At 47.5% G+C, this 52,592-nt stretch overlaps 4 protein-coding genes and 1 pseudogene across 4 annotated transcripts; 4 read left to right on the forward strand and 1 right to left on the reverse strand.

The window, feature by feature from the left end:
• Positions 1–525: 525 nt before the first annotated feature.
• Positions 526–677, reverse strand: LOC135981010 (U4 spliceosomal RNA; annotated as a pseudogene).
• A 1,387-nt stretch (positions 678–2,064) lies between these two features.
• On the forward strand, positions 2,065–3,000 carry LOC101940167 (olfactory receptor 51G2-like). The gene has a single exon (XM_005311424.2). It carries the CDS (start codon positions 2,065–2,067, stop codon positions 2,998–3,000), a length of 936 nt encoding a protein of 311 aa, XP_005311481.2.
• A 9,071-nt stretch (positions 3,001–12,071) lies between these two features.
• On the forward strand, positions 12,072–13,007 carry LOC135984234 (olfactory receptor 51G2-like). Its single transcript, XM_065598907.1, has one exon. It carries the CDS (start codon positions 12,072–12,074, stop codon positions 13,005–13,007), a length of 936 nt encoding a protein of 311 aa, XP_065454979.1.
• A 16,928-nt stretch (positions 13,008–29,935) lies between these two features.
• LOC101940712 (olfactory receptor 51G2-like) lies at positions 29,936–30,871 on the forward strand. Its single transcript, XM_005311426.4, has one exon. The coding sequence runs from the start codon at positions 29,936–29,938 to the stop codon at positions 30,869–30,871; it is 936 nt and encodes a 311-aa protein (XP_005311483.4).
• Positions 30,872–44,895: 14,024 nt separating this feature from the next.
• Positions 44,896–45,957, forward strand: LOC101940985 (olfactory receptor 51G2-like). The gene has a single exon (XM_005311427.2). It carries the CDS (start codon positions 44,896–44,898, stop codon positions 45,829–45,831), a length of 936 nt encoding a protein of 311 aa, XP_005311484.2. The 3' UTR covers positions 45,832–45,957.
• The last annotated feature ends 6,635 nt before the right edge of the window (positions 45,958–52,592 follow it).

The raw sequence follows: 52,592 nt of genomic DNA on the forward strand, positions 1-52,592 counted from the left end.
AAAAGTCCTGGAGAACAGAACCGCTGGTCTGTGTTTCAGCAAAGAGTAGAGCCGAGGTGCAGGAAAGGGGAGCATAATAGTGGTTTCAGTGTAATTTACACGCATTACCTGTTACATGAGCATGGCTGAAGTAACTTGCACATTCAACTGGATATTAGTGCAAATGTAGTGTTTGTGACGCCAACCCCTCCCCGCCCAGCTGAAATAACCCTCTGAGTTATCTGTCACACTTCTAATTTGCCTAATACAGGATGCAGATTCTGTGAGGATGAAGAGAAGTCTGTAGGATGATCAAAGTCTCTGGATTCAGTCAACATTGGCTAGGAAAAGCACTTCAGCTTCTCTTGGAGGGATTCTTGGGGATCAGAGTGTATCACTGGGAGCATTTGGCAAGGGAAAGGTAATAGAGTCCTGTTCTAATGGAATTTACACATGTAAATCTGGAGTGATGCCATTACAGTCAATTCAGAACATGGCACTAAAAAATTATCTCATGTGCTTCAAAGAGATAGTGGCATAATTTGGACTCTCCAGATTGGATAAAGTAAATAAAATATATATAATGAGGCAATGAAACACATAAATAGCTTCAATGCAGGATAGATAAAGTTTTCAACTAGCAATAATCACACCTCGGATTAACCTCATTGGCTATGATACTGCCACTGCACAAAGACCGTTTTCACCATGCACTTGCCAAGTGTTTACACACATGTTATGATACAATGGGCCACACTCAGGGCTGGTCTACACTTAGTCCGGACTTCGGACTAAGGTACGCAAATTCAGCTACGTTAATAACGTAGCTGAATTCGAAGTACCTTAGTCCGGACTTACCGCGGTCCAGACGCGGCCGGAAGTCTCCCCGCGTCGACGCCGCGTACTCCTCTCGGCGAGCTGGAGTACCGGCGTCGATTGTGAGCACTTCCGGGATCGATCCGGGATCGATTTATCGCGTCTTAACCAGACGCGATAAATCGATCCCAGAACATCGATGGCGTGCCTCCGGACCAGCCGGTAAGTGTAGACTAGGCCTCAGAAATGGAGGGTCAAAAAAGGTGTCTGAGGGAAGGTCACAATTGCAAAAGCACACAGTGCTCAAATAGACTGAGGAAATCTGAGCCACAAGATATCAATGGGGCCAGTTGCTTAGAAGAATTCAAAGAGGCACAGGGTGTTTATATGGCTTTCCAGAAAATCCAATTGAAGTAGTGAGGATTTATTGAAAAACTCTTGGAAGGACTCTAAACTTTCCTGATTTACACCACAAAATATGTCTAACTGGTGGGTGTCAGGGGAAAAATTTCCTGGGAACAGGTTATCTCATAGCTGCCTATTGGAAGACTAGATGGTGCTGGTCCTGCCATGAGTGCAGGGGATTAGACTTGATGACCTCTCGAGGTTCCTTCCAGTTCTTAGCTATCTTAGCGGGTGGCTATCTTACAACAGAAAAACTTCAAAAACAGACTCCAAGGAGAGACTACTGAGCTGATTGATATGCAAACTAGACACAATCAACTCAGGATTGAATAAGGACTGGGAATGGCTGAGCCATTACAAACATTGAATCTATCTCCCCTTGTAAGTATTCTCACACTTCTTATCAAACTGTCTGTACTGGGCTAGCTTAATTATCACTTCAAAAAAATTGTTTTCTTACTTAATTGGCCTCTCAGAGTTGGTAAGACAACTCCCACCTGTTCATGCTCTCTGTATGTGTGTATATATATCTCCTCAATATATGTTCCACTCTATATGCATCCGAAGAAGTGGGCAGTAGCCCATGAAAGCTTATGCTCTCATAAATTTGTTAGTCTCTAAGGTGCCACAAGTACTCCTGTTCTTTTTGTGGATACAGACTAACACGGCTGCTACTCTGAAACCTATCTTCCTATTGATCCTGTAAATCCCAAACTATGTTTTTGCTGATCTTCCTTGAGCTCCGGGGAGTCTCTAGAATTGCACTCAGAGCAGAATGATGTCTCGATAAATATCAACTAGTCTCCTGTTCTTTTTCCTTTCAGGAAGGAAAGTTCAAAACTCATCGGACCTTCTCAGTCCATTATGTCAGCTGTCAATGAAACCAAATTGAACCCTGACGTTTTCCTTCTCACCGGGATACCTGGGAAGGAAGACATCCATCTCTGGATCTCTATCCCCTTCTGCTTAGTATATGTTATTTCAATAGTAGGAAATTCAGTCATTCTGTTCATTATAAAAACAGATCCAAGCCTCCATGAGCCCATGTACATTTTCCTTTCCATGTTGGCCATCACAGACCTTGGCATATCAATATCCACCATACCGACAATACTGGGCATATACTTGTTTAATTCTAGGGAGATCAGCCTCAATGCTTGTTTTACCCAACTGTTCTTTATCCACTTTCTCGCAAAAATTGAATCCTCCATGCTCTTGATGATGGCCTTTGACCGCTTCATTGCGATCTGTAACCCACTGAGATATGCTTCCATCTTAACCCTGCCGAGAATAGCCAAGATGGGGTTGGTGTTTGTGCTAAGAGGGGTGGCTGTAGCATTACCATTCCCCTTCCTCCTGAAACGGTTCCAATACTGTCGAGCCAATGTCCTCTCCCATTCCTACTGCCTGCACCAGGACATCATGAAGTTGGCATGTGCGGACATCACAGTCAATAACATCTATGGCTTGTTTATTACACTCATAACGGTATGGTTGGACTCACTGCTCATCTTCCTCTCTTATGTGATGATCCTCAAAGCAGTGCTGAGCATCACATCCCACACAGAGTGCCTCAGGGCTCTGAACACCTGCGTCTCCCACCTCTGCGCCGTCCTGGTCTTCTACATGCCAGAGTTCAGCCTGACTGTCATACACAGATTCTGGAAGGGCTCTTCTCCCTTGCTTCAAATTCTCCTGGGCTACATCTACTTGCTGGGCCCGCCCTTGATGAACCCAATTGTGTACAGCGTGAAAAGCAAACATCTTCGTGCGAGGATAATCCAGGTGTTTGTTAAATGAATAGTCAGTTCATCATCCAGCTACAAGGTTGGTGATACAGGAGTTAAGAAAAACAGGCCGTGGCCACCTATTCCATCCTGGACCCTTATGTCTACGACGACAAGAGCTACTGATTTCCACTCGTTAGAGAGAAGTTCAGATGGGGTGTAAGACCTGGAGCAATGGAAGTGGGGCTGTTCCCATGCGCTGTTAAGGGAGGACAGGGCACTGGGGGAAGGAGACCAGGGGAGGCAGCAGCATATACAAAGTGACTGTGTTCGTGGAGAGCCCAGGGACCGGTGGGACGTTGGCCCATAAAGAGCAGTATCGGTGGCTACTTCGACCTCAGAATTCCTGTTGATACAGTCAATAAAGAGACGGGATGTGAATGTTGTTTCTCATTACACCTGGCCTGTCACACAGTCCTGCCTCTATTTAAACATCCACGGTCATGAAAAAAGCTGCAGAGCTGTTCTGTGGTCAAAGTTCTGGCCCTTAATGATCACTCTGGGAGCTGCATAATCCATTGGGCTGCACGAGCTGGGGACAGGGGCTATTCAAGGGACACAGTCACCCACCCTTCCCCTACGCCCTCAGCCAGGTGCTTGTGACTGAGTCGTGTCAGAGACCTGATTAACACAGGATCCCCAGGAGAAGCCATTCAGGTAATATCCCCCACCCCTTATTGATGGCTCAGCCCACACAAGCATATTCCCTCCTACTCCTCCCCTCTGTTTGTGCTCTCCCAGTAATACAAAGGGGTAGAAACAGGCCTCACCTCCCCAACAGAGTCATGGTCATCTCCTGTCCCAGCCCAGCCCATTCAGAGTAGGGTGACCACCTTTTCAAAAGCCAAAAGCAGGACACATGCAGGAGCCCTGCCCCCTACATGGCCTCACCCCGGCCCTCTTCTTCCTCCCGAACTCCCACCCCCTGCTCCTCCTCTTTCTCCAAGCCTCACCCACTGACTAGGCCGGATGTCACAGACAGGCCATGATAAGAGGCGCCCAGGGAGCAAGTGCTGCTCTGGGGAACCCCAGATCCTCCACCTGCCCCAGTCAGGGGGTGTGGCCTCATAGCAAGGGCGGGCTAAGGATCTCCTCAGCCCCCTAACTGTGAAAAGGATGGCGCTGCCCATGAGCCTTGGGCAGGCATGGATCGGCATGGCAGGTAATTTAGGACAAATGCTGTTCTGAAGTCATTCAGCCCAGAGCAGGACTCGAACTCTGCATTTCGGGATTCTCCACCCTAATTCAGTGGCCATTAGAGGTGGTGTGTTGGGAACTGTCCCCTTTAGGGTTAGGAGAGATAAGGGGGGGTCAGTCAACCCCTGATCCAGAGTGGGGCCCTTTACAGTTCCTCTGACTTTTGAAGTTGACGGAGGCCTAGAAGAGGCAGCTAGTGGGAGAGATGAAGATGGTCGCAGGGAATAGTTACTGCTTTGGGAAATCCTTCACTCCATGCCAAACAGGAGGCGTCTTAGGTGGGACACAGGCTGAATCCTCTCTCGCAACATGGGCAACACCAGCAGGGGACGGGCAGCTGCCCTCGCTCAGCCCACGGGAAAGGGACTGAGATATCCTGGGTACCAGCTGGGGAGAAGCCAGTAAGGCTGCAGCAATGCAGACTCCAGCAAGCAGGGTGGGGGGACTTCTGAGTAAAGGAGGAGGATGGGGCTGGAGTGTAGGAGGGCCTGTGTTTTGTAAAAGACTGAATTAATGCAACCCCTCAAAGGAGGCTCCTTTTTAAAGTATCCCAGACTGAGAGTAAGTCATTGCAAGTACCTTAGAGGGAAGGACAGGACACCTGCAGGGCTACCTCAGACCCGAAGTGGGCAGTCTGGAGTGGCTCCCGTTCACAAGGCCTTGGCCAGGGTGTGCTGTGCTCTTGCAAGGCATTATCACCAGACGTAGATCAGCCCAGCCCCCAGGCTGCTCTAAACTCTGCTGAGGCAGGGAGAGAACAGGCCAGTGAATCAAACCACTGTAACTGGCTCCTTGCCATCCCCACTCTCTGTAGCACAGGGGGGAGCTCTGCTGGCAGAGCAGAGAATCCAGCCGGGCCTGTCAGCGTTCAGATGGCTGGAAGACTGGTCCAGTGGTCTGGGCAGGACTGCTGGGTTTGAGTCCCTTGCTGTGTGTGACCATGGGTAAGCCACTGGCTGTCTCTGAGCCTCTGCCTCACAGTGATGGTGGGAGGATAAAGATAGTCAAGGTGCTCAGATGCACTGAGACCCTAAGATCAGGGCTATGTCAGGGTTCCACAGAGCAACACCTCTGACATTTGTCTATCCAACGCCTCTTACCACAGCCCCTGTGACAGCTGGCTTGTGGGAAACCCTGTGACTCCAGCACCGAGGTGTGTGTGGCAGATGTGGGGGTGCTCAGGAGTGACAGTGAGGGGTAGGGAGTGGATTTCTGAGGGGAGTGTTGCAGCGTCACAGGGATGCTGAGCATTTCAGCACAGTCACCATAGCCAGAGTGCCGAGCCCCCTGCTCCCAGAGCAACCCAGAGCTTCCACAGACCCATGGCTGAACCAATGATCCCTCCACCCCCAATGCTGGAGGAGCCCCAGGCTGGCTGGAGCGCCCCCAGTCATGCCGAGCCCACTCTCCTGAGACCCCAAGCCACCCCTTGGGAAAAGCCTGTCTCTTCCCAAAGAACCTGAGCTTTTTATATGCCCAATGCATGTTCCAGGGCAGCTGAGGAGGTGGTTGTGAAATTGCCCCCGATATTGATCTTAGTGCTATTCTTGTGATACGATTATGATGTAGTTATTTGTGTCTTGTATAAAAAATGTCTCGGGAGTTTAGCATGGAAAAATTATGATTTGCAGAATATGATGATCCTATTTGTGTGCTTGTATCATTTTTGCATCTGAGGTTATGAATATTGACTATGTCTCTGTATTTCAAATGTAGTTACACGTGGGTGACACCCACTAGGCAAAATGCTTCCAGTCAGAACAGCTGGTTGTGAAGGGCCTATTCCGGGTACTGGGACATTAGGGGAAACAACAGGAGAAGGTTATACTCCATCTGGTCAGCCTTCCCAGAACGCTCTGGACAGCCTATGGATAATGGTTGCTATGATGCAGAAGGGCATGCAAAGGCCTGGGACCAGACCACAAGACAGTTAATTCCATTTTGGTACCTGTATTTTTCTACTATATAACATGGGGAGTGACACCATCCCTTGGCCTCACTCCCCACACAAGAGAATTCCTGGAAACACCTGAGGAACAATGTCTGAACGGGGGAAGTGTTGATCCCAGGCTCAAAGGATTACTAGCCTGCATTTGAAAACTTGGTGGACTGCTTGTGTCATCACCCAGGGTGAAAAATTGTTATTTCATATCCAATCTATCTAGCATGTTAGGCTTAGTTTGCATTTTTTGTTTATTTGCTAGGCAATCTGCTTTGATCGGATTTCTATCAACTTTAATCACTTAAAATCCATCTTTTTGTAGTTAATAAAACTATCTTATGCTTTATTTTTACCAGTATGCTTTGAGTAAAGTGTCTGGGGGAAACCTCAGCTCTGTGTACAAAGGCTGTTGTATATCCTTCCCACATCAAGGGCAAAGCAACCTATATTAATGAGCTTGGGTTTATATTCCAGTAAGGGAGCAAAGGTTGGGGAGCTGGGAATTGTCTATTGTCTCCAGCCTGCCCTTGAGTGGCTGAACTAAAGCACCCAGGTAGCTTAGTTGGGTGTGTGGCGCCACCTACTGTTGTGTTGGGTGAAAACAGGGATTGAAGAGGCTGTCTTTGTCACCAACTAAGCAGTGTAAGATTGGCCAGCCCAACTGGAGGGTTAAGGGCACAGCGGTTCCCAGAGCTCCCAGACTGTAACAACCTGTCACTTGTGTTACTCAGGTTCCTGGTTCCATCAGTAATCTCCATGGAGTGCAGCGAGATTACTGAAGAAGCTGAATAGCACATAATGCCTCCTCACCTACCCTGGAACCTGCATGGCACATAATAATAAAAAGTTCCCTGTGCGAACCCTGCAACTGGCAGCGGGTGGCCACAGCAGCACCGGGGGGGTGGGGGGGGGAGGCTTCTCCTGTCCAGGCCTATATCCACCACCTCTGGTTCCCAACACTCTGTTTGCTTTTCTGACTGACGCTGCACACTGAGCAGATCTTTTCAGAGAACTATCCACGGGTCCAAGATCTCTTTCTTGAGTGGTAACAGATAATTTGACACCACCATTTTGTCTCTACAGTTTGGATTATGTTTTTCCAATGTGTGTTACTTTGCATTTGTCAACGCTGAATTTCATCTGCCATTTTGTTGTCCAGTCTCCGAGTGCTGTGAGATCCCTTTGTAACTCTTCACAGTCTGATTTGGACTTACATATATTGAATAATTTTATCCCATCTGAAAATGTTGCCACCTCACTGCATGCCCTTTTTTCCAGATCATTTCTGAATATTTGTGTGATGGTGCATCCCACAAGGCTTATGGAAATATGCTTATGAATGGATATCTGACATAACTAGAGCATCTGGGGGTCTCCTGTTTTCTCTTTGGGAATTATAGTCTCCCTAAAGGGCTACTCAGTGTGGGAGGCTGATGGAGGGCTACTTCCACTTAGTGGCCTGGTCCTGTAGCATGAGGGACAGAGGCTCATGGTTTGAGGTGGAACTGGGCTGGAAAATACACAACATTTTCACCCAACTAAAATGTTTCCTTTGCATCCTTTTTGGGGTGAGTTTTCATAGAAAATGGATCATTTTTCTCTGAAAGTTCAGCTGCCATGATGCTGCCCAGCTGCATCTGCCTGGATCCCCAAGAGAAAGTTGAGGCTTTTCATCTGTCTCGTCCTCATAACATAAATGAAGGTGGCACTGACGGAGTCTATGGCTGAACTCTGGGTATGGAAAGGTCGAAACCACCTGACCAGTCTATGGCTGGGGTATTGTGCCCATCTGCTACTCTAACCAGCCCTCCCATCTCTGTGCAGCCCTCTCCACCCTGAACAATGCCCCTTCAGCAGATCCTACGGGCAGTGGCTGCTGTGACAGGCCCTGGTAATACATCTCTGACGAACCTGTGCTAGCAAGGAGCTGGAGAGGGTCCTAGAGCAGTTGTGGAGGCTCAGAGATTGGGGATGGGGGGCCTAGCTACCAGTGGATCACAGAGATCTGTATCCAACTTTGGGGATCCAGGGATCCTGGTCCCCCTTTTCATTCCTCAGGGAGAAGGGACGATACCTTCCCTACTGCAATGATCTGAGGAAAATTTTTGTGTAGGGAGCCTTGTGGAATCTCCTTTCCCTGGCCTGCACCCTGGGTTTGTAATGCAAGACAGGGGGCTGCCAGGGAGAAATCTGGTCCTATATTATTATCAATTTTTCCATTTTATTTTATTTTATTTCAGCAAGATCACAGCTGTGACAGCATCATCGTTACCACTGGGCTGCCCAGGAGGTAGCCATGTGACTAATCGGAACCATACAAACAGTGATGACAAGCCCAGATTCCAGGAATGGAACCTGCAGCTGGGCTGGCGCTGCAATCCGGTTGGGTAGGTTCACCACACATCCCCTGTGATTTGGCCTTTGGCCATTGGCCATGGTGGGGGTTAAAGCTGGTGCACACTAACCCAAGCAGCTGAGGTTCCCTGATGGCCCAGTGGCCCCCAAGGAAATGTGTAAACATGCTTCATATAGACAGTTACCTCCCTATCTCAACAAATGCTGCCTGCTGCCCGTGCAACCTCTCTGATGAAACCTTGTCTTTTAGGGTGAAGATCTCTGGTGTCAGCGGCTCCCCTTCTAGCAGGACTTGGGTACGTTGGCAGGTTTCACTATCTTTAAAATGCAAAGTGATGTTTAAAGGCTGCAAGCTGTTTCCATTTGCAGATGTTCTGTGCAGCAGCAGAGGACTCAGAGGGGCTGTCGGGGTGACTCACTGATGGGGAAGGAGGTCAGGCAGCAGTAGGCAGCTTAGGAACCTATCCCCGACACCTTCCCATGCTCTACGGTGAGCTGTGCAAGCAACACAGAAATCTGACATTCAAAGCGAGCTCGGAGTGTTAAATCTCAATGCTCTGAGTCAGGATTTTGGGGAGGAGGGGAGCATTTCTAGAGGTGCCGTGTGCTCTGGGCCCGATCCTGTGAGGAGTTGAGTGAGAGAAGTCCCCCTAGAATATCAGTGATAGTTCCCAAATCACCTCCTGTTTATTCGCTCCCGGAAATTGAATCAGCAAATGCATTTTCAAAGCTTTTATTCTCTGGCTTGATTGTGAAGGCATGAATTCAGAGCTGCGTTGCTCTGTGGTAACAGGTCCGATAGGGTATATTTCCTGACTGGCTGAGGGCTCCAGCACTTCTAGCCTGTAGATACCCCTGAGAGTTATGGGGCTCCTGGCATCTCTGCCCCTTCTCTAGTCTCCGAGTGCCAGATGTCAGGCCTTGGAGTCTTCCCATTCATGGGGTGGGATCCCACGGTCCTCCCACCCTCAGGCTGGGCCCTGGGCTACAGCACACTGCGGGTAAACTGGGCTTGCCCAGCAGGTCCGAGTGGGTTCAGCACCTGTGGTTCTTCCCTTTGTGAGCATGTGCCTAGCAGTGAGACGAGTGACCAGCCAGCCGTCTTGAACCAAAATACTGTTTAGTCTGAACACAGGGAATAAAGTGTAACGTGGGAGAATTAAAGGGTTTTCAAACAGTCTGTCCATGTCTCTTACCCCAAGCCCTCCCACTCTGACGGGGACACACGCAGACGTCCCTACTCCTGTCGGTCCCTGTCAGTCTGAAGAGCTTCTCAGCAACAGTTGCCCACCTCTGAAGAGATTCCTAGCGCTGATAATACAAGCTGTGTAATGTGGCTGGAGCTCCAAGGTAGGCTATTCCCAGCTAGTAGCTCTGGTGTTGTCTCTCAACTGCCATGAAGTACTTACTGAGCGATGGCTTTTCCGGAGCTGTTGCTTCCCTTCCTGCTTGTTTTCTAACAGCCTGCTATTAAACTAAGAGAAGCCAAACTGGTTTAACCTAATACAGCCATAACATAAACACCTCAATAGTTAACCCAATACAGTTCTACAGCAAACATCCCAAGAACTGGGTTTAACATACACATTCCTTATGCCAGCTCAGTTCTGTCTGTCACAATACCAGAACCTGAGGAGAACCAGTCAGCTATTACCCCAGGCAGAGAGGATACTAGACTTTTGTTTGCTGACAAGTGATTGAATGAGGGCTGAAATGCTGGGATCTTTTCAGGTTCTGAAGAAATCCAGATGACAGAGGCTACAGTTTAAGTCCAGCTCTAAAATGAGAAATTATCTCTGAAAGTAGACAAGAGGGGAAATAATGGGTTCACATGTGTGTACTAAAGTACAGATATGCCATTATCTAAATCATTGATCAAGATATTGAACAGAACCAGACCCAGAAATGATCCCTGTGGAACGGCTTTTGTTTTAGAAACTATGTCAGAAGTACTCCACGTACTGTTTGCAATGGATTTGTGCTATTAACTCTTTGTTCAGTGAACAGTTGTATGATACTGTCTACTGGGAAATGATCAGAAGTTCTTTCTAACACTTACATTCAGGGACATGAACAAAATCCCCGTGCAATACCTGTGTGAGACTTTCCAAAAACTCCTGAGAGATCAGAACTGCTGGTCTGTGTTTAAGCAAACAGTAGAGCTGAGATCCAGGAAAGGGGAATGCAATAGTGGTTGTATGTAATTTTTGTCCATCACCTGTTACACGCACATGCCTGAAGTAACTTCACACACAAATGGATACTAGTGAAAACCTAGTGTTTGCAGTATTCACCCATGTGTGAGGATAACCCTTTCCCTGCCCAGCTGAAGTAACTGTCTGTGTTAGTTTGTAACTTTGCAGATATCTACAGACCCTTGCATGGGGAGAGGATGCAGGTCCTGTGACGATGAAGAGAAACTTGTTGGGTGATTGAACTCTCTGGATTCAGTCAAGATTCAGAGTAACAGCCGTGTTAGTCTGTATCCGCAAAAAGAAGAACAGGAGTACTTGTGGCACCTTAGAGACTAACAAATTTATTAGAGCATAAGCTTTCGTGGACTACAGCCCGGCTGTAGTCCACGAAAGCTTATGCTCTAATAAATTTGTTAGTCTCTAAGGTGCCACAAGTACTCCTGTTCTTCTTTTTAGTCAAGATTCAGGTTCTCTTGAAGGGATTCTTGGGGTCAGAGTGTATCACTGGGAGCATTTTTTAAGGGAAAGTTAATATAGCCCTTTTCTGAATTGAATTTACACATGTATATCTGGAGTGACACAGTTGAAGTCAATGTTATTGAATCCAGAACCTACGCCTAAGAATTTATCCCATGTAGTGTAAAAAGGCACTGGCATATCTGGGATCCTCCAGAGTGGAGAAAATAAAAAAAATACCTATAATGAGGCAATGAAACATATTTGTAAATAGCTTCAATGCAGGACATATAAATACAAGTACCGTTTTTAACCATGCTATTGCCATGTGTTTATACATGTCGTGATAAAATGAGCCATATTCCAAAGTGGTGGGCCAGAAAAGGATGTCTGTGGGAAGGTCAGAACTGTAAAATCACACAATGCACAATAGGCTGTGGAACTCCCAGGCACAAGATTTCAATGGGGCCAAAAACTTAGCAAGATTCAAAGAGGGGCGGGAGGTTTATATGGTTAACCTGAAAATCCAATTACAATAATGAGGATTTTTAAAAGAGTCTTGTAAGGGTTCTAAGCCCTCCTGATTTACACCACAAACTATGTCTAACTGCTGGGTGTCAGGAGGAAACATTCCCTGGGAGCAAGTTATCTCATAGCTGCCTATTGCAGGGCTTCTTGAACCTTCCTCTGAAGCATCTGGAATTGGCCACTGGATACTGAGCTAAATGGACTACAGGTCTGATCCAGTCTGGCAGTGCCCATCTTCTTATCGGTGCTGTAAATCCATGACTATGTTTTTCCTGATCTACCTTGAACTCCTGAGAGTCTCTAGATTTCAGCTCAGAGCAGAATGATGTCTAGCTAAATATCATCTAGTCTCATGTTCTTTTTCCTTTTAGGAAGGAAAGTTCAAAACTTCTCAGACTTGCCTAGTACATTATGTCAACTGTCAATGACACCAACTTCAACTCTGCAGTGTTCCTTCTCACTGGCATACCTGGGCGGGAAGACGTCTACCTCTGGATTTCTATCCTCTTCTGCTTAATTTATGCTATTTTGATAGCAGGAAATTCAGTCATTCTGTTCATTACAAAAATAGATCCAAGCCTGCATGAGCCCATGTACATTTTCCTTTCCATGTTGGCCATCACAGACCTTGGCATATCGATAGCCACCCTACCAACGATATTGAGCATATACTTGTTCAATTCTAGAGAGATCAGCCTCAATGCCTGTTTTGCCCAGTTGTTCTTCATCCACTTGCTTCAATTAATTGAATCCTCCGTGCTCTTGTTGATGGCCTTTGACCGCTTCGTCGCGATCTGTAACCCACTGAGATATGCTTCCATCTTAACCCTGCCGAGAATAGCCAAGATGGGATTGGTGTGTGTGCTAAGGGGGGTGGCCATAATAGTTCCACTCCCCCTTCTCCTGAAACGGTACCAATACTGTCGAGCCAATGTCCTCTCCCATTCCTACTGCCTGCACCAGGAGGTCATGAAGATGGCTTGTTCGGACATCACAGTCAACAGCATCTATGGTTTATCTGCTTCACTCTTAACGTTGGGGTTGGATTCGCTGCTCATCTTCCTCTCTTATGTGATGATCTTCAAAACAGTGCTGAGTGTCGCATCAAAGGTGGAGAGTCTCAGAGCCCTGGAAACCTGTATTTCCCACCTCTGCATCGTCCTGCTCTTCTACGTACCAGAGATCAGCTTGTCTGTGATACACAGATTTGGGAAGGGCTCTTCTCACTTACTTCAGATTGTCCTGGGCTATACCAACCTGCTGGTCCCACCCCTGATGAACCCAATTGTGTACAGCATGAAAAGCGAACACCTTCGTGCGAGGATAATCAGGTTGTTCATCAAGTGAAGGGTCAGTCCATCAACCAGCTCCAGTGCCTGTGACACGGGAGATGAAAAAATGCTCCACCTATTCCATTCTGGACCCTTACATCCAAGACCAGATGAGCTATTAATCTCCATTCAATAGAGAAAGCTTCTGACGGGATCTAAGGCTTGGAGCAATGGAATAGGAGCTGTCCTCACCAGCTAGTGAGTGAGGACAGGGCACTTGGAGGAGACCATGGGAGGCAGCAGCATTCACATAGTGACTGTGTTCATGGAGATCCAGGGCACCAGCCAGTTCTTGGCCCTTAAATAGCCATATCGGTGGCTGCTTTGACCTCAGAAAATCTGGCAATACAGTCAATAAAGAGAAGGGATGTGAATGTTGTTCCCATGACACCTGACCTGCCACTGGGCCGTCTCTGGTTAAACATCCCCGGGCCATGAAAAAAGCTGCAGAGCTGTTGTGCAGTCACAGTCCTGACCCTTCTTGAGCGCTCTGGGTGCTGTGTGATCCATGGGGGCTGCACCAGCTGTGGATGGGGCTATTCCAGGGGCACGGACACCCACCCCTTCCCCTATGCCCTCAGCCAGGTAATTTTGACTGTGACATGATTAACGCAGGGTCCCAGGAGAAGCCATTCAGGCAACCCCTCTCCCCCATTGATGGCTCGGCACACAGCACACCCACTGAGGCAGGGCAGAGCTGTGTGTGTGAGTGAGGGTCTGACACACAGGAGTCCTGGAAAGAGACTCAGGCCCAGACTCCCTCCCTGTCTGCTCCATTTCTGCTTCCCCAGCAACCCAAAGTGGTGGAAACTGGCCTCAGCTCCCCATAGAGTCACGGCGATCTCCTGTCCCAGCCCAGCCCAGCCCATTCAGTGTAGGGAGACCACCTTTTCCAAAGGCAAAAGCAGAAGATATGCAGGAGCCACGTCCCCGCACTGACCCAGCCCCTGCTCCTCTTCTTCCCCCTCTGCCCCATCCCTTCTCCCAAGCCTCACCCCGGTTCCTCCTCTTTACCAGAAGCTCTGCCCCCTCTCCAGGCCCAACGCCAAAGACCAGATGTTGTAAGAGCTGCCCAGGGAGCCAAAGCAACTGTATGGAGCCCCAGACACTCCTCCTGCCCTAGGCAAGTGGCTGTGAGCCCCAAGAGCAGCTCCCAGCTTGTGTCCCCTCACACCTGGACACCCCAGGACATACCCGCAGGGACGTTGGAGAGTCCGGGTCTCCCCACAGTGGCCTGGGCTCCCTGGGTAGCTCTTACCAAGGCCCAGCTGTGGCCTGGCCTGGGGACAGAGCCTCAGGGGAAGTGAAGGAGCAGGGGGAAGGGCCTAGTGGGTAGAGACGGTGTGGGGTGTGTGGCAAGCCTGAACCAATGCTAACCACAACAAGCAGAGCAGTGGGGTTCCTGAGTAAAGGAGGAGGATGGGCCTGGAGGGTTGGAGAGTCAGCATTTTGGAAATGACTGAATTAATGTGACCTCTTTAAGTACCCCAAGTTGAGAGTAAGTCATTGCAAGGGTTTTAGAGAGAAGGACAGGGCCCCTACAGGGCTACCTCAGGCCCCATGGGGGCACTCTAGGGTGGCCCTGTTCACAGGGACTTGGCCAGAGCGCGCTGTGCTCTTGGAAGCTGTTACCAATGGGCAGAGGTCAGCCCAGCCCCCAGGCTGTGTTGTGTTGGGCTAAACCAACCAAGCTCTTTTAGTCTCCTTGAAATACAGGCCCTCCATTGCCCTGACCATCCTTGGAGTAATGGCTCTTGCTGTCCCTGCTCGCTGCAGTGCAGGAGAGACTCCAGCTGGATCTGTCAATGCTCAGATGGCTGGATGTCTGGTCCTGTGGTTTGTCACTGCTCCGTGACTCAGCAGAGTTTGGTGTGAGTCCCCGACAATGTGTGACCATGGGCAAGTCATTGGCTGTCTCTGGGCCTCTGCACAGGCAGATAATAGCCCTACCCTGCCTCACAGAGGTGGCAGAAGGATAAATACGTTTAAGGTGCTCAGATAGTCTGAAACCCTAAGATCAGGGCTGTGTCAGGGTTCCATAGAGCAAAGCCACTGACATTTGTGTATAAAAGGTTTTTTGAACACAACTTCCTGTGACAGCTGGCTTCTGGGAAGCCCTGTGACTCCAACACCTTGGTGTCTGTGGCAGATGTGGAGGTGCTCAGGGTGATAGTGAGGGGTAGGAGTGGATTTATTAGGGGAACGTTGGAGCATCACAGGAACGTCAGGAGTTTCAGACAGTCACCAGAATGGTGTTTACCACCCATTGAGGCTGAATGGGTCTAACTGTCAAACAATGGAGCAACAGCCATGGGGCATCATCTTAGATGGTCTGGCTGGGAGAAAGCAGTCTGAGGGCAAAGGTCAGATTCACACATTATCCCTGTAACACTGATGCGGCTGAGCACTATGGTGACTGGACCCAGGCTCACACAGGTTTCAGCAAAGGCTGCTTCCACAGGAAAGGGGCAAACAGATGGGAAGATGCTCTCAGAGACACAGGGAAACTAGGCTGGGTCCCAAGAGCTCCTTGTTGTCCCAAAAAATATAAGTTGGGCCAATTCTGTTTCTCTGTCTCCAGAGCAAACCCCGTATAGCTTAGCTATCAGTGCTTTGTGAGTTAGATGAGTGTAGACATGTGACAGCTGCCTGATATTTTAAAACCATTTTTTCTAATGCTTTGTGCTGTTTTCCAATAAGCCTACTAGTGTTTAAGGAGTATGGAGATGATTGTGTAGCTCTGGTCACAAGACTGAGGTGTCTCATTGGACCTGCTTGGTGGTAAGCTTTTATCATGGAGGGGGTGTGGTTCCCAGCTCAAAGAGTGGGATAATTGTGAGATTTGCCCCAAGACAGAAAAGGACCTGGTTTAGAGGGTAAGGAGACCATATATCCTGGTTTTACTGTGACAGTCCTGATTCTTCTTGTCCAGCATCTATCCTTGTTGAGTGCCTATCAGGATTCAGAGGAGCAACTTGTTCAAGTTGCATCCAAGACAACGATCCACTCAGGATAATGATTAGTAGACCTATAGAGTTTAAGGCCAGAAGGAGCCATTAGATCATCTAGTCCAGAGGTTCTCAAGCTGAGGGCGGGTCCCCCGGTGGGATATGTGGAACGTATTCCAGGATTGGCATGAAAAGCTTTAGGAAAATAAATCTTACTGTGCACTGTTTTACCCATAGCCGTGAATAACTAGCCAAGCTGATTCCTCCAGAGAGATCTGGTCTTCAGTCGGCACTGTGCGTTTGTCTCTAAGTGGTACTGTGCATTTTGATGGATTTCTATTACGCTTGCACCACATTATACAAAGTCGTTGCCATTTGTAGGTGGATCTGTTTGGTATGGTGCGGTGTGCACATTTCATCATAGAAAAAAATGTAATTGGAACAGAAACAATAAAGCAACAAAAAATAAATGATACATTTCTCAAATAAATTTCACTACAAATAATGATACATTTCTCAAATAGATGTATCAAAGCAGCCATTACTGTAAAAGAGGAAAAGGACAATGTTAATCTAACCTCCACTGGGCTTGTTATTCAAACTGTAAAAGCAATAAAACCAAAAAAAGCCACCTCCCATGCCAGAAGGCTGGGAAACTTGGTGGACTGAAAAATAAAATGGATGGGCTACAAACCCTCTAAATACAGGAAAGGTACAAATTTTGTTTACACTAGAAGGAGACATGTCTCCATACATTAAATAATATTGAATACCCCAACCACCCAAAAAAATTCATTAAAACAAGTCATAGAGAACGACACAAAAACGAGGAGGTTAGTGAAACAGAAATTAAAAGATACAGTATCAAAAGTAAAATCTCTGCAAGCTGCATGGAAACAATTTAAAGACACAATAATAGAGGTTCAACTTAAATGTATACCTCAAATTAAAAAATATAGCAAGAGAACCAAAACAGAGACACTGTGGCTAAACAACAAAGTAAATGAAGCAGTGAGAGGCAAAAAAACATCCTTGAAAAAGAGGAAGTTGAATTTCAGTGAGGAAAATAGAAAGGAGCATAAACTCTGTCAAATGAAGTGAAAAATGTAATTAGAAAGGCCAAAAAAGATAATTAAAGAACAGCTAGCCAAAGACTCAAAAAGTAATAGCATCGGAAGTAGAAAACCTACTAAACAACCAGTGAGACCACTGGATGATCGAGATGCTAAAGGAGCACTCAAGGACAATATGGCTATTGTGGAGAAACTAAATGAATTCTTTGAATTGGTCTTCATAGCTGAGAATGTGAGGGACCTTCCAAAGCCCGAGCCATTCTTTTCAGGTGACAAATCTGAGGAATTGTCCCAGATTGAGGTGTCATTAAAGGATGTCTTGGAACAAATTTATAAACTAAACAGTAACAAATCACCAGGACCAGATGGTATTCACCTAAGTGTCCTGAAGGAACTCAAATGTGAAATTGTGGAACTACTAACTGTAGTCTGTAGCCTATCATTTAAATCAACTTCTGTACCAGATGACTGGAGGATAGCTAACGTAACGCCAATTTTTTAAAAGGGCTCCAGAGGTGATCCAGGCAATTACGGGACGGTAAGCCTGAATTCAGTATCAGGCAAACTAGTTGAAAATATAGTAAAGAACAAAATTGTCAGACATATACATGAACATAATTTGTTAGGGAAGAGTCAACATGGTTTTTGTAAAAGGAAATCATGCCTCACCTATCCACTAGAATTCTTTGAGGGGGATCAACAAGCACGTGGACAACAGAGATCCAGTGGATATAGGGTATTTATATTTTCAGAAAGTCTTTGACAAGGTCTGTCACCAAAGCTCTTAAGCAAAGTAACCTGCCAAGGAATAAGAGGGAAGGTTTTCTCATGGATTGGTAACTGGTTGAAAGTGTTAATACAGCCTCCCCCCCCCCCAATTCGTTTGGCCAGGCCGCCTCGCAATCCCGCAGAGGATCCGAACCCAGGAAAGAGGCCCAATAGACTGCATGACCTTATTAGAGCATACTACTTATCACAGGAAACTTACGAGGGATGTATCCATAGTGTTACCACACAAAAAAGCCGTTTCTGCAGTTTCCACATTATGTTGCTCTTCCTAATAAGGGGAAGACAGTTGGGGCACTAAAAAAACCAATCAATACGTGCCACGTTTACTTCCAAAAACTATATACTTAGTCGCCCCTGTATAGCAGTTAGAGGTGTCCCGAAAACGAACTAACGTCACTACCAGTCCAGGTCTCATCAACTTGGGCTTGATCCTCCCGCTCTCGAATCCAGCCTCGAGCGTGTGTCCTGTAGCTGGCTCGAATTCATTATGTATATGCTCTCCCATCTGGCTGTTATTTGCATGGCCATAAGTAATTAGTTAACTGTCATTGCTTTGTCTGTGGTTATTTTGTTTGTTACCCCCTACTGTGTTTAGATTGGAAAAGGGCTTTGACTGTTAATGTGCTTCCTTTCCCTTATCTTACTTGTTTAAATTTGGTTACATAGTACTTGTAAGTGTTTTAAATTTAGTTACTTAGTAATTGTAGTTGCTTAAAATTAGTTATATAGTATTGTAGTAAGCTAATAAGAATTCATAAAATTAACATTTTATATATATATATAGAATCACCATCATATAATAAAATTAAGTTGTATCCATCTCTCCTCATCCTGGGTCATTCAACTCAGTCCTTCACCGAGAACTCTCAAAGAACCACCAGCCCTTTTTTGGGCTGAACAGAAAGATAGGAAACAAAGGGTAGAAATAAATGGTCAGTTTTCAGAATGGAGAGGGGTAAATAGTGGTGTCGCACAGGAGTCTGTACTGGGCCAAATCCTATTCAACATATTCATAAATGATCTGTAAAAAGGGGTAAACAGTGAGGTGGCAAAATGTGCAGATGATACAAAACTACTCAAGGTAGGTAAGTCCCAGGCAGACTGTGAGGCAATGCATAAGGATCTCTCAAAACTGGGTGACTGGGCAGCAAAATGGCAGATGAATTCAATGCTGATAAATGCAAAGTAATGCACATTGGAAAACACAATCTCAACTATATATATATCAAATGATGGGGTTTAAATTAGCTTTTACCACTCAAGAAAGAGATCTTGGAGTCATTGTGGATAGTTCTCTGAGAACATCCACTCAATATGCAGTGGCAGTCAAAAAAGTGAACAAAATGTTGGGAATCATTAATTCAGGGATGGATAATAAGACCGAAAATATCATATTGCCTCTTTATAAATCCATGGTATGCCACATCTTGAGTACTGCATGCAGATGTGGTTGCCCCATCTCAAAAAAGATCTACTAGAATTGGAAAAGGTTCAGAAAACAGCAAGAAAAAGGATTAGGGATGTGGAACAGCTTCCATCTGAGGAGACATTAATAAGACTGGGACTTTTCAGCCTGAAAAAGAGATGACTAAAGGTATGTCTACACTACGAAATTAAGTCAAGTCAATTTTTTAGAAATCAATTTGATACAGTCGAATGTGTGTGTCCCCACTAAGCGCATTAAGTCGGTGGTGTGCGTCCACAGTACCGAAGCTAGCGTCGACTTTCGGAGCATTGCACTGTGGTAGCTATCCCACAGTTCCCACAGTCTCTGCCGCCCATTGGAATTCTGGGTTGAGCTCCCAATGCCTGATGGGGCAAAAACATTGTCGCGGGTGGTTCTGGGTAACATGTCATCAGGTCCCCCTCTCTCTCTCCCTCCCTCCCTCTCTCTGTGAAAGCAACAGCAAAAAATCGTTTCTCGCCTTTTTTCCTGGGTTACCCATGCAGACGACATACCATAGCAGGCATGAAGCCCACTCAGCTCACTGTCACCGTATGTCTCCTGGGTGCTGCTGGTAGATGCGGTACTGCAGTGCTACACAGCAGCATCCCCTTGCCTTGCCTTGCCTTGCCCTGCCTTGCAGATGGCAGACGGTGCAATACGCCTGTTAACCTTCGTTGTTGTCCCATGGGTGCTCCTGGCCGATCTCACCAGAGGGTGCTGTGGCACTAGAATAGCACAGCAGCTCCAGGCAGAAAATAACTTCAGCAGTTCTGCCTTTCACCTGCTGTCAAGGTTCCTTCCCCACTCTGAACTCTAGGGTACAGATGTGGGGGACCTGCATGAGAACCTCTAAACTGAATTACCAGCTTAGATCTGGTTTTGCTGCCACCACTACCAAGTGCTAACTCCCTTCCCTGGGTAGCCTTGAGAGACTTCTTCACCAATTTCCTGGTGAACACCAATCCAAACCCTTGGATCTTAAAACAAGGAGGAATTAATCATTCCCCCCTTCCCTTTCCTCCCACCAATTCCTGGTGAGTCCAGATCCAATCCCCTTGGATCTTAAAACAAGGAAAAATCAATCAGGTTCTTAAAAGAAGGCTTTTAATTAAAGAAAGAAAGGTAAAAATCATCTCTGTAAAATCAGGATGGAAAATAACTTTACAGGGTAATCAGATTCAAAGAGCCCAGAGGACCACCTCTAGTCTTAAGTTCAAAGTTACAGCAAACAGAGGTAAACCCTCTAGCAAAAGGTACATTTACAAGTTGAGAAAAACAAGATAAACCAACATGCCTTGCCTGGCTGTTACTTACAAGTTTGAAATATGAGAGACTTGTTCAGAAGATTTGGAGAGCATGGATTGATGTCTGGTCCCTCTTAGTCCCAAGAGCGAACAACCCCCAAAACAAAGAGCACAAACAAAAACCTTCCCCCCCCCCCAAGATTTGAAAGTATCTTGTCCCCTTATTGGTCCTTTGGGTCAGGTGTCAGCCAGGTTACCTGAGCTTCTTAACCCTTTACAGGTAAAAGGATTTTGGTGTCTCTGGCCAGGAGGGATTTTATAGTATTGTACACAGGAGGGCTGTTACCCTTCCCTTTATAGTTATGACACCTGCCATAGGGCACTCTGGCAATAGAATAGAGCAGCAGCTCCCAGACCGGGCCCGGTCAGGAGACAGGGACTGTGGGGAGACAGACAGCGTGGGTAGCTGGGGGGGCAGATAGGGGCTCATAAGGGCTAGTGGGGGAGGAATAGATTGGGTCAGGGGCTGAATTGGAGTGACAGCGCAGGGCAACAGGTGGGAGGGAAGTGCAGGACGGCATGGGAGAAGGGAGATGGCTGAGTGGGGGCACAGAGACACATAAGGAAGGCAGGGTGCAGGGCCACATGGGGATAGAGGAAGTGAGTGTCTGAGTGGGGGTGGAGGGAAACATGTGGACAAGGGCAGATGTTCCTGACTGAATGGGCAAGGGTAGGGCTGAGCCAGGGTCTCCCTCCCTAACAGTCCTTCGCCCAAGGAAACCTCTTCCATATTTTTCCAAACCATAACCAACAACCCTCCAAGTTCACACCTAGGCACCTTTTCAGCAATTTCTTCCCTCTCCCTCAGCTCCTATGTTACCCAGGACTCCCCCAAGCTTTTGCACTACTTCTGAGGGGTGCTGGAAAATACGGTTCTGTATTATAGTTTAAATGAATTATTATTCAAAGTTGTGTATTAATATGCCTATTAAGGAAGCTATTTGTCAAAAAATATATCTTTTTTGTTGTCTGTATTGTTACCGACAGATTTGCTGACAGGTATTTTGAAATAAATGACCAAAAATAATTGAAGCTGGCCTGATTATATAGTGTTATTTAACAAATAAAATATGCAGATTTTTGCACAATTTGAAAATATAGTGTTCAGAATTTGAATTTTTAATTGTTTTGGCACAGAATTCCCCCAGGAGTAAATTTGAGCTAGAGTTTAGCTGGAAAAAAATAATTTCCCCCATGAAAAATGTGGACACATACTAAAATTTTCCTTTGTATCCATTTTTGGGAGGCTCTCCCTCAAAGCATAAACAAAGGTTGCACTGACGGAGTCTGTGGATAAACTCTGAGTATGGAAAGGTTGAAACCTCCCGACTAGTCTATGGCTGGGGTATTGTGTTCTTCAGCTTCTCTAACCAGCCTTCCCATCTCTGTGCAGCCCCCTCCACCCTGTACAATGCCCCTTCAGCACATCCTGTGGGCAGTGGCTTCTGTGACAAGCCCTGGTGGCACATCTCTGATGAACCTGTGCTAGCAGGGAGCAGGAGAGGGTCCTAGAGCAGTTGTGGGGGCACAGAGATTGTGGGTGAGGGGCCTAGCTACCAGGGATCACTGAGATCTATGCATAACTTTGGGGATCCCTGGATCCTGGGTCCCCCTTTTCATTCCTCAGGAAGAAGGGGAGGGACCTCCATCCTGGAACAATCCAAGGGGAATTTCCATATAGGGAACCTTGTGGAATTTCCCTTCCCTGGCCTGCATGCTGGGTTTGTAATGCAGGAAAGGGGCCGCAAAGGAGAAATCTGGTCCTGTGTTATTATTATTTATTTTGTTATTTCAGCAAGATCGCAGCCGTGACAGGATCATTGTTACCACTTGGCCACCCTCGAGGTAGCCATGTGACTAATCGTCACCATACGAACAGTGATGACAAGCCCGGATTCCAGGAACAGAGCCTGCAGCAGGGCTGGCACTGCAATCCAGTTGGGCAGCATCACCACCCATCCCCTGTGATTTGGCCTCCTGCAGTTTGCCATTGGCTGTGACAGGGGCTAAAGCTGATGCTCTCAAAGCCAGTTAGCTCATTTTCCCTGATGGCCAAGTGGCCCCCAAGGGAATGTGCAGACATGCTTCATAAAGACAGTTGCCTCCCTATCTGAACAGAGGCTGTCTGCTGCCTGTGCAACCTCTCTGATGACTCCTTGTCCTTTAGGGTGAAGATCTCTGGTGTCAGCGGCTCCCCTTCTAGCAGGAATTGGGTACGTTGACAGGTTTCACTATCTTTAAAATACAAAGTGAAGGGGAAAGGCTGTGAGCTGTTTCCATTTGCAGATGTTCTGTGCAGTGTCAGAGGACTCAGCTGGGCTGTCGGAGTGACTCAGTGACAGGGGCTGGAGGGCAGGCAGCGCTAGGTAGCTTGGGAACCCCTCCCCTACATCTGCCCATGCTCCACGGCGCTCTGTCCAAGCTACACAGAAATCTGACATTAAATGTAAGCTCGGAGTGTTAAAACCACAATGCAGCATTTCTCAATGAGTCACATTTCTAGAGTGTGCTCTGGGTCTGATCCTGCCAGGGGCTGAATGAGACGAGACTCCACAGATTATCAGTGACTAGTTCCCAAATCTCCTCAGGTTTCTTTGCTCCTGGAAATTTTATCAGCAAATGCATTTTCAAAGATTTTATTCTCTGGATCGATTGTGACAACAGGAATTCAGAGCTGTGTTGCTCTGTGGTAAAAGGTCTGATAGGACATATTTCTGTTTCCTGACTGGCTGAGGGCTCTAGTTCCTATACCCTATGACTTCAGACTTACCCAGTGGTTTCTGTGCTTGTCAGTCTAAAGATCTTCTCAGCAACATTGTCCCACCTCTGCGCAGACTCCCAGCGCTGGCAAAACAAGCTGTGTAACGTGCCCATAAATAGGCTCTTCCCAGCTTGTATCTCTGGTGTGGTCCCTCAATTTCCCTGAAGTGCTGACTGATGGCTTTTCTTGAGCTGTTGCTTCCCTTCCTGCTTGTTTTCCAGCAGCCTGCGATTAAACTAAGAGCCATACTGGTTTCATCTAATATAGCCATAATATAAACCTCTCAATCATTAACCCAATATAGCTCTACAGCAAACATCCCGAGAACTGGCTTTAACAGACACATTCATTATGGCAGCTCAGCTCCATGTGTGTCACAATGGCATTCCCATGTGCTACAAATGTTATGAATACTGTACAGAGGACGTCTGAGAGACAGCAATAAACTACTTTTTTTTGTGTGAAATGAAGTTCCCTTTCCATCAATACACATCCATTTGACTTTGAAACCCACAACTTCCAAATCCTCATTATGTGCAAACCCTCATCGTGCCTGAATAACAGGTGCTCAGATCACTATGTACTAGAGAGTGAGAGGTCAGGGAATGAATATTTTCTATACTGACCCCAGTGCCTGTTACCACTCCAGATACAGGCTGCAGATTGACAGAACAGAACCTGAGGAGAACCAGTCAGCTATTAACCCCGGGACAGAGGAGCTACTAGACTTTTGTTTTCTGACAAGTGACTGAATGAGGGCTGAGATGCTGCGATCTTTTCAGGTTCTGAAGAAATCCAGATGACAGAGGCTACATTTTAAGTCCCACTCTAACCTGATAAATCATCTCTGAGAGAAGATCAGAGGGGAAAGAATAGGTTGACGTGTGTGTGCTAAAGTACAGATGTGTAAATGTTAGGCCAAAACTTTTCAGGGTAATACAAATATTACAAACCAAACTTTCATGATATGAATTTACATTGAAAGCCAGCAGCAGAGTTGTTAGAATCTCTACGGGAATGAGCAGCGGTAACTTTACTGCTTAATGGCTTTTGATTTCGAAAATATGTCAAAAATACTCCATGTACTGTTTGAAGAGTTTATGCTACGAAATCATTTTCAGTGAATAGCTGTATGATACTGTCTTTTAGTAACAGACCAGAAACTGTTTCTCACATTTACATTCAGGGTGCTGCATTCAATCACTATGCAGTACCCGTGCAAGACTGTCCAAAAATTCCAGAGAGAACAGAACCACTGGTCTGTGTTTCATCAAAGAGTAGAGCTGAGGTGCAGGAAAGGGGAGTGTAATAGTGGTTGTATGCAACCTACCCCCATCACCTCTTAAAGGACCATTGCTCAAGTCATTTTCAAACTCAATTGGATATTAGTGCAAACCTATTGTTTGTACTATTCACTCATTTGTGTTGCCGTCCCCTCCCCCACCCAGGTGTTGTAACTGTCTGTGTTAGTTTGTAACTTCCCAAATATCTGCAGCCCCTGGCATGGGGAGAGGATACAGGTACAGTGAGGATGACAAGAAGCCTGTAGGATGATCGGACTCTCTGGATTCAGCCTATGCTAGCCAGGCAAAGCACATCAGCTTCTCTTGGGGGTTTTCTTTGGGGTCACAGTGTGTCACTGGCACGGAGGTACAGGTCCGGAACTGCTCTGTATGGGTTGAGACACAGCAATCTTTTCAGGTTCTGAAGAAATCCGGCCTGAGAACTCATGTCTGAAAGAAGATGAGAGGGGAAAGAATGCACTGACTTGTGTGTACTGAAGAACAGATGTGTAACTGTTATGCCAAACTTTTTATTGTAATACAAATATTAGAGAGGTGAAAGTAGGCTGGTGCACCTCGGTACGCCGTACTGGTAAGAAAGTGTCCGGCTGGGGGCAGGACTCTGAATGCCAATTAACGGTTCCCCAAGTAGCGCCGGTGCGGGGGCCACGGAGCTAGAAGCTTCTTCTCTAGGCCAGTGACACCGGGGTGGGGGGTTGGCAACGGCGCTCCCAGGGCAGGGGCTGGGAGCCAGGTTGGCTGTGCCAGTGCTTGACTGGCCCTAGTGCTGGGAGTTGGAGGCATGCGCATGCCCCAAGCCGGGCGCCCACCGGCAGTGTGGGGCTCCCAGCCTGTCCTGCTGTTCCCGCGCTGCCCCTGGAAGCAGTGCAGGCACATCCCTGTGGCGTGCGACTCCTGGGGGGAGGGAGCGGCAGAGGGTCTTTGCGTGCTGCCTTGCCTGCAGGCACCACTCCCAGATCTCCCATTTGGCAAGGAACAGGAGCAGCGCAGGGCAGGGTCACCAACCGTGACCGGGACTGCCCCCCCTCACTCCTGCTACACCTCCCCAACCCCCTGCCCTGAGCTTCCCCACTCCCCCAACCCCTGCCCTGAGCCCCCCCATGCCCCACACCCCCTGCCCTGAGCTCCCACACCTCTCACAGCCCCAGCCCCCTGCCCTGACTCCTGCACCCCCACCCTAACCTCCTGTCCTGAGCCCCCACCCCCCAATCCCCTGCCCTGACTCCTGCACCCCCACACCCCAACCCCCTGCTCTGAGCCCCCACACACCTCAATCCCCTGCCCTGGAACCCCCCACACACCCCTTCTACTCAGTGGAATCCTATGCCATATGTGAAATTGTGGCTTGGAAAGGGCCAACAAGCAGCACATTCATCTCAAAGCCCGGCACAATGAGAACAAGGAGAGCAGCGAGGCCAGCTGTATGGGCCAATGTGGGAATTTCCGTGAGTTACTTCAGGCTTTTATTCCAATATTCAAGTTTTATTCCAGAGTATTGGTAATAACTTTAAGTATCAAAGTCAGGCAAAGGGATCCATGAAGCTAAGTGTCTAGGAGTGGGGGTGGGAAGGGGGGTTGCGATATGACAGTACCTGTAAGAAATTTAAGTTACTTTCACCCCTGATTACAAACCAAACTTTCATGACATGCATATATATTGAAAGCCAGCAGCAAAGTTGTTGGGATCTCTACAGGAAGGAGCAGTGGTAACATTAATGCTTAATGGCTTTTGCTTCCAAAAGTATTTCAGAAATTGTTAGCAATAAGTTTGTGCTATTTCCTCTTTGTTCAGTGAACAGTTCTATGACACTGTCTCCTGGTAATGGAACAGAAGCTGTTTCTAACTCTTATATTCAGACCGTGTGTTTACACGCATGTCATGATACAATGGGCCACACTCAGAAGTGGAGGGCCAGAATGAGTGTCTGTGGCAATGTCACAATTGTAAAATCACACAGTGCTCAAGTAGGCTGCGGAACTCCCAGCCACAGGATATCAATGGGGACAAGAGCTTAGCAGGATTCATAGAGGGACTCTATGTTTATATGAGTAATCAGAAAATCCAATTACAGTAGTGGGGATTTAAAAAAAAAAAAGTCTTGGAAGGGCTCTACATTTTCCTGATTTACATCACAAAATTTGTTTAACTAGTGGGTGTCAGGGAGAAATTTTCCCTGGGAGCAGGTTATGTCATAGCTGCCCATTGCGGGGCTTCTTCCACCTTCCTCTGCAGCATCGGGAACTGGCCACTGGATACTGGGCTAGATGGACTGCAGGTCTGATCCAGTCTGGCTGTGCCTATCTTCCTATCGGTGCTGTAAATCCACGACTATCCTTTTGCTAAAACAACGAGGAGTCCTTGTGGCACCTTAGAGACTAACAAATTTATTTGGGCATAAGCTTTTGTGGGCTAGAACCCACTTTGTCAGATGCATGGAGTGGAAAATACAGGAGCAGGTATAAATACATGAAAAGATGTGAATTGCCTTACCAAGTGTGAGGTCAGTCTAACGAGACAATTCAGTCCATTTCAGACAATTGACAAGAAGGTGTGAGTAACAGTAGGGGGAAATTAGGTTTAGGTTTTGTAATGACCCAACCACTCCCAATCTTTATTCAGACCTAATCTGATGGTGTCCAGTTTGCAAATTAATTCCAGTTCTGCAGGTTCACATTGGAGTCTGTTTTTGAAGTTTTTTTGTTGAAGAATTGTCACTTTTAGGTCTGTTATTGAGTGACCAGGGAGATTGAAGTGTTCTCCTACTGATTTTTGAATGTTTTGATTCCTGATGTCAGATTTGTGTCCATTTATTCTTTTGCATAGAGACTGTCCAGTTTGGCCAATGTACATGGCAGAGGGGCATTGCTAGCACATGATGGCATATATCATATTGGTAGATGTGCAGGCGAACGAGCCCCTGATGGTGTGGCTGATGTGATTAGATCCTATGATGGTGTCCCTTCAATAGATATGTGGACAGAGTTGGCACCAGGGTTTGTTGCAGAGTTTGGTTCCTGGGTTGGTGTTTTTGTTGTGTAGTTGCTGGTGAGTATTTGCTTCAGGTTGTGGGGCTGTCTGTAAGCGAGGACTGACCTGTCTCCCAAAGTCTGTGAGAGTGAGGGATCGTCCTTCAGGATAGGTTGTAGATCCTTGATGATGCGCTGGAGAGGTTTTAGTTGGGGGCTGTAGGTGATGGCTAGTGGCGTCCTGTTACTTTCTTTGTTGGGCCTGTCTTGTAGTAGGTGACTTCTGGGTACCCTTCTGGCTCTGTCAATCTGTTTCTTCACTTCACCAGGTGGGTATTGTAGTTTTAAGAATGCTTGATAGAGATCCTGTAGGTGTTTGTCTCTGTCTGAGGGATCGGAGCAAATGCAGTTGTAACTTAGAGCTTGGCTGTAGACAATGGATCATGTGATGTGGTCTGGATGAAAGCTGGAGGCATGTAGGTAAGTATAGCGGTCAGTAGGTTTCTGGTATAGGGTGGTGTTTCTGTGACCATCACTTATTAGCACTGTAATGTCTAGGAAGTGGATCTCTTGTGTGGACTGGTCCAAGGCTGACATTGGTGTTGGGGTGGAAATTGTTGAAATCTTGGTGGAATTCCTCAAGGCCTTCCTTCCCATGGGTTCAGATGATGAATATGTCATCAATATAGCACAAGTAGAGTAGGGGCGTGTCAAGGCTGTATCCCCACTTTGAACTTTAGGGTACAAATGTAGGGGCCTGCATGAAAACTTCTAAGCTTAACTACCAGCTTAGCTCTGGTCCCGCTGCCACCATTCCCAATGGATTCCCTCCCTGGGAAGCCTTGAGAAACCTTTCACCAATTCCCTGGTGAATACAGATCTAACCCCCTTGGATCTAAAACAAGGAGAAATTAACCATTCCCCTCCTTCCTCCCACCAACTCCTGGTGAATCAAGATCCAAACTCCTTGGATCTTAAAACAAGGAAAAATCAATCAGGTTCTTAAAAAGAAGGCTTTTAATTAAAGAAAAAGGTAAAAATCATCTCTGTAAAATCAGTATGGAAATTAACCTTACAGGGTAATCAAACTTAAAGAGCTCAGAGGACTCCCCTCTAGTCTTAGGTTCAAAGTACAGCAAACAAAGATAAACACTCTAGTAAAAGGTACATTTACAAGTTGAGAAAACAAAGGAAAACTAAGACGCCTTGCCTGGCTATTTACTTACAAGTTTGAAATAGGAGAGACTTGTTTAGAAAGATGTGGAGAACCTGGATTGATGTCTGGTCCCTCTCAGTCCCGAGAGCGAACGCACACCCAAAACAAAGAACACAAACAAAAGCCTTCCCCCCCCCCCCCAAGATTTGAAAGTATCTTGTCCCCTTATTGGTCCTTTGGTCAGATGCCAGCCAGGTTACCTGAGCTTCTTAACCCTTTACAGGTAAAAGGATTTTGGAGTCTCTGGCCAGGAGGGATTTTATAGTACTGTACACAGGACAGCTGTTACCCTTCCCTTTATAGTTATGACAGGGCGTAAGGGGACAAGAGCTGAGGAAGCGTTGTTTTAAGTGAGCCATAAAAATGTTGGCATACTGTGGGACCATGCAGTTACCCATAACAGTCCCTCTGACTTGAAGGTATACATTGTCTCCAAATCTGAAATAGTTGTGGATGAGGACAAAGTCACAGAGTTCAGCCACCAGGTTTGCCGTGATGGTATCGGGAATGTTATTCCTGATGGCTTGTAGTCCATCTTTGTGTCAAATGCTTGTATAGAGAGCGTCTACATCCACAGTGGCTAGGATGGTGTTTTCTGGAATATCACCAAAGGATTGTAGTTTCCTCAGGAAGTCAGAGGTGTCTCAAAGATAGCTGGGAGTGCTGGTAGCATAGGGCCTCAGGAGAGAGTCCACATAGCCAGATAATCCTGCTGTCAGAGTGCCAATGCCTGAGACGATGGGGCATCCGGAATTCCCAGGTTTTTGGATTTTGGGTAGCAGATAGAATACCCCTGGTCGTGGCTCTAGGGGTGTGTCAGTGTAGGTTTGTTCCTGTGCTTCTTTAGGGAGTTTCTTGAGCAGATAGTGTAGTTTCTTTGGTAATCCTCAGTGGGGTCAGAGGGTAATGGCCTGTAGAATGTGGTGTCAGAAAGTTGTCTAGCAGCCTCTTGTTCATATTCCAACCTATTCATGATGACTACAGAACCTCCTTTTGCTGATCTTCATTGAGCTCCTGGGAGTCTCTAGACTTGCACTGAGAGTAGAAAGATGTCTCTTTAAATATAATCTACTCTCCTGTTCTTTTTCCTTTCAGGAAGGAAAGATCAAAACTCTTCGGATCTGCCCAGTACATTATGCCAGCTGACAATAACACCAAATTCAAATCTGCAATGTTCCTTCTCACCGGGATACCTGGTCAGGAAGATGTCTATCTTTGGATCTCTATCCCCTTCTGCTTAATGTACATTATTTCGATAGTAGGAAATTCAGTCATTCTGTTCATTATAAAAACAGATCCAAGCCTCCATGAGCCCATGTATATTTTCCTTTCCATGTTGGCCGTCACAGACCTTGGTTTATCGATATCAACCATACCAACGACACTGGGGATATTCTTATTTAACTCTAGGGAGATCAGCCTTAATGCCTGCTTTGCTCAGCTGTTCTTCATCCACTCATTTTCATACATTGAATCTTCTGTGCTTTTGTTGATGGCCTTTGACCGCTTCATTGCGATCTGTAACCCACTGAGATATGCTTCCATCTTAACCCCACCTAGAATATACAGGATGGGACTTTTGTTTGTGCTAAGATCGTTGGCCCTAATATTTCCACTCCCCTTTCTCTTGAAACGGTTCCGATACTGTCGAGCCAATGTCCTCTCCCATTCCTACTGCCTGCACCAGGAGGTCATGAAGATGGCTTGTTCAGACATCACAGTCAACAGCATCTATGGTTTCACTATTAAACTCTTATCGGTGGGGTTGGACTCGTTGTTCATCTTTTTCTCCTATGTGATGATCCTCAAAACTGTGCTGAGTGTAACATCCCCCATGGAGTGTCTCAGGGCCCTGAACACCTGTGTCTCCCACCTCTGGGCTGTCCTGCTCTTCTACATACCAGATATCGGCTTGTCTGTGATACACAGATTTGGGAACAGCTCTTCTCACTTGCTTCAGATTATCCTGGGCTATGTCTACCTGCTGGTCCCGCCCCTGATGAACCCAGTCGTGTACAGTGTGAAAAGCAAACACCTTCGTGCAAGGATAATCAGGGTGTTCTTCAAGTGAAGGGTGAGTTCATCACCTGGCTCCAGAACTGGTGACACAGCCCATGAAAAACATGGGCCACGACCACCTTACATCGAAAATGAAATGAGCTACTGATCTCCACTCTGTAGAGAGAGGTTCTGAAGGGGTCTAAGGCCTGGAGTAGTGGGAGAGGGTCTGTCCCCACCCACTGGTGAAGGAGGACAGTGCACTGGGGGAAGGAGACCAAGGCAGGCAGCAGCATTTAAAAATTGAATGTGTTTGTGGAGAGCCAGGGCACCGGTAGGAGTCTGGCCCATAAATAGCCGTATCAGTGGCTGTTCCAACTTCAGAATTCCTGTAGATACAGGTCAATAAAGAGAAGGGATGTGGATGTTGTTTCCCATTACACCTGGCCTGTCATTCTTCCGTCTCTGGTTAAACATTGAGGGACCATGAAGAAAGCTGCAGAGATGTTGTGCAGTCACAGTCCTGGCCCTTCCTGAGCGCTCTGGGTTCTGTGTGATCCATGTGGGCTGCACCAGCTGTGGACAAGGGCTGTTCAAGGGGCATGGACACCCACCCATCCCCTATGCCCTCAGCCAGGTGCTTGTGACTGAGTCATGTCAGAGACATGATTAACACCAGAGCCCCAGGAGAAGCCATGTAGGCAGCGCTGTTGATGGCTCTGCATACAGTACACAGGCCGAGCCCATTCCCCACCGAGGCAGAGCCAATGTGCGTGTGTGTGAGGATCTGACAAACAGGAGTCCTGGCAAGAGACTCAATCTCAGATTCCCTCCTACTCCTCCCCTCTGTTTGCCCTGCTGCAGGGGTGGAGATAGTCCTCGACTCCCCCACAGGGGCACAGCTAGCTCCTATCCCAGCCCAGCCCATTCAGTGTAGGGTGACTACTTAGTCAAAAGACAAAAGCAGGATATATATAGAAGCCCTGTCCCCTCTGTGACCCCACCCCTGCCGCTCTTCTGCCCCATCTCTTTCCCCAAGACCCCATCCTTCCTTCTACCAAAGATACGAGGCTCTACCCCATCTCCAGGCCAGAAGCCAGTGTCAGGTGATGGAAAAGCTGCCCAGTGAGCTAGAGCAACTGCGAGGAGCTCCAGACTCTCTGCCTACCCTGGGCAAGGAGCTGGGGGACCCAAGAGAAGCCCCCAGCCTCTGTTCCTGCTTCCCAGGATGTTCAACCCAGGGATGGTGGAGAGTCTGAGGCTCCCCACAGCAGCCTGAGCTTCTGAGGCAGCTCTTAGCATGGGCTGGTTCCGAACTGGCCAGGGTGCAGAGCCTCGGGGGAAGGGGAGGAGAAGGGGGCAGGGCCTAGTGGGAAGAGATGGGGCAGGGTATGGGGCCTCAGGGGAAAAGGAGAAGTGTGGGGTGCAGCAAGCCTGAACCGAAGCTGACCCCAGCAACAGTATGGTAAAAGTATGAGTAAAAGAAGAGGATGGGGCTATATCAGGGTCCCACAGAGCAACACCTCTGGCATTGGTCTATAAAAGGCTTCTTATCACAGCCTCCTGTGACAGCTGCTTCTGGGAAGCCCCGTGACTCCTGCACCTTTGGCCAGTTCCGTTTCTCTAATTCAAGAGCAAAGCCTGTCTAACTTAGGTTGCAGCAATCAGTGTAGATGTGTGACAGCTGCCTGTTATTTTAAAACCATTTTCTCTAATGCTTTGTGCTGTTTGCTCTTTGTTTTAAGGAGGCTGGGGTGACTGTATAGCTCTGGTCACAAGCACCCGAAGGGAAGAGACTGAGGTGTTATGGCGGACCTGCTTGATGATCAGCATTTAGCATAGATGGGCTGTTGTAGCCAGCTCGAAGAGTGGGAGAATTCTGAGATTTCCCGCAAGACTGGAAAGTACCTGGTTTACAGGGGAAAGAGACCATATATCCTGGTTTTACTGTGACAATCCAAATTCCTCTTGGCCAGCATCTATCCTTGTTGAGTGCCTATCAGCATTCAGAGGAGCAACTTGTTCAAGTTGCAACCAATATAACAATCTGCTCAAAACAAAAGTAATAGATGTGAGAATGATCGAATGTCATTAATATGTATGCATATGTCATCACGTACAAACATACCAACCCTAACATTTTTGTGGGTGGGGAGAATAAATTTGGATCTAGAAGGATGGCTCAAGCACCCTTGCTCTATAAGAAGGGGTGACACAACTTGCCAAGAGAACTTGTTTTTCTGCGCTTCTGAGCTTTGGGCTGTAGTCCACGAAAGCTTATGCTCTAATAAATTTGTTAGTCTCTAAGGTGCCACAAGTACTCCTGTTCTTCTTTTTAGAGATTGTTTACTAAGTTTTCTAAGATCCATGCTTCTTCATTCTTACTTTATTAGTTTATTAGTCTGTTAATTTTAATTTTTAAGCTTGAAGTCAGTTAGTTACCTGAAAATCTAAGTTAGCTTCAATAGCTCTTAGCTTTACCTTCTCCTAAGCTCTGTATCTTCCACTCAAGAATTGAGGAACCTGAACCTTTGTCTCTTACCATCAAGTTATCAAGGAAGGGTGTGAGTATATTAAGCAAAAGCTTTATAGTGTATAATACCATATGTATCTTTAGAATAATAGTGCTACATTTGTAACTCTGATTATTTTACCATTTAGTTACTATCTGAGTACTATTCCATTTATCTCAATAAAGTTTTTAAGATTATATTTATCTCGTGTGAGCGTCCTGTCATACCCCCGTGGGCCCTTTGCAAACTCTGTGTAGCCTGATTCTGGGACAAGAACCTTATTATCTTCTGGTGAGATTAATTGTCAAACCTATAACCCATATTATCCAAATTAATAATATTAATCTCCTAAAATCAGGCAACATCCAAGATGACTGTGAGCCACCAATATGTTGTGGCTATGAACAAGGCAGATGAGATCCTAGAATAAGGATCCTAGAATAAGTTGAGATAAGGAAGTATTAATATCCTTATACAAGGCACCAATGAGACCTCCTCTGGTAAACTGTGTAAAATTCTGGTCACTCCTATTCCAGAAAGATTAATTTAAACTGGAGGAGGTGCAGAGAAGGGCTCCTAGGATGATCAGGGCAACAGAGGACCTGTATTACGAGGAGAATAAAAGAGCTTGGTTGGTTTAGCCTAACACAACACAGGCTGAGCAGGGATTCGATTGCTCTATAAGTATATTGGGGAGGGGTGTGTGTTAAACACCAGGGAGGCAGATAAGCTTTTGAAGCTAGAGGACAGTGTTGGCAAAAGAACAAATGGGGAGAAACTGGCCAGGAGTAAACTGAGGCTGGAAAGGAGAAGAAGGTTTCTGACCATCCAACCAGGGGGTTTCTGGAACAGCCACCCAACAGGAGCAGTGGGAGGCAAACAAGCCAGCTGGTTTAGGATGGAGCTTGACAGGTTTATGTACCAGATGATATGCTGGGGGTCACCTGCCATAGCAGGGAAATGGACTCATTGACCCAGGAGGTCCTTTCCAGGCCTATGTCCTGATGGGTCACATTAGCCCATTTTATGTCACAATGGGAGCTCATGTGGAGTTGCTTGTCCACTATGACTCTGCTCTGTGTCCTGGCCGATGGATTTGTCCCTCAATAGATTCAGGAGAAAGCATGACTCAGTGTTATTGTCTGGAAAAGGAATTGTTCTTGGGTTCCTGTTTAGTGATATCACAGGAGTTTAATTCCCTGAGTTTCTGGTAATCTCAGCATGCTGAACTGCCAGCTTCCCCCACCTCAGTCACTAGCCCCAGAGAGGAAGGTTGATTCAGGGGTTAAAGTGCCAACCTTGGACTCAGAAGAACTGGCTTCCTTGTTGGGGATGTGTGTGTGTATATATATATACACACACACATGTAATATGTTACAGGTCATGGGGCCTAATGTGGCTGGAGTGTGGCTGGAACATGAGTGCATGACCTGCTTTGACCTGCATTTTGGCAACCAAAGTGAGAACTTAAAGGTTAAGTGGTGAGAACTCTCTATACTAAACACCTTTGTTGTGTGTCCTTGGAAAAAGTGGAGAGTCAGCAGATAAGGAAACAACACCAGATGGACTGCTATGGATAAAAACCGGAGGAAATGGCATTCCTTAGATCATGGTGGCCTGCCCAGGATTGATTCTTTGGAATTGCATGGGTAAAAGGCCGAGTAAACAAAGACAAAGTACTGATGACACGATGGAATGGACTATAAATGATTGCCTATCCAGGAGGTACAACCATGGGAATCTTGAGTAGGAGTGGAGTATTTGGCACTGTTGCGAGCACTGCTGGAATAGAATAGTGTTTCCAGTTCTGGTGTCTACAGTTCAAGAAGGGTGTTGATAAATTGAAGATGGGTCAGAGAAGAGCCACAAGAATGATTAAGGCATTAGAAAACCTGCCTTCGAGTGATAGACTCCAGGAGCTCAGTCTATTTAGCTTAACAAAGAGAAGGTTAAGGGGTGACTTGATCACAGTCTGTAAATAACTACATGAGGAACCAATGTTTAACAATGGGCTCTTCAATCTAGCAGAGAAATTTATAGCACAATCCAATGAGTAGAAGCTGAAGTTAAACAAATTCAGACTGGAACTAAGGCCTGGTCTACACTGACAATTTTTTTTCGCCAAATGGCAGCTTTTGTGACTAAAACAGCAGAGGTGTACACACTGCAAAACCATTTTGTGTGCTGAAACTCCTCAATTGTAACTCTGTAATAAAACCCACCCCGAGGAGAGTCATAAGGCTTTTTGCACTGAGGCCGTAGCGCCATATTGCCAGTGTAAACACTGTGTTTGATGTTAGCTCTGTTATTGGTCTCCGTAAGGTGTCCCACAATGCCCATCCTGACCACTCTGGTCAGCAGTTTTAACTCTGCTGCCCTGCCCCAAGGTGAGCAACTATACGCCCCTCCCCTATAAAGAATTTTGAAATTCCCTTTCCCGTTTGCTCAGTGTGGAGAACTCATATCTCTTCTGTCCAGCTGACCACGGCAGCTCCGCTCAGCAAACAATCTCCCACTTGGACCACTCCTGAGCGACTGGATCTGTTCAGTGTTTGGGGAAAGGAGGGTTCCAGTCCCAGCTGCACTCCAGCCATAGGATTTTTGATACGTTGAGCTAGACTGCATGCAGCTTGTGCGAAAAGGGATATGACTGGGACATGCTGCAGTGCAGAGCAAAGATGAAGGAGCCGAGGAACACCTTCCTCAAGGCGAGGGAGGAAAAATGTTGCTCCGGTGCTCAGCCTGCCATTTTTATAGGGCTTTGGGGGCTATTGTAGGTGGCAACTCCACCTCCACCTCCAAGAGTCCCAGGAGGGATAGCTCAGTGGTTTGAGCTAAACCTAGGGTTGTGAGTTCAGTACTTGAGGGGTACACTTAGGGATCTGAGGCAAAATCAGTACTTGGTCCTGCTAGTGAAAGCAGGGGGCTGGACTCAATGATCTTTCAGGGTCCCTTCCAGCTCTATGAAATAAGTATATCTCCATATTAAAAAAAATCAGCAAAAAAACCTCTGCCAGTGTAAACATACCCTAAGGTGTAATTTCTTTTTTTTTAAACAGTGAGGATAGTTAACCTTTGGAATAATTTATGAATGGCCATGGTAGATTCTCCATCACTGAGAACTGTTAAATCAAGGCAGGATGTTGTTCTAACAGCTCTGCCTTAGGAGTTATTTTGAGGCAGGTCTCTGGCCTGTGCTATACAGGGAGTCAGAATAGAGGATCACAGTGGTGCCTTCTGGCCTTGGTATCTGCCCAGTGATGTTAGTAGCATGGCCCTACTGCATGGGGTGTTATACTGGTAAATATGTTACAAATTATGAGGTGCTCGGATGTTACAATAATTGGGGCCAGAGCTAAGTGCCTTAGAGAGATTTCAGCTCTGTTCCTCGTAAGGATGATTTGGGGTATTGGGTAGAGAACCTGAACTCTCCCAACACCCCTTGGTGATGAGGCCTGTCATTAGCACAGCCCCCTTTGACAAGGGAGTTCTGGGCCCCTCCTGCAGCTCGGCAGTAAGAGGGGGAATCAGGAGATGCTTTCAGAGAGCGATGGATCTGGAGAGAGTTGCCTGGCTGAACAGAGCCCTGCTGGGCTGCCCCTCGGTCTGATACTGACCCCACCCTCTGCATGAGCACTGAGAGCCGCTCTAGCGCTGGAGCTAGACCTCACACCCTGCACCCAAATTTCCAACATCAACAAGTTTGGGGGTCGCTGGATCTGGGAGAGGGGGTTGTTTGTGTCCAATGTGGAACTAGCAGCAGGCATTTGGAGTTGGGCTGGAGTCATGCCACTTTCTATTAAGAATGTCCATGGCCTTGCTGAGCTGGTGTGTGCATGTCTAATGCTTGAGAAAAAGGAGGAGACCCTATGAGCTATGCCTGAGGTACCCAGTGACTCCGCTAGCCCATCCATGTTATGTCTGTGGCGTAACCTTCGTCCTTACAAATGGGGACTCTGTAGCCCAATACAGAGGAGCACAACATCTCTGCCACTGATGGACGGTGTGACCAGAAATGTCCACTAACTAACCCTCAGTGCTTTCATTTGTGGGTGCTCCGCTTGAGGTACGGCCAGTAGCGACCCAACTTGGGACTTTATAGAAAGTGTTGCGCTATTTCCTGTCTCCGAAAGCCCCAACTTCTGGGATCAAGAGACCGCACAGGAATCTCAGCTTTCATGTTTCTTAAAAGAGTTTATTTTAAAAAGTGAGTTGCAGAAAAGCTAGAAACCCTGAATCAGGTGACCCCAAAGGCTCAGAAATCAAATGCAAATGCAAATGAACCCCACATTAGCATATTTTAAAAACTTATTATTTTAATCCAATGTTTTGGGGGGGTGACTCATACTTGTTGAACTGGGCTGGTGATAATGCGTACAAAGTTCAAGAGATCTGAAGAGCAACTGGCAAAAGTCACAAAAATTAACAGTAAATATTTTTCAAAGTACGTCAGAAGCATGAAGTGTGCCAAACAATCAGTGGGGTTACTAATTGATCAAGGTGTTAAAGGAGCACAGAAGGAAGATGAGGCTGTTGCTGAGAGGCTAAATGAATTATTTGCATCTGTCTTCACTGCAGAAGATTTGACAGAGAGTCTCCTGAGTTATTCTTTTTTGGTGACAAATCTGAGGAACTCTCCCAGGTGTCAGTAAATAAGGTTTTGGAACAAACGGATCAATTAAACAGTAAAAAGTCACCAGGACCAGGGCCGATGGGGGGTGGGGGGGGAGAACAAGTATAAATTACCGGGGCCCGGCAGTCTGGAAGGGGGCCCGGAGCCCAGCTTCCCCGGCTTTCCCCCCACCCCTCTCATCGGCCCTGTTTAACCAGTCTGCCCTTGCTGGGGGGCCCAAAAAAATTCCGGGCCCGGCTTCCCCGGCTCCCCCCCGTCGTCGGCCCTGTTTAGCCGGTCTGCCCTAGCTGGGGGACCCAAAAAATTTTTTCACCGGGGCCCGAACCCGCTTTTGGCGTCCCTGACCAGGACCAGATGGTATCACCCATGAGTTCTGAAAAAAACTCAAATGTGAAATTGCAGAACTACTAACTGTGGTATGTAGCCCATCACTTAAAACAGGCTCTGTACGAGATGACTAGCAGATAGCTAATGCGATGCTGATCTTTTTAAAAGGCTGATCCTGGCAATACAGGCTAATAAGCCAAACTTCAGTACCAGGCAAATGGTTGAAACTATAGTAAAGAACAGAATTTCTTTTCAGGGGTCAATAAATGTGTGGACAAGGGTGATCTGGGAATATAGTGTATTTGAACTTACAGAAATGCTTTTGGCTAGGTCCCTAAAGGCTCTTAAGAATCTTAAGCAAAATAAGCAGTCATGGGATAAGAAGGAGGTTCTCTCATGGATCAGTAACTGGTTAAAAGATAGGAAACATAGGGTAGGAAGAAATTATCCGTTTTTAGAAGAGAAAGAGTTAAATAGTGTTGTCCCACAGAGATGTGTACTGGAACCAATGCTGTTCAACATATTTATAAGTAATCTGGAAAAAGGAGTAAACAGTGAGATGGCAAAATTTGCAGATGATTTAAAACTACTCGGTATACTTAAATCGAAGGAGATTACAAAGAGTGACAAAGGGATCTTACAAAACTGGGTGACTGGGAAACAAAATGGCAGATGAAATTCAATGTGGATAAATACAAAGTAATGCACTTTGGAAAACATAATCCCAACTATACCTAGAAAATGATGGGATCTAAATTAGCTGTTACCACTCAAGAGAGAGATCTTGGAGTCATTGTGGACATTCTCTGAAAACATTCACTCAGTGTGCAGCGGCAGTCAAAAAAGCGAACAGAATGCTGGGAATAATTAAGAAAGGGATAGATAGTAAGACAGAAAATATCATATTGTCTGTATATAAATCCAAGGTATGTCCATATTTTGAATACTGTGTTCTGATGCGGTCCCCCCGATTAAAAAAAAAAATTGGAATTGGAAAAGGTTAAGAAAAGGGCAACAAAAATGATTAGGGATATGGAACGGCTACCATATGAGGAGAGATTAATCAAACTGAGACATTTCAGCTTGAAAAAAATGAATAAGGGGAGATATGATAGAGGTCTATAAAACTATGAGTGGTGTGGAGAAAGTGAATAAGGAAGTGTTATTTACCCCTTCACAAAAACCAGGAGTCACCCAATGAAGTTAATAGACAGCAGGTTTAAAACAAATGCATTTTTTCACACACTGCAGATTGCCAGGGGACGTTGTGAAGGCCAAAAACATAACTGGTAAAAAAAAAATAGATAAATTGATGGAGGAGAGGTCCAACAATAGCTAGTAGCCAAGATGGTTTGGAACACATCCCCATTCTCTGAGTGTCTCTAAATGTCTGATTGCCCAAAACTGGGAACAGACAACAGGGGATGGATCACTCGATAATTGCCCTGTTTTGTTCATTCCACTGAAGTGTCTACACCGGCCACTGTCAGAAGACAGGACACTAGGCTAGATGGACCATTGGTCTGACCCAATGTGGCCGTTTTAATGTTCCTCAATTGTTCAACTGATGGATGGGCTGCTGTAGACAAGCCATTTCTAGGAGCTCCCTCTGTTATACAGCTGGCATAGCCACCCTACCAGATGGCCAGGAGAGGTTCAGTGTGAGAGGTTCTGTGGGAGACTGAGAGCAGGGGGAGGGGGCTAGAGTTGCTGCCTCGGGAAAATATTGACCAAACTAAAATGTTTTCTTTTCATCCATTTTTTGTGGTGAATTTTCATAGAAAACGGATAACTGCCATGATTCTGCCCAACAGCAGCTACTTGGATCCCCCCCCAAAATTGGAGGCTTTTCATCTGCCTCTTCCTCGTAACATAAACAAAGGTTGCACGGGGAGAGTCTATGGCTGCACTCTGGGTATGGAAAGGTTTAAACTTCCCGACCAGTCTATGGCTGGGGTATTGCGCACATCAGCTACTATAACCAGCCTTCCCATCAGTTTGCAGCCGCCTTCACCCTGTACAGCAGATCCTGTGGGTAGTGGCTACTCTGACAGACCCTGGTAGCACTTCTCTGATGAGCCTGTGGTAGCAGGGAGCTGGAGAGGGTCCTAGAGATGATGTAGAGGCACAGAGATTGTGAGTGGGGGGTGGGCCTTGTTCAAAGTGAATCACTCAGATCTGTGCATAACTTTGGGGATCCCTGGATTCTGGGTCCCCATTTTCATTCCTTAGGGAGAAGGGAAGGGACCCCCCTCCTGGAACGATCTGAGGGGAATTTCCATGTAGGGAGTCACTGGCCTGCACCCTGGGTTTGGAATGCAGGAAAGGGGTGTGTCAGAGGGTAATCAGGCCCCATATTATTATTCTATTTTATTTTATTTCAGCAAGATCACAGCTGTGACAACATCATCATTACCACTCGGCTGCCCCCGAGGTAGCCCTGTGACTAATCGGAACCATATGAACACTGACAACAAGCCTGGCTTCCAGGAATAGAGCCTGCAGTAGGGCTGGGACTGCAGTCCAGTTGGGAAACATCACCCCGCGTCCCCTGTGAATTAGCCTCCTGCAGTTTGCCATTGGCCGTGAGGGGGGTTAAAGCTGGTGCACACTAAGCCAAGCAGCAGACGTTCCCTGATGGCCAAGTGGCCCCAAAGGAAAGGTGCAAACATCCTTCATAAACACAGTTCCCTCCGTGTCTGAACAGATACTGCCCGCTGCCCGTGCAACCTCTTTGATGACTCCTTGTCCTTTAGGGTGAGGACTTCTGGTGTCAGCGACTCCCCGTCTAGCAGGAATTGGGTACGTTGGCAGGTTGGTACATTTCACTATCTTTAAAATGTGCATCTGCCCATGCTCCATGGTGGTTCATTTAGGCTACCCAGAAATCTGAGCATTGAAGAGAACTCAGAGTGCTAAAACCCCAATGCCTCGAGTCAGGATTTTTCAAGAGGTCCCTTTTCTACCAGTGCCGTGTGCACTGGGCCCGATACTGCCAGGGCTGAGCGAGAAGAGGCCCCACGGAATATCAGGAACTAGTTCCTAAATTTCCTCAAGTGTATTTGCTCCTGGAAATTTTATCAGCAAATGCATTTTCACTTATTTTATTCTCTGACTTTATTGTGAAGGCAGGAATTCAAAGCTGTCTTGCTCTGTGGTATTGGGCTATTGGCATCTCTGCCCCCTCTCTGGTGTCTAAGTGCCAGATGTCAGGCCTCGGACCCTGCCCTCTCATGGGGTGGAATCCTACAATGCACCCACTGGGCTACAAAACACTGCGGGTCAACTGTGCTTGCCGAGCAGGTCTGAGTGGGTTCGGCACCTGTGTTTTTTCCCTTTGGGAGCCTGTAACTAGTGGTGAGACAAGTGACCAGGCAGCCTTCCCAAATCAAAATGCTGCTTAATCTGAACAGTAGGAAGAAAGTGTTACATGGGAGAATAAGATGATTTTCAAAGAACTGTCTGTACGCTGTCTGGACCCCAAGCCCTGAAACTCTAATAGGGATCCAGGCAGGCCAAGGGCCTTCAGACTTCTCCGGCAGTTTCTTTGAGGGTCAGTCTGAAGAGCTTCTCAGCAACAGCTGCCCCATCTCTGGACAGACTGAGCGATGGGTTTTCTTGCATTGTTACTTCCCTTCCTTTTTTTCCCCAGCAAACTCTTAATAAACTATGAGATGCCATACTGGTTTCACCTAATATCGCCATAACATAAACATCCCAATTGTTAACACAATACAGCTGTGCAGCAAACATCCCCAGAACTCTCTTTAACGTACACATTTGTTATGGCAGCTCAGCTCCAGGTCTGTCCCAATCCCGTTCCCTGGTGGTATGGATTTTATGAAAACAGGACATAGACAGTCAGAGTGAGAAAGTGCAATAGACTACTTTTGTGTGCGAAATGAAGTTCCATTTCAATGAATTCTCATGCAATTGACTTTGAAATCTATTTCTTGTTAACCATGCTGGGGTTACTCTGTACTAGAGTGCGAGAGCTCAGAGAATGAATATTTTCTATACTGATCCCAGTGCCTGTTACCACTCTGGATACAGGCTGCAGACTGACAGAACAGAACCTGAGGAGACCCAGTCAGCTATTAACCCAGGGACAGAGGAGCTACTAGACTTTTGTTTGCTGAGAAGGGGCCGAATGAGGGCTGAAATGCGCAATCTGTTCAGGTTCTGAAGAAATCCAGATGACAGACGCTACATTTTAAGTCCCACTGTAACCTGAGAAATCATCTCTGAAAGCAGCTCAGAGGGGAAAGACTGGGTCGACATGTGTGTACTAAAGTACAGATTTGTAAATGTTATTCCAAAACTTTTCATTGTAAGACAAATTTTATAAATCAAACGTTCATGACATGCAGGTATATTGAAAGCCAGCAGCAGAGTTGTTGGAATCTCTACAGGAAGGAGCAATGGAAACTTTACTGCTTAATGGCTTTTGCTTTAGAAAATATTTCAGAAGTGCTCCACATACTGTTTGCAATGAGTTTGTGCTATTAACTCTTTGTTCAGTGAACAATTGCATGATACTGTCTCCTGGTAACTGACTAGAGGCTGTTTCTAACACTTACATTCAGGGTCATGAACACAATCCCTCTGGAAAACTGTGCAACACTTTCCAAAAAGTCCTGTGAGAACAGAACTGCTGGTTTGTGTTTCAGCAAAAAGTAGAGCTGAGACCCAGGAAAGGGGAATGTAATAGTGGTTGTATGTAATTTTTGCCCATCACATCTTACACAAGCATGGCTGAAATAACTTCACACTCAACTAGATATTAGTGAAAACCTAGTGTTTGCACTATTCACCCATGAGTGAAGCCAACCCCCCCTCCACCATCCTCCAAAGCGGAAGTAACTGTCTGTGTTTGCCAGGTATATAGAGACCCTTGCATGGGGAGAGGATGCAGGTCCTGTGAGGAGGTAGAGAAGCTGCAGGATGATCAAACTCTCTAGATTTTGTCAACACTGACCAGGCAAAGCACTTCAGCTTCTCTTGGAGGGATCCTTGGGGGTCACAGTGTATCACTGGGAACATTTGGTAAGGGAAAGTTAATACATATCTATTCTGATTGAACTGACACATGTAAATCTGGAGTGACGCCATTGAGTGATTTCAGAACCTGGACCTGAGAATTTATCGTATGTGCTGGAAAGAGGCAGTGACACATAATTTGGACTCTCAGGAGTGGACGAAATAAAAAATGTATAGAATGAGGCAATGAAACATGTTTATAAATAGCTTCTATGCAGGGCAGACAAATACAATGACCGTTTTCACCATGCACTTGTCATGTGTTTACAATGTGATACATATGATACAATGGGCCTGTAGAAGAGCGGACTCACCCCTGCGGCGCCTCCTGCTGGTGACTTCCTGGAATTAGCTTGTTTCAGCTCCGGAGAGCCCTCTGCAGGCCAGTGATCTGCCTGTCCTCTGGCCCCTGTGTTCTCCCTGGACCCCGGTGCCCTTGTACCTGGGGTGCTGCCCCCTAGCAGTAACCCCTCAGTCTTAGGGTCTCCCCTCCCCAGGGAACCCCCACTCACTGTCCCCACCTCACCTCAGTATCAGGCTACTGCCAGTCCTCGTCTAGCCCCACGCCCTGGGGCAGACTGCAGTATCAGCCACTCATCACTGGCAAGGTTGGGTTTGGACCTGCTGCCTTGGCCTACCCCTGGGCTGCCCTCTGCAACCCCCAGTACCTTTTAGCCCAATGCTAGGCCGCAGCCTGGGGCTTTCCAGGCTGGAGCTCCCCAGCTCCTCTGCCTTTCCCCAGCTCTGCTCCACTCAGGTACCCTGTCTCTATATCCCTACAGCCAGGCCCTTCTCTCTCTGAATGCAGAGAGAGACTTCTGAGCTCCTGGCTCCCAGCCTTTTTATACAGGCCAGCTGTGGCCTGATTGGGGTGTGGCTGCGGCCACTTCCCCAATCAGCCAAGGCTTGCTGCTTTCCTAGCAGCAGCCCTCTCGCAGTCTCAGCCATCTTCCAGGGCTGATTTCAAGCCCTTCAGGGCAGGAACGGGTCTCCACCCTGCTACAGGGCCACACTCAGAAGTGGAGGGCCAGAAAGGGTGTCTTTAGGAAGGTCGCAACTGTAAAATCACATAGTGCTCAAGTAGGCTGTGGAACTCAGAGCCACAAGATATCAATGGGTCCAAGAACTTAGAAAGTTTCAAAGAGGGAAGGGATGGTAATATGGCTAAGCAGAAAATTCAATTACAGTAATGAGGGTTTTTAAAAGAGTCTTGTATAAACCTTCCTGATTATATCACAAAACATGTCTCTAATTAGTGGGTGTCAGGGGAAAACATTCCCTGGGAGCAGGTTATCTCATAGCTGCCTATTACAGAGCTTCTTGGACCGTCCTCTTCAGTATCTGGAAGTGGCCCCTGGATACTCAGCTATATGGATGACAGGTCTGATCCAGTCTGGCAATGCCTATCTTCCTATCGGTGGTGAAAATCCAAGACAATATTTTTGCAGATCTTTCTTCAGTTCCTGGGAGTCTCTAGTCTTCCACTGAGAGCAGGAAGATGTCTCGTTAAATATTATCTAGTCTCCTGTTCTTTTTTTTTTCAGGAAGGAAAGCTCAAAACTCCTCAGACCAGCCTGATATATTATGCCATCTGTCAATGACACCAAATTAAACTTTGCAGTGTTCCTTCTTACCGGGATACCTGGACAGGAAGACGTCTATCTCTGGATCTCTATCTCCTTCTGCTTAATGTATGTTATTTCGATAGTCGGAAATTCAGTCATTCTGTTCATTATAAAAACAGATCCAAGCCTCCATGAGCCTATGTATATTTTACTTTCCATGTTGGCCATCACAGACCTTGGCTTATCCATAGCCACCATGCCAACGATACTGGGCATATACTTGTTTAACTCCAGGGAGATCAGCCTCGATGCCTGTTTTGCCCAGATCTTCTTCATCCACTCACTTTCATTAACTGAATCCTCCATGCTGTTGCTGATGGCCTTTGACCGTTTTGTTGCGATCTGTAATCCACTGAGATATGCTTCCATCTTAACTCCACCGAAAATAGCCAAAATGGGACTGGTGTTTGTGCTGAGATGGATGACTCTAATATTCCCACTCCCCTTTCTCCTGAAACAGTTCCAATACTGTCGAGCCAATGTCCTCTCCCATTCCTACTGCCTGCACCAGGAGGTCATGAAGATGGCTTGTTCGGACATCACAGTCAACAGCATCTATGGCTTGTCTGTTAAACTCTTAACGGTTGGGTTGGATTTTTTGCTCATCTTTCTCTCTTATGTGATGATCATCAAAACAGTGCTGAGCGTCGCATCCCCCATGGAGTGCCTCAGGGCCCTGAACACCTGCGTCTCCCACCTCTGCGCTGTCCTGCTCTTCTTCACACCAGAAATTGGCTTGTCTGTGATACACAGATTTGGATATAGCTCTTCTCACTTGCTTCAGATTCTCCTAGGCTATTTCTACCTGCTGGTCCCACCCCTGCTGAACCCAATTGTATATAGCGTGAAAAGCAAACACCTTCGTGCGCGAATAATCAGGGTGTTCATCAAATAAAGAGTCGGTTCATCACCTGGATCCAGCACTGCTGACATTGGACATGAAAAACATGGGTCACCTATTCCATCCTGGACACTTACATCTGAGACAACATGAGCTAGTGATCTCCACTCTGTAGAGAGTGGTTCAGGTGGGGTCTAAGACCTGGAGTAATGAGTGGTGGTTCGATTCAGAGTTCAATTCAGAGCAGTTCAATTCAAAGTTTAATATCTGGCAGACTGCTTACACCCAATCCCCACTGCAGCCATGAACTCAACTGCAAATCCATCTCTGGCTGGGAAGAAAGGGATACGGTTGCTTTTGCTCTGACATTTCCAAAGTAGTCTGTTGCAGTTCCAAAAAGTAGCACTATTTCTTCTCGGTAGCTCTGTCTCCTTCTCCTTTCTCTGGTTTTCCTTTACTACGGAGCTTCTTCAGCCATCTCATCTCTTCCTTAAAATCTTCACGTTCATCTCTGTAGAGGCCAAAGAAGCGGAGTTTCTTCATGAGGGCGAAGTAGGTGTTGTGAGGGGGATCCTAATGGTAGACTTCCTTTCGTTTTGGCCAAGGGCTGCTCTCTGAACAGCTTCACTACTTTCATGGACTTATTGTCTGTTGGTCTGACAATTTCTCCAAATATCCGGGCACTCAGCTGTCCCCAAACACTGTTGAGGGAGGGCAGTGCACTGGTGGAAGGAATCCAAGCAGGCAGCAGCATTTAAAAATTGAATGTGGTCGAGGAGAGCCAGGGGACAGGATGAGATGTTGGCTAATAAAGAGCCATATTGGTGGCTGCTCCAGCCTCACTATTCTTGTTGATACAGTCAATAAAGAGAAGGCATGTGGATGTTGTTTCCCATTACACCTGGGCTGTAGCTGTTCTGTCTCTGGTTAAAAAACAAGGGGCCATGCAAAAAGCTGGAAGTCTGTTGTGGAGTCGCAGGTCTTGGCCCTTCCTGAGCACTCCGGGTGCTGCATGATCCCTGGGGGCTGCTCCAGTGGTGGACAGGGGCTATTCAAGGGGCACGGAAACTCACCTTTGTGCTACACCCTGGGCCAAGTGCTTGTGACTGAGTCGTGTCAGAGACATGATTAACGTCAGAGCCCCAGGAAAAGTCATTCACGCCCCCCCCCGCACCTCCCTCGTCGATGGCTCTGCACACCACACATCTGCTGAGCCCCCTCCCCACCGAGGCAGGGCAGAGCTGCGTGTGTGGGTGAGGGTCTGACACACAGGAGACCTAGTAAGACACTGAGGCCCAGATTCCCTCCTCCTCCCCTCAGTTTGTGCTGCCCCAGCAATGCAAAGGGGGTGGAAATGGGCCTCAACTCCCCAACAAAGACGGGGCTAGCTCCTGTCCCAGTCCAGCACATTCACTATAGGGTGACCACCTCTCAAAAGGCAAAACTGGGATACATGCAACAGCCCTGTCCCCTCTGTGACCTCGCCCCTGTCCCTTGTCATCCCCCTTGAGATCCCATCCCCTGCTCCTCCTCATTACCCAGGGCTCCATCCCCTGTCCAGGCTATAAGCCAGAGCCGGGCCATGATAAAAGCTGCCCGAGAGAAGCCCCCACCTTGTCTCCCCACCCCCCAGCATGTTCAAACCAGGGAAGCTGGTAAGTCCGGGACTCTCCACATTGGTTTCCTGGGCAGCTCTTACCAAAATCAAGATCAGGTCTGATCAGGGGGGTGGGTCTTCAGGGGAAGAGGAAGATCAGGGGGCGGGGACTCTGGGGAAAAGGAGGAGCAGGAAATGCATCAAGCCTAAAGCAATGCAGACCCCAGCAAGGAGGTTACTGGGGGTGGGGCTCACGAGTAAAGGAGGAAGATGGGGCTGGAAGGTAGGAGAGCCTGTGCTTTAGAGAAGACTGAATAAATGTGACCCCACAAAGAGGGCTTTTGTTTTAAGTATCCCAGGCTGAGAGGAAGTCATTGCAAGGACCATAGAGGGAAAGGCAGGGTGCCTGAATGTCTATCTCAGGCCACCAGGGGGCACTATGGGGTGGCACCTATCTGCAGGGACTTGGTCAGAGTGGGCTGTGCTCTTGGAAATCGTTACCAATGGGTGGAGGTCAGCCCAGCCCCCAGGCTGCTCTAAACTCTGTTGAGGCAGGGGAAGAATCAAATCAGACCAGGGAATCAAACCTCTGTAACTGGCTCCTTGCCATCCCTGCTCTCTGCAGTACATTGGGGAGCTCTGTTGGTGCAACAGAGAATCCAGTCGGGCCTGTCACCGCTCAGATAGCTGGAAGGCTGGTCCTGTGGTCTGGGGTGTCATCAGAGAGGTCCCTGGGGCGGTGGGTGACTTCTCCTCCGTATTTGAGGAGATCGAGGCCCTGGGTCTGACCCCGGTCACCCAGTTCGAGGACGACCCTTTGCCAGCGGGCCTCGGTCTTGGTGACTTTACACTGTCCCCACTTCCCCCTTCCTTTCCCATGACTGCTGCTCCCACTCTCACTTTCGGGGAGCCCGTGGACTCTTACACCAGCCTGGCTGTGGACGACAACTCACTAACAGATGCCAAGCCCACCAAGGAGATGGCCAGTGGCTGGGCCCTGAGTCACCAGGGGCACCCCTCGCTGATGCAGGGAAGCCAACTTCCTTTCCGGGTGGGGGCCCCGCTGCTGATTCTCCATCTGTCGATGCCATGGCTGCAGCACCCGCTATGGAGGAAGAGCCTGGCATCACCGAGGGCCCCCTTCCCATTCCCCTGACACTTGAGCCCGGCCGAGAAGTGCTACCCCACAGTAGCTTGGCCCACGATCCCGATTCCACCCCTTTCCCTGATCCCGCTCCTGATCCCTACCCTGCCCCCACCTCGATGCTGATCCCGTCTCCCTCCATTCCACCTCCCGTGCTGCTGCCGCCCCTGGGGTTGTCTCATTATCCTTGCTAGTGGATCACCCCCAGGGATTGGCCTTCGTGTTCCCCTGTCCCGACCCCCTAGGGGCTGCTATTTTCCCTCTGCCGCCCCCTACTGAGCTGGGTTCTGAGGTGGGCTGCGTGGTGCCGGCACATCGGGTGCCATGTCGGGGTTTCGCCCCCTGCCTGATCATCTCGGTCGGCCACGGGGCTATCACAGGGGCCCCACTGGAGGACGGCCAGAGGCCCCTGACCCCGTCCCCCCGATAAGCTGTGAGAGGAGCTGCGAGAGTTTCTCCAGGATGGCCGTGGGTCCCAGAACAAGGTGAAGCTCCCTCTCCAGCTCTGGGGGGACTTTTATCAAATCCTCTGGGCCGTAAGGGCCATTTTGGGGGAGGGTATATGGACCAGGAGGCTCGCTGCTTCGGCCTACCAGTGGGCCTGCAGCTTCTGTGACTCTTTGCTTGCTTACGGGGTCGGTCACAGATTACTACGCAGCCCATCCATGGTCGTGGGCATCTCTGCCGGCTAGGATCCCCCCGCAGCCCTCCCTATGGCACCCATCACCTTCGCTACACTGAACACCTGGGGCTATAGGATGGGTCTCCACAGGTGCCAGGTGCTCTCCTTCCTTAGGCGGGAGGGGGTACTCTGTGGTCTTCCTGCAGGAGACCCATACGTATTCAGCCGCTGAAGCAAGTTGGTGGCTGGAGTGGGGGGACAGGGTCTATTTTAATCACCTCACAGCTCATAGGGCTGAAGTGGCTACCCTGTTCTTCCCCATTCTACGGCCTGAGGTGCTGGGGGTTGCTGAAGCTGTGCTGGGCCGTCTGCTGCACCTCTGGGTCCACATGGAGGGGCTCGTGGTCAATCTCATCAACGCCTATGCTCCAACATTGGGCCTGGAGTGGCTGAGCCTTTTTCAACAGGTGTCCACCTTCCTCAACTCCTTCGGTCCTCGTGAGTGCCTGGTCCTGGGGGGGACTTTAATGCCACCCTCGATGAGTGGAACCACTCGGGGACCGAGCAGTGCCCGGTCGCCGTGGACATCTTCTGGGAGATTGGTGGCCATCACTCCCTGGTGGATGTCTGGCGCGACCAGCACCCGGAGGACGTGTCAACATTCACCTTTGTCCGGGTGGAAGCCTATTGGTTGCGCCACCCCTAGTTGGACTGCATTTATCTGTCATGCTTCCATCTTTCACGGGCATCCAACCGGCCCCGTTCTCGGATCACCATCTGGCAACCGTGACAGCCTCTTTCAGTGCGGAAAGGCAAGGGCCGGCCTATTGGCATTTTAATAACAGCTTGCTGGAGGATGTGGGTTTGTTTCCTGTCTATTGCATTTTCCCAGTTCTCTGTGCCCTCTGGTAGACACTCTGATGCAGATTCTTCTGCCTCTTTGGAGAAGCCTTTTAATTCAGGCATGTGTTTGAGGCTTTGGCAAGTAAAGGGTGTACTGCAACCATGCCTTCCCTTGGCCCCTCCCTCAGGAATTTCTCTGGGCTGGACCCCACTCCCTTGTGAAGTTTCACCCATGCAGAGATTTTTCCCCTCCTGTCTTGGAGAGACAGCTTTATTTCTTACAAGTGTAGCAGGAACATCTTTCAATGGAGTGCTCTGGGCCCCTTCGGACACCCCACTTTGTGTTCCCAACAGGTCAGCTGGATGGACGCCCCCCCTCCAGGAAATCTGACCCCCAGGTTTCCCTTAAAACCTGATCCATAGGAGATGGGTCTGGCATTTTAAATGCACGCTTTTCACCCTCCTCCTGGGAAAGTTCCTCCCTACAAAAGGTGGGCGGACTCTCTGGCCCCCCCTCACCTTGCATCTGGGCTTCCCTCTCTGGGCTTCCCTCTGGGTCAGACACTCCTGTGTCCCCCAAAAGGGAAGGTGACCCTGGTACAGCTGTGGGCTCACAGCTACCAGTTATGACAGACCCTTCACTGGCCAGCAAAATTCCCCCCTCTTCACTCAGGTTGGGCTTGCCAGCAGTCACCAGGACCCCAACTTCCACCTTCCGGATGCATGTCTCTGTGCACCCCAGGGCAGACCCTGTCCCCTGCTGACCTACAGCTTCCTGGCAGTCTGTGGCTGGGGTGGCCCCCTGCTATAAGTTGGTACATCCTCCTCCCCCGGGGAGCTGATTATGGGACAAGAGCTGGCTTTGTCCAGCCCCTCCCTCTGGGACATGCCTTGAGCCCCGGGGCTACAGGAACTGACTACAACTATCCCTGCCCCCAAAGCTGCATTCTTTATTGCTACATGACAGGTTTCAGAGTAGCAGCCGTGTTAGTCTGTATCCGCAAAAAGAACAGGAGGACTTGTGGCACCTTAGAGACTAACAAATGTATTAGAGCATAAGCTTTTGTGGACTACAGCCCACTTCATCGGATGCATACAGAATGGAACATATATTGAGATATATATACACACATACAGAGAGCATGAACAGGTGGGAGTTGTCTTACCAACTCTGAGAGGCCAATTAAGTAAGAGAAAAAAAACTCCCAGTCCTTATTCAATCCTTTGTTGATTGTGTCTTAAAACTACAATACCCACCTGCTGAAGTGAAAAAACAGATTGACAGAGCCAGACGAGTACCCAGAAGTCACCTCCTACAAGACAGGCCCAACAAAGAAAATAACAGAACACCACTAGCTGTCACCTTCAGCCCCCAACTAAAACCTCTCCAGCGCATCATCAGAGATCTACAACCTATCCTGAAAGATGATCCTTTACTCTCACAGATCTTGGGAGACAGACCTGTCCTCGCTTACAGACAACCCCCCAACCTAAAGCAAATACTCACCAGCAACCACACATCACTGAACAAAACCACTAACCCAGGAACCTATCCTTGTAACAAACCCCGATGCCAACTCTGTCCACATATCTATTCAAGTGACATCATCATAGGACCTAATCACATCAGCCATACCATCAGGGGCTCGTTCACCTGCACATCTACCAATGTGATATATGCCATCATGTGTCAGCAATGCCCCTCTGCCATGTACATTGGCCAAACCGGACAGTCTCTACGCAAAAGAATTAATGGACACAAATCTGACATCAGGAATCATAATACTCAAAAACCAGTGGGAGAACACTTTAACCTGTCTGGTCATTCAGTGACAGACCTGCGGGTGGCTATATTACAACAGAAAAACTTCAAAAACAGACTCCAACGAGAGACTGCTGAGCTGGAATTGATATGCAAACTAGACACAATCAACAAAGGATTGAATAAGGACTGGGAATGGCTGAGCCATTACAAACATTGAATCTATCTCCCCTTGTAAGTATTCTCACACTTCTTATCAACCTGTCTGTACTGGGCTAGCTTGATTATCACTTCAAAAGTTTTTTTTTCTCTTACTTAATTGGCCTCTCAGAGTTGGTAAGACAACTCCCACCTGTTTATGCTCTCTGTATGTGTGTATATATATCTCCTCAATATATGTTCCATTCTATATGCATCCAAAGAAGTGGGCTGTAGTCCACGAAAGCTTATGCTCTAATAAATTTGTTAGTCTCTAAGGTGCTACAAGTACTCCTGTTCTTTTTATTGCTACAGAGGAATCTAAGAGACACTCTCCTATTCCCCTAGCAGTCCATGTGACTCCCCCCCCCCCCCCGGGGCTTTTAGCACAAGATTCCTTTTCACTGCTAACTAACTTTGGGACAGATTCTGCCACATTAAAGAAATCATTCCCCATAGAAACGGTGCAAAATTGTGTGCCACCGTTGAAACGGTCAGTTCAGCCTGTAAACCCCCAGTTTGCATGTGTACTTTAACTAAAGGTGCAAAGACTTCATAACCCCCCCACCAGCTCCAATTCTAGTTTCCCAGGAAATAAATCCTTCTCCTGGATCAAGTCCCTCCTGACCACAGAAATCTCAGCACCCGT

Source organism: Chrysemys picta, chromosome 1, assembly GCF_011386835.1.
Source record: "Chrysemys picta bellii isolate R12L10 chromosome 1, ASM1138683v2, whole genome shotgun sequence".
Lineage (NCBI taxonomy): Eukaryota > Metazoa > Chordata > Testudines > Emydidae > Chrysemys > Chrysemys picta.

Coding starts and splice junctions, on each gene's coding strand:
- LOC101940167 (XM_005311424.2), top strand. CDS start 2,065: ATGTCAGCTGTCAATGAAACCAAATTGAACCCTGACGTTTTCCTTCTC.
- LOC135984234 (XM_065598907.1), top strand. CDS start 12,072: ATGTCAACTGTCAATGACACCAACTTCAACTCTGCAGTGTTCCTTCTC.
- LOC101940712 (XM_005311426.4), top strand. CDS start 29,936: ATGCCAGCTGACAATAACACCAAATTCAAATCTGCAATGTTCCTTCTC.
- LOC101940985 (XM_005311427.2), top strand. CDS start 44,896: ATGCCATCTGTCAATGACACCAAATTAAACTTTGCAGTGTTCCTTCTT.